This window comes from Ochotona curzoniae, unplaced genomic scaffold, assembly GCF_017591425.1.
Source record: "Ochotona curzoniae isolate NIBS_2020 unplaced genomic scaffold, NIBS_Ocur_1.0 contig_2754, whole genome shotgun sequence".
Lineage (NCBI taxonomy): Eukaryota > Metazoa > Chordata > Mammalia > Lagomorpha > Ochotonidae > Ochotona > Ochotona curzoniae.
Window position 1 is genome coordinate 31,792,012 of NW_024465582.1, and position 72,089 is coordinate 31,864,100.

The following is a 72,089-nucleotide window of genomic DNA, read 5'->3' on the forward strand; positions in this document are numbered from 1 at the left end:
CACGAACCAATGGGTGTTGCAGTCCAGCCTGATTCTGCCCAGCCCATACTTGGTCCTCACACAAACCAGCAGGACCTGCAGCCAAGTCGGAGCTACCTGTAATAATCCCCACCAGGTCACCCCCTGCCCTGGCTCCTGTGCTTGCCAGTAGGTACGACAGACTGGTCCAGCATGTCGCACATCCCATTCAGCTCTCCTATATATCAATGGGCATTGAAGCCTAGTTCAACCCAACCAGCACTACTCTCCAGTCCACACACATATGGCAGGTACCTTTCTATCTAGCCATCTCTGTCACAGTCCTGCTTTTTGTGCTCTTCATTGGGAGTGATAACCCAAGAGGAAGGTGCCCACTATTTCCCTACTGGGCCACTTCCACTCCCAGAACATGCTCTCTCCAGGTGGTTCTGCAGTTTAACTTGACAGAATTAGCCCCTAGTGCCAGCCTCTATCACCTAATACTGCAGCAAAGCCCAACTAACCCTCACCCACTCTGATTGAAGCTTGCACCAATAGGAACAATCAGCCCAGACTGGCTTTTCCCTGTTCTAGCTCACATGAGGCCCACAGGTGTTGCAGCCCTGTCTGGTCTGGTCTGCCCACATCCTGACTCATGCTCTCCAGTGGGAGTGGTGGTCCAGCAGGGGAGTTCAAAGAATGGTCTCATTTTTACTTTTAAAATCATGAGACGTGTAATTAGTAAAAGAGTAAATATGTGGAAAAGTGAATTCTGAATTATTTAATGTTCTTTATTACATGGATGTAGGAGTAGAACTACCTGCTAATTAAATCTGAAGAGTCAGCTTTGATGAAAACTGATGCCAAACAATCTAGAGCACAAATATGTAACTTGCAGATCTTAAACTGTACTGTACATACCTGAGATTCAGAACAAATAAGTAAAATCAAGCTGCCTTTATTATTCAAACAGAGAATCAGTGTAACAGGATGCTCACATCAGACTATCTAGGTTTGGTAGAATCTAATTTCCCATAAACAGATACTCTGGGAGGCAGGAAGATGGCTCACCATCCTGAGCTTCAGGCCCCCAGCTCTGACGTGGCACAGTACTAGACACACTGAGCATAGGGGGGCGTCAGTTGGTAGATGGAAGCTTTCTTTCTATTTGTGTCTTTGTGTCTCCTCTGTCTGTGGCTCTCCAAGTCACAACCATTGCAACCAGATAGCAGAGATCTGAGAGCCAAGATAACATATCAGGAGGAAACACTCCCATTTTGGCTAGTTTTTTTTTTTTTTTTGGAACCAGCGCTGTTCCTTAACAACAGCCCTGATCTGCATTCCTACCAACCGTGTGCAGCTTTCTTTTCCCCACACCTTTGCCAACACTTGCCAGTTGCCTTGCAGCCATCCTCACAGATAGGAGGTGATATCTTTTGCAGTTTTTACTTGCATTTCCCTAATGAAGAGTGATGCTAAGTATTTTTCCACACACCTTTCAGCCATTTGCACATCTTGCTCAAACCATCTAATTAGTTTTCAGGTTCATGTAAGTCTTGAACTCAACATGTCTAAATTTAAACCCAATTCAATTAATCTGAACAATAATCATTCAACAGATAATTGCTGATATGTGCTCTGTATGCATTGCTAGTCATACAAAGACAGATAAATTTCTTCCACCTAGAGCTGCAGCCTGGTTTTTAAAGCGGCTCTTTCTGTAGGTGACACGAATATGAATGATGCAGTCACAACATGGTATGAAACATGAAATAGTAACATAAAATTAAATTCCTAACAAAGATGATGAATTCTCCTGTAAACAATCAAGAAATACGTTGAAAGTGAATTTTGGTAGAATGGATAAAATTCAACAAATTACAAGGAGAGGAAGGTTTTCCGGGCAAAGGAACACTTGAAAATCACGAGCAAGCCCGTGTGACCAGAGTGGTTGGGAATAGTCTAGGTTAGAAAGCAGAATATCATGTTATATTCCATGAAGTTCAGATTTTTAAAATATAGAAAATAGGAGATTATTAAAGAGTTCTAAGATAGCTTGGGAAAAAAATCGAAGCCATCAAACAAATCAAATAATACAGTTGTATCATCTGATTTGATTTATCTTCCCTCCCAGTTTAAAGAACTTACCATTCCTCCATTCCACCTAAGTAAACCTCTGAAACAACATTTGCCACTTCCTTAAGAATGACTGGCTACCAAACACTCTGTGTTTTCTCTCTCCCTGCTTCTTTATCAGTGTCTACTTCAAAAACAGGTATATGAAGTGTTTTAACTTTCTTTCCAAAAGAGAGGGTTTTGGAAATTAGTTTTTCCTATCCTAAATCCTTAAGTCTTACCTCTTCATATCAGACACTCGTAGTGATTCTGTTGAGGAAAGTGAATGGATGGGTTTGGGCATCCTCTGAAACTGGCAATAACCTCTTCTGTCTCTGATCCCCAAGAAATACAGTTGTTGTAAGCCCAATTTTCCATTTAAAAGATTCGTTTCATGAGGTTATCAAAAGTTGGAGTGCAAGAAAACGGAGTGGAGTGTCCTAGTTGCTGAGCCCACTGACTCGGAGGTGGGACACATTCTTTGGGTTGGTTATTTCTTCTTAGATGGGTCACTATGAATTGAAAGCAAAGCCCTCTCAAATATATCTATTTTTATCCTAACCACAACGATTATATACTTAGACTTTTAAAAAAGATTTATTTTTAATTTTTATCGCAAAGTCAGATATACAGGGAGGAGGAGAGACAGAGAGGAAGATCTTCCATCTGATGGTTCACTCCCCAAGTGGTCGCAATGGCTGGAGCTGTGCCAGTCCAAAGCCAGGAGCCAGGAGCTTCTCCTGGGATCCTGGCACATGCGAGGCAAGGACTTTGGCCATGAGGCTACTGAAATGGTCCCTATACTTGTATTTTAAAGCACTAACCAATGACATATTTCTCAGGAATATCATCCTCAGAAAGATTAATGCATAAGTGCATTTTAGGTATAAATTATAGGCTTACAAAATACATAATTATTTTAAAGAGTAATAATACTTTGAACACCCATGCCCCCTACCCCATGAGGTCTCTCCAATGGAAAATCTTTGCATCCTGGAAGTGTTCTATGTCCGATCATGGTTATACCACTCTCTTCTCCTCCAGAGATATCCTTAAGTTCCGCTTACATGACTAGGTTTTCCTTTAATTTCCTCACATACTATATTTTCTGCTTTTAAAATTTTTAAATTGAAAAATGGTGTATGTACTTCTCAGCAATTTGCTCTTGCATATTCAATTACCGATATGTGGAGCATTCACAGATCATTTTTTCCACTATTTTCACAATTATGAAATATGACTAACCCACAATGTGCTTTTATGATTGCAGAACCTAGATAATTAGGATTTGTTATTTAAGTTTATTTTCTTCTAATGATGAATATTGTGAGTGACCAGTCTTTCAAATGTTCATACGTTGTTCTAGTACCATCTGCTTCGCTTACACTCCAGTTCCCCAGTGGAAGACAGCTGAGAGCTTGGGCCACTGCCACTCACATGAGAAGCCAGATGGAGTTACAGGCTCCCAGCTTTGAGCTGGCCCAGGCCCAGCCTTTGTGGCTTTTTGGGAAGTGAAACAGCATATAACAGACTGTGACACTGTGTGTGTGTGTGTGTGTGTGTGTGTGTGTGTGTGTGAGTCCCCTATCTGTATAACTCTTTCACATAAAGAAAATAAATTTCTAGAAAAAAAAAGAACGCTTTAGGCCCAGCGTGATAGCCTAGGTGGCTAAAGTCCTCACCTTGCACGAACCGGGATCCCATATGGGCTTCAGTTCTAACCACTCACTGCAGCCCTGCTCACTGTTTCTGGCATGGGAAAGCAGGCGAGGACGGCCCAAACCCTTGGGACGCTGCACACTCATGAGAGACGTGGAAGAAGCTCGTGGCTCTTGGCTTTGGACTGGCGCAGCTCTGGCTGTTGCTGATACCTGGGGAGTGAATCAATGGACGGAAAATCTTCCTCTCTGTCTCTCCTCCTCCCTGTATATTTGACTTTCCAATAAAATAAATATTTCAAAAAGAATGTATTATTGTTAACTATATTTTCCCAGCTGTAATTTGAAACACTAGTACTCATCATTTATATATGTTTCAGTATCCTCTATCGAATCTTCCCTTATGTCTCCTCCCCCTATGTTTTCCACTTCTAGCAGTCAGTTCATCTGTTTATAAGATTATTGCTTTCAGGATTGTTCTATGGAAGGAAACGCTGATATTTAATTTTCCATGTGAGTGCAAGGGTTCAAAGACTTGAGCCATCTTCCACTGCCTTCACAGGCTACAAACAGAGAGGTGGGTTTGAAGTGGGGCAGCTGGGACTAGAACCAGCTCCCATATGGGATAGAGGCACTGAAGGCTGCTACAGGCCCTCCGCCATGATGCTGGCCCCTCATTCTCATTTTAATTTGCATTTTCCTGAGGGCTAGTGACAAAAAGCCTTTATTCTTGGACATTTTGTTTCTCCCTCCAAAGGGATGTTATTCAGATTATTTGCCCAATTCTTAACTGGACTTTTGATGTGGTAGCTGGTTTTTATATTTTTCTTATATATTATGTATATTAATCCTCTGACAGATGCATAGTTTGCAACTGTACTCCACTTGGTTGTCATTTCCTTTTTTTGGTTGTTTCTTTGTGCAGAATCTTCTTAGCTTAATACAACTTCTTTTATTGTTTGCTTTGGCTTTGTGTGTTTGGGGATCTTTTTCTAAACAAAGAAAATGTTTATGCCAATCTCTTTGAGTGATTCTCCTCTTTTTTAATAGGGTTTTTTTATAGTATGAGGTCTTACATTTAGATTCTCCATCATGAATTTCCATCTTACTTTTCTTTATGGTGAGTGTTCCACTGGGCTTCGCGGCTGTTTTTATGACAGCACCTGCTGGTTTGGATAGAATAACTCTGCAGATTTTGAAATCTGATGCTAGACTGCTCCTCTTTTGTTCCCATTGTTCAAGACTGGGGTTTCAAGCTCTTCTGTGTTTAGAAATGAATTTAGATGTTGTTTTGTTACAGTCCATAAATAATGTCACTGCTGTTTTAAGGAGAATTGTACTGTTTCTGGACATCTCTTTGGGTTGTTCACACATTGTAATAATCCTAATCTTTCCAATGCATTACCAGGAGATTTTTTTTCTATATTTGTCTCTCTTCTTTCATCAGTAATTTATGATTTTTATTGTATAAGTATGTTACATTCTTGGCTAAATGCATCTATGTTATATAGATTTTCCATAATTTTTCTCAGCAATATCCTTACAGGTATAAAGTCATGGATATTTTCTGTCTTCATTCTTAGTGGATTCATTTATCTATTCTAATAAACTCCCAGTGAAGGCTTTAAGATTCTCTGTACTTCAAAGCCTGTCATATGCCAATAGAGATAATTTTATTTTCTCCTTCCTATTTGTATACCTTTTATTTCTTTTTCTTGCCCACTGATGGGGGGGGGGAGAACTTCCCATACCATATTGAATATAAATGATGAGAATGGACATGCTTATCTGGTTCCAGAGCTTAAAGGAAATTCTTTCACTTATTATTCCTCCAATAAGAAGGACTTACCTTAGATAGCCTTTATTACATTGAGTTGTGTTGTTTCTACACATAATATGTTCAATTTTATTTTAATGAAACTTTGTTGAATTCTGTGGAATGCTGCATATATAAATCATCTGACTTTTATCCATTATCCTGTTGATATAATATATTGTATTTGTTGATTTGCATGTGTTGAGTTTTCCCTGTACCGCTGGGATAAATTCTACTGGATCATGGTGAGTGACATGTCAAAAACATAAATCAATCAGTTGGTGGGGGAGGTGAGATTTTTTTAGGGGGGAAATCCCAGATCCTATGAAATTGTACCATAAAATTCAAAATCTTAAAAATAATTCTTGTTCCAGTATTTGGTTTCTTGTCATGACCTGTCTCTTTACTGAATTTCTCATTCATATTATGTAATATGTTCCTGTTTGAATTAAACTATCTTTAGTCTCTCGCATCTTTGTGCACTTTCTTTTCTTTCTTTCTTCCTTTCTGCTTGAAAGACAGAGATGGAAATAGAGCAAGACAACGGCACATTCCATCTACAGAGACTGAGTCAGATCAAAGTCAGCAGCCCAGACCTCCATCTGGGTCTCTGGTGCAGAGAGAAAAAATCCAAATCCTTGAGCTATCATCACAACCTCATAGGATGTGCCTTAGCAAGAATGTGGTTCAAAGAGGAGCAGGGACTAATCCAGGTATTCCAATGTGGTATAGGCATCGCATGGGGCAGTTTTTATGCAGCGCAGCAACTGCTAAGGGTCACTCCAGTATACCTAAAAGAGTGAGTTGGTTCCGACTACTTTCCTTCCATTTAGTATCAAAAACATAAACAAGATAAAACACAGATTGCACAACTTGTATATTATATTCCGTGTGAAGAACAGGAACTGGCAAGCTGATAGGCTCCAAACATGAAGGAGAGACAAGGAAATGGAAAGGCTACAAACCTGATGTAATATGCTTTGGCTATGTATATGCATTCAAATGTTATATTCCACCCCTTAACACACACTTAACTTGAGGTTAGCATGATGGGGCAGCATGCTAATTCTCTGTCTGCAGTGTCAGCATCCCATAGGGATACTGGTTCACATCCCGGCTGCTCTACTTCCCATCCAGCTTCCTGTTCTGGGAGACCTGAGAAAGAAAAGGAAGATGGCTCAAGTCTTTGGGTCCCTGAAACCATGTGGGAGATCCAGAAGAGGCTCTTAGCTCCCAACTTCAGATCAACTCAGCTCTAGCTGTTGGTGGCCATTTGGGGAGTGAACTGATGGATAGAAGCTCTCTCTCTCTCTCTCTCTCTCTCTCTCTCTCTCTCTCCTTCTCTTTCTAATTCTGCCTTTTAAATAAAAAATAAAAATATCTTTAAAATCTACCAACTTTGCACGTTAATACGAATGTAAAAATGTAAGGAAAAAAATTTAAGAAAATACTTCAGCATAAACTGAATCAAAGCCCGTAAAGAAACTGCTTGGAAGTGACATCTGTAGCAGCAGAAAAGGCAGACAAAATATGAGGTCAAACATCAGAGGTGACTAGTGCACTGGGTAAACCACAGTCCCAGTTCAGTCCAGCTTTGCACACGTTCAGACCAGGTCACACAGCCTATCCTCACACTACATGCATGACTACAGATCTCAAGTGGGTCCTTGAAGCTGCTCCCATCCAGACAACGTATACCATGAAGCCAGCATTTCACTTGTGTTCACTGAAAGATGTATACAACGCCCAGAATGGCGCAAAGCACTGTAAGAATCTCTGCAGGGACTTGTTGAGTGCCTGAAAATGGTGAAAAGTCGCCTAATGGTGACTGACAAATGGTTTTCCTGAAATCCATAACTATTGTCATTCTTTTTATCTTTAGTCATAAGACAGCAGTTATCTTTTACAGATCATGACCATATAAGCAGTTGGAATACATAACAGAATCCTGTGAGTTGTGAACTTTATATATTCCCAAATACAAGGACAGCAGTCATATGTGATCATTTTCGCCGTGGACAGCAGTAATTTGATTATGTTTCCTTCAAGTCAAGATAAAGAGGAGACACTGCCAGTTTCCCAGCCAATTGCTTTTTTATTCTTATTCTTACTGCTTTTAATTCAATCAAGTTAAAACACAACAATGTCCCTAAAGGAGCCAAAGCATCCAGCATTTAACTATCAAAGACATGTGTCATCACACATGAGATAGAACATAGCATCATATAGCAAAGTCCTTCCTACATTTCTACAGAAACTACAGCAATGTATTTCATAGACTTGTTTCTTGACCCACTCTTTAAATTTCATTAAACTTTAAATCAGTTTGCAGAGGGTATATCTCATAGATCCACACAGGATCCTACTTGCTTGATTGAGTCGGATCCTAGATTCATCCTTCTACTGGTCCGACTCCAGGACTCCTCTGGTGACAATGTGGACTGTGGTCACACCAGATTTGGATATATGGGACTTCACGGCCCATTCTGAGTCCCTACCTGATCTGTCCTGTTGCCCACGTATGAGGGATTCGAATATTGGTCTCCCAAAATTTAACACACCACAATCTACAATTACAAAGACGTGGAAATAACACAGATGCCCTTTGAAAAAGAAATAGATAAAGCAACTATGGAATATCTACTCTATGGAATACTACTCAGCCATTTAAATTAATGAAATGCTACTATTTGCAACAAAGCATCAGAACTGGAGACCGTTACGCTAAGAGAAATAAGCCAGTTCCAAAAGGACAAATATCACATGTTCTCTCTGATATAAGGCAAACTTCATGCAAAATATAAGATCAGTAGATACGTAGATAAACATGGATATACATACAGTCATCTAGAGCAATTGTGTAAGGGAGATGAACATACCAAGAAATGAAGACACATTGCAATATGCATTTCGACTCCTGAATGAAAGATGAGCTCCCCATGAAATTGGTAAATTTATTTTGACAATAGGATGCTGCACTTTCAACCTGGACCGCTACCATCATCTATATCTTCAACATCAGGACACACTTTAAATAGCAGAATGTTGAACTTGTGACTGTTACCAAAGGACTATATCAATGTAGTGATATGTAATAATATGGGACAAAATAGTGAGGGGGACCTGAGGAAGGCAAAAAGGGAAATCTTTGAACCTATGAAACTGCATCATGAAAGATGCAAATTTTTTAAAATTCCCATTATTGTAATAAAATTCAAAAGTTAAAAAAAACTCATCTAGTTAAATTTCAATTGCTTTAAGCAATCTCACCAGTTACAAAGCTTCTTTTTCAATACCAAGAAAAATTTTAATACATTTGTTTTATGTCAAGCAAGTAGTTATTTTTCAAAGCAGGAGATCTTCCATTTTTACTTTTTTTTTTAAAGATTTATTTTTATTATTTTTTTTTATTGGAAAGGCAGATATACAGAGAGGAGAGACAGAGAGGAAGATCTTCCGTCCCATGATTCACACCCCAAGTGAGCACAACGGCCGATACTATGCCGATCCGAAGCCAGGAGCCTCTTCCGGGTCCCCACGCAGGGTCCCAAGGCCTTGGGCCGTCCTCAACTGCTTTCCCAGGCCACGGGCAGGGAGCTGGAAGGGAAGCGGGGCTGCTGGGATTAGAACCAGCGCCCATATGGGATCCCGGGTGTGCAAGGTGAGGACCTTAACCACTTGCGCCACCGCGCCAGGCCCCCATTTTTACTTTTTAAAATAACCTTTATTTCTAAATGTTAACAAGTACATTACAGGTATCTGAAAAACACAAGAATCAAAGAATAATGTCATTCATAGCCACAAGAAGTTTAGTTTAACACATGCGCCTGCATCCTTTTCCTGTGCAGCTCCCATTTTATGTGACATATAGACTGGAATGTTAAGTATTACGCTTTCACGCTTCATGAATATTCACCCATGTGAAATTCCAAGCCTGCATGTGTATTTTGTTAATCAAAAATATACGTTATCTCAATCTGTTAGTTCTCACTTTCTTAAGGGAAAAATATTTTGCTAAACACAAAAAAAGTTGTCAGCTCTCTAAATGTGACTTTGGGGCTTATCACCATTAAGATACTACATTTCTTACTTCCCAGTTTAAAATGACAGGCATGAAAATGGTGCATGCTAAATGTAATCTGTCTGAGAGAACCCATGATCACAACACTATCAAAATATTAGGAAGAAGGTAGATGCTCATTCAGTCAACGGATATACTCTTATGTGTAGCACAGCCAAAAGAAATACACACACATCACTTGCGCTCATCCAAATGTAAGCATAAACACATCCTCATGGATCGCTCCTTCCACACTTCCTTCTGCAGCTCTGTCGCCAACCCCCTAAAAAAGCTCTGAAATAGACTGCTCAGAAGTGGTTTTACAGCTCCAAGCCTAATATGAGTCTTTTCTATCAATATGCAGATTGCATATACATATTATTTATTTAACAGCTCTTCTTTTTATCACACCTTGTCATCCAAGGATATCTCTATTATGCTTGTTTGGAAGACTTAAAGCAAACACTTACTTAGTAATTTCTAAACATAGCTTTTGTAGTGAAACAACCCAGTACCAAAAAGACAAATACCACATGATTTTTTGTAATATGTGATAGTTAATATAGAGTTGGTGCTTGTTTTCAGCTCTTGTTTTCAGTCGTATGCACCCGTGGAACATGTTGAGTATTACAGTTAGCGTGGCCTTAAACATGTCATTATGGAGTAGCCTGAAAGTATGTCTTTGCAAAAAAATTGAAGAAAACAAGGGCTGGTTCTGTGGATGAGCAGGATAAGCCTCTGCCAACAACACCTGCAATCCATATGGGCAGTGGTTTGAATCCTGGCTGCTTCACTTCTAATCTAGCTCCATGCTAAGGCTCCTGGCAACACAGTGGAGGTTGGTCATGTGCTTGGGCTCCCGCCAACCATATGAAAGACCTGGAAGCAGCTCCAGACTCCTGGCCCAGTCCTAGCTATCACAGCCATCTGGGGAATGAACCAGCAGATGAAAGATTCTCCATTTCTCCTCCTTTCACTGTGATTCTGCCTTTCAAATGAATAAAAAATAAGTAAGTCTAAAAAAATTTTTAAAGAAGGAAGGAAGGAGTTGGGATTGAGAGAGGGGGAGAATGAGAGAAGCATGGATATCTTACAACTGTGCCTATGAAACGCATGAAATCTGTTCTCTTTATAGTCATGAAATTTTGAAAAGAAAAAAACTAGTTCTATATTTAAATTTCTTAAATAATTGGGCAAAATTTCAAGGCATTAAATCAGCAAATAATTACTGATTAGAAGTAACAGATTCATATGAAAAGAACAATTATCAGCTCAAATTGAGGAAAACAAAAACCCATATTTTCACTTCAGAAATGTACCACATTCAGCACAGTCATAAGGTCACTCAGCATATATTCCTAAGCAGAAAATTCTAGAACACATTTGACCTCAAGACCACCTCCATCAAGTGGTTAACTAAGCCTTTCTCATAGATGCTCCTTGCCTTTTGACACTATCTAGCAGTGTCCATAAACTGAGAGAGTCTGATAGCATCATCCACAAGACTTTCTGACTGTAGCTTGAAATATGCTCATTCCAATTCAGAGGCAACAATGACTACTGAGTACATGATTCGTGGCTGATACCATACTAGTCTAAGTAGTTCAACTTCAATATTTTCATTTTGCTTTGGAAACACATTTAAATTTAAATAGCCAGGGGCTATTGGATGCTCAGAGCAGGTCTAATGGATGTAGTTTACCCACGCAAGCCCGAGATCTAAGCCATCATCAAACTCTGATTCTTCCAGTCTCAAGGCATCTGTCATTCTTGCTTTTCATGTGACAGGAGACATCTTCCAAAAGAGTATCCGATTGATGAAAGTCACAAGCCTGTGCACCTGGCACTGCATCTATTATTATGTAGGCACAACCAAGACAATATTCTAACCTTATTACAAACACGTCAGTAGTAAAAGACAGGGTTGCACTACACTTTCATTAATTATTGGGGATGACATTAAACTCTCATCTTCCATCGAGAATTTGAGTATAGGGCAAGCCCTTCACAGCCTGTTAGTGGAACGCCTTACTATGGCTAGATAATTTCATTAAAGAGCATAAACAAGAAAGTAAGCTTGTTAAAGAAGATTTCCAATTTTCAGGCTCATTATCCCAGCAGTTATTTTTCCTCTCTTCTGACTCAATGAAATATGTATGCATGTCTAAAAATGAGGACAAGGAAAGCAAAGGGGGGGAAAAGGGAAATGCAGAATTGACACAACTACCCTGTACTCAGATCAGAGAGCTGGCAGCCATTCTTAGATCAATGACAAATGGTCTAAGACAAAGGGATGCCAGCCACATGACAAATGCATGACATTAAATTTTAAAAGAATTTTTGATAATATTTGGAGAAGAATAGCCTTTTTTTTTAAAGATTTATTTTTATTATTTTTTCATTGGAAAGGCGGATATACCGAGAGGAGAGACAGAGAGGAAGATCTTCCATCCGATGATTCACTCCCCAAGTGAGCGCAACGGGCCGATACTATGCCGATCCGAAGCCAGGAGCCTCTTCCGGGTCTCCCACACGGGTGCAGGGTCCCAAAGCTTTGGGCCGTCCTCAACTGCTTTCCCAGGCCACAGGCAGGGAGCTGGAAGGGAAGCGGGGCTGCCGGGATTAGAACCGGCGCCCATATGGGATCCCGGGCGTGCAAGGCGAGGACCTTTAACCACTTGCGCCACCGCGCCGGGCCCAAGAATAGCCTTTTAAAGAAAGAATAATTAACTGCTACTCTGAAATCTCAAGTCTGTTTGTAAAATCAAAATTTTTCATTCACTGCTAATGGTGTGAATGTAGGCTCTTACAAGTAAATATAAGTGAGTGATAGAATTACTAGAGAAGATGTTAATAGTCCTCAGATTTAGTTCCAGTTCTACCAAATCAGAACCTCTCTGGGTTGGTACCCGAAACCTTTATTTTTATCCAAGTGCATGAAGAAAACAAAAGGGATTAAAGTATACTAACTGCAATTGATACTATCATATCCAGATGTGAGGATGCAATGCAGTATGCATCTTTACTTCCAAATCAAAGGTGGACTCCTCATAAAACTGTTAAATACATGTTGACAATAGGATGCTGGAATCTCTGCCATAGTCCATACCTACAACGTCTGGATACACATAAACAGCAGGATGATGGACTTATGATTTTTTTTACAAAGAACTATAATATTGTAATAATATAAGGGAAATCAGTGGCAGGAAAGGGGACTTGAGGAGGCAGTAAAAGAAATCCCAGAGTCTGTGGAACGGTATCATAAAAAAATAATCATGGAAAAAAGAGTAAAAAGGTGTCTGTAATCATATAAAAGACTACAAATAGAGGTGATGCAAGAAGAGGAGTATGGTAAAATTTTTAAAGAAGAATTTACACATTCTTCAGGATCAGTTAAACAATCCAATCCTAGAGTTTATCAAGCACAGCTCCTTGTATTGTAAGTGTTCTTGGACACCACTGCAGGTTATCAGACCTATGGCACCTGTAACCCCGTTGTTGTTGACCTACAAGTCATGTGTGTTGTAGTTAACTGCTCTTTTCTCCTTGGTAAATTTTATTTATACAGCGCATCCTATTTGATAGTTTCAGTCTCACAGGTCACGTCCCAGCTCCTTTTGTACATTTTTATAACAAACACTTAATATTAAACTATCCTAAGCCATCCTGTTTCCTTCCATAATCTATAGACTTGTCATCTCATCCAAATTGATGCATTTGAATACCATGTATGAGCAGCAAGTCCCAAATATGTGTCCTTTGCCTTTACTCCTCTTCCATACATTCAGATTCACATATAACTTGGTAATTACCTCAAATTTGGTATCTTTGAATTTATGACTCAAACTGATGTTTGATCTTTCCTCTCCAAGAATTTTTCACTTAAAATCATATCTCAGCTTATGCCCCACACAATGTCACCATCTCTATATTAAAAAAATTGTTGGGCCCGGCGCGGTGGCGCAGTGGTTAAGGTCCTCACCTTGCACACCCAGGATCCCATATGGGCGCCGGTTCTATCCCAGCAGCCCCACTTCCCTTCCAGCTCCCTGCCTGTGGCCCAGTAAAGCAGTCGAGGACAGCCCAAAGCTTTGGGACCCTGCACCCACGTGGGAGACCCAGAAGAGGCTCCTGGCTTCGGATTGGCATAGCATCGGCCATTGTGATCACTTGGGGAGTGAATCATCGGACGGAAGATCTTCCTCTCTGTCTCTCCTCTCTGTATATCCGCCTTTCCAATAAAAAAATAATAATAAAAAATAAATCTTTAAAAAAAAAAAAGAAAATTGTTTACAGACCAACATTGGTCAATATTCTGTAGAACAGAAGTCTCTTTATGTCTTATTTGTTCAACATGATGGTTAGTGCTGTGTTCAGCCTGTGATTATAAAGTGATTTGAAATTATGATATGCAAAAATCAAAGAAGAAAAAGAAAGGAAGCAGAATGGATCAGAATAAAAGGAGGGTGAGAAGTGTGGTCACCTACCTGGCATGGAGTCTATGTGGAGCAGGTGCACTGTGGTAGAGGCTAATCCTCCCACTGTGGTGTCAGCATTTCCTACGGGCATTAGCTTTTGTCCCCCAGCTGCTCCACTTCCGGTCTAGCTTACCCCCTGGGCACTAGCTCATGTCTCTCAGCTCTCCACTTCTGATCCAGCTTATGTCCTGGGCAAGCAGCAGAGGATAGTTCAAGTCCTTGGGCACCTGCAGTCACAGGGGAGACCTGACTTCAAACAGGTGCAGCTCAAGCCATGGTGGCCATTTGGGGAGTGACCTAGAGGATGGACAATTTCTCTGTCTTCCTTCTCCCTGGAAATCTGCCTTTCAAATAAAACTTTAAAAATATTTTTTTAAACTTTTTTTTTAAAATTTGTATTGGAAAGTCAGATATACAGAATGGAAGAAAGACAGAGAAAGATATTTGGCTGGCTGATTCACTCCCCAAGCGGCCACAATGACTGGAGCTGCGCTGATTTGAAACCAGGATCCCAGAGCCTCTTTCGGGTCTCCCACACATGTGCAGGGTTCCAAGGCACTGGGTTGTCCTTTACTGCGTTCCCAGACCACAAGCAGGGAGTTGGATGGGAAGTACAATCATCTGGATTAGAACCAGCACCCATATGGAATCCCGGCACGTGCAAGGTGAGGACTTTAGCTGATAGGCCACCGCAACAGGCCCTATAAATCCTTTGAAAAGGAAGGATTGTATCTATGAGAGACTGACTTTGTACTCTAGTGCATTAAGCCTCCATCTGCAAAAACAGCACCCCACATGGGTGCTGGTTCAAGTCCCAGCTGCACCACTTCCCTTACTGCTTATTGCTAATGAAACTGGGAAAGCAACAGAAGAAGGCCCAAGTACTTGTACCTCTGCCACTCCTGCTGGAGATCCAGAAGAAGCTCCTGGCTCCGCATGGTCCACCTCTCCCAAAGCAGTCATTCGAGGAGTGAATCAGCCAGTGGGAGATCTCTTTCTTCCTCTCTCAATGTAACTATGCCTTTCAAATAAATAAGGAACATCTTAAAGAATTGTATCTGTGAGAAATGAATTTTTTATATCCATACTATTAAAGTAGTTTGAAATTTTTTAAAAATTTTAAAACCTGAAAATTAAAGTTTAAATTAAATATAATCAATTCAATTGCGTTCATTAAATTTATATTGTTTTATTGTAATCAAATTTAGATCAATTGGACTCAAACTTTTCATTAAACTTAAATTAATTTTAATTATTATTATTTTTATTTTGTTTATTTATCTTTGTTTTACGATACAGCTTAATAGGATCTGGGTTTCCTCCACTGATTTCCCCTGTAGTTTTACAATGGGTAGATTTAATTTTATTTTTTGTTTTTGTTTTATGCTACAATCCCATAGGCTCTGTGGTTTTCCTCACCTCTCCCCGAAAATCCCTTCTACCCACTGATTTCCCTGGATTATTACAATAGTAGAGTCCTTCGTAAACAGGCATAAGTCCATCATTCCACCATTGAAGTGTATGCTGACACTGCGGTACAGACAATGGCAGAGTCCAGCATTTTATTGTCAAGATACATTTAACAGTTTCATTGGGAGTCCATCTTTGTCTGGAAGTAGAGATGCATACTGCATTGCATCCTCACATCTGGATATGACAGTCTCTATTACACAGTTACTATGCCTCCCATTAAACGAAAAGCCATAAAACAAAATCAACAACAGGAAGAAAGCTACAAAATTTACAATGCCATGAAGTTAAGTAACATGCTACTAACTGACTAAATGTGTCGCTAGAGAAATGAAAAAGAAATAAACACTTTCTTGAAGAAAATGATGTTACTGTATGACTTAAGTGAAGAAATTAAAGAAACTTTTTGAAGCAATGAAAATAAAAATAAAAGTTTCAAAACCATGATATGCAGCAAAAACAGTTATTCAGAGGGCTGTCAGCCTTGTATTTTGCACGAGGGTTGTCTTCCATCAAAGAGAAGATACGAAACTTGTCCTTTTGGCATTGATTTGCTTCTCTGAGCATAATCGTCTCTAGTTGGGACCATTGGGTTGGAAATGGCAGAATTTCATTCTGAGCAGTAGTGCATGGAGTAGACGTAACTCAGTTTCTTTAGCCCTCTTAAGAGGGCATCTGGGCTGTCGCCCTATCTTCGTCACTGTAGCTTGTGCTGCTGTGAGTGTAGGATTACAGCTCCCCTTCTCCTAGGTAGCTTTCATCCTGGCTGACGGATCCTCAGTTCTCTCAGCACTCTCCGTACTGACTTCCACAGTGGTTACACTAGCCTACGCTCCCACCAGCAGTGCAGGACGTGACCTTACTCCCCACATCCACACCAAAGGGTATTGTAGTAGACTTCTGAATGTAGGCCAATCTCATCGGCGTTAGGTGGAACTATTCTAATTAAAATTTTAAATTTTGAAATAAGCACCAAATCACTGTTAGTGAACTGAGGCTGGATTATGGTAACTTGTGGGTACAAATGATTAAAATTATAGGAATTTTGCTAGGGCCCAATGCAGTACTCTAGTGGCTGAATCCTCACCTTGCATCCACCAGCATACCATATGGGCACCAGTTTGTGTCTCAGCTGCTCCAATTCCGCACCTAGCTCCCTGCTTGTAGCCTGGGAGGGCAGTAGAGGCTGGTCCAGAGCCTTGGACCCCTGAACATATGTGGGAGTCTCAGAAGGAGCTCCTGGCTCCTGGCTTTGGATCGTCTCAGCTCCAGCCATTGCAGTCACTTGAGGAGACGAACCAGCAGATGGAAGATCTTTCTTTCCATCTCTCCTTTCCTTTGCATATCTGGCTTTTCCAATAAAAATAAATAAGTCATTAAATATATGTACATATGTAAACATGTGTTTGTTTCAATACTTTATCATGTACCACCTTGTTTCTTTCAGCAGTTATTTTTTTTAAGATTTATTTATTTTTATTACAAAGTCAGATACACAGAGAGGAGGAGAGACACAGAGGAAGATCTTCCGTCTGATGATTCACTCCCCAAGTGACCACAACAGCCGGTGCTGCGCCGATCTGAAGCCAGGAACCAGGAACCTCCTCCAGGTATCCCACACGGGTGCAGAGTCCCAAGGCTTTGGGCCGTCCTTGACTGCTTTCCCAGGCCACAAGCAGGGAGCTGGATGGGAATTGGAGCTGCCGGGATTAGAACCAGCGCCCATATGGGATCCTGGCGCATTCAAGGCGAGGACTTTAGCCACTAGGCCATGTCGCTAGGCCCTCTTTCAGCAGCTTTGACAGCAGTAGAAAGATTAAGACATCAGTAAACAGAAGCCACAAATCTGGTCTTGGGTCTGAAATCTCCCCAAACTTCAGATCTGCCAGCCAAGACAGTGAGGACCATGGTTGATGGATTTGGTTTCTCCATACGCACTACTTAACATCTGGGTTTTTTGCCAGAGTGCGATACAAAACATTTTGCACATCATGTGGTGATGTCTGAGTAGTACTTTTAGAAACTAGGACTCAAATATTCATCAAATCCCTCAATTTTTGAAAGTCTGTTTTATTATGAATAATTAGGTACATTTTAGAATAGGTTCTATCTTAAATGTCTGAGATTTTGTTCTTCCAACTTCTCATGATGCCATTGACTCAGCTAAGCGAGAAACCCATGTGGAAGTTGGTGAAATTGGTGCTGTTAAGTACCACGTTTATGCAAATACCAAAGAGCAGGGACAAATCTATCACATTTTATACCTGAAGTTATCACAGGCCATCAAGAGCCAACATGGTCTTCTTTCGGGCTTGGTCTTATTTGTGAGCAAATTGCTACACTTAATATGCTTAATATGCCAACACAAATACCAAATTTATTTCCAGTCATGTAGAACCGAGTAAACCAAGAGGACATTTAAGTGACAAAGGATTAAGATCCTAATTTTAGAGAAAATGTTCAGTGACTTTTAAATGCTATTAAATACCTTCATTCTAATGACTAAACCCCACTAATCATAGTTTAATTATTTATTTATGTGTTTATGCTTTCAGTTTTCTCCTATTTTTCCTTGTTTTTCTTCTTGTAGCAAAATACAGCATTGAGATAAATATCACTGTCTCTTTCATGATTTCTAAGTATGATTGCATCGTTTCTATTTTCATCAAAAACACCGACATTCCCATATCCTATTGTCATGTATGAGGGAGACTGTCACAGAATCTCACTCTATTGATGCCACTCAAGAAACTACCACGCACTGTGACAAATCTACTGTCAAGTTCTCACACTAAACACTAAAACACTACACACTAAACACTAAAACTGGGGGCCTGGAACTGAGGCAGTTTGTTGATATGGAGGAATCCTGGCATTTTGGCGTGGTCCCACTTTATGTTTCATCATCATCAAACCATCTGCATCAGAATCACTGGGGTGTTTTGTTTTCAACATAGAGTCACCACGCATCTCCTAAAGCCACAGGGTATTTGTGGCGATTATGAGTATACTTTAAAAATATATATTTATTTATTTTTATTGGAAAGGTAAACACACAGAGAGGAGGAGACACAAATGGCTGCAGTAGCCGATCCATAACCAAGAACCAGGAGCTTTTTGTGAGTCTCCCATGCAGGTGCAGGGTCCCAAGGCTCTGGACCAGCTTCTACTGCCCTCCCAGGCCACAAGCAGGGAGCTAGGTGCGGAATTGGAGCAGCTGGGACACAAACTGGTGCCCATATGGTATGCTGGTGGATGCAAGGTGAGGATTCAGCCAATGGGACATTGTGCCAGGCCCTATGAATGTACATACAGTTTTTTTTTTAAAGCATTTATGGAGTGGCTGGTATTTGCATATAAACCTTCATTTAAAAGTTGCTACCATAGGGCCTGGTATGTTAGCTCAGCGGCTAATGTCCTCACCCTAAACGCATCAGGATCCCATGTGGCTGCCAGTTCTAACCCTGGCAGCCCCGCCTCCCATCTAACTCCCTGCTTGTAGCCTGAGAAAGCAATCAAGGACGGCCCAAAGCCCTGGGACCTTGCACCTGCATGGGAAATCCAGAAGAGGCTCCTGATTCCTGGCTTTGGATTGGCTCAGCTTCAGCCTTGCAGCTACTTGGGGAGTGAATTAACAGATGGAAGCTGTGTTATTCAGCTTGCTCTGGTATACAGAAGGCCAATGAGGAACTTGACAAAAATCCTCCAGTTTTGGCTCATCCTTAGCAAACTACCTCCAGCATTGCATTTATATTATTGTTCATGTTCCAATAAAAATATAATTTATTTTTATATCACTTGTTATTTTCTATAGTCTTGGCTGGCTTACTCAGGCTAGCATTTATTTAATTGAATAAATCAAGCGCATGACATAAATTAATGAACTTGGATTGGCAACTGGCAAAAAATAGAGATAGCATAAAACCTTTAAGTGGAGAAATAAGAAAGAAAATGTGGTAGGGCCTCAATTTATGCCTCTTCCCCTTCCACTAAGCCAGTCCTGCCTATATTTACTAATATATTTTTTTTCCCTCTTCAGCACATCAATAAATGGAAAGTAATGCATCCAGACACTAGTGTGTAGCTTTGAGATCAAATTCACTTGGCATTGTCAAGCTAGTATAAAGCTGCAGCTTTAAAACAAGTGATGCAAATTAACAAATAGCTACAGAGCTGTGCCAAATGGGAGGAGCTGATCCAGAGCCTTGAGGTTTTCATTACCTGTCACTCAGCAGTTCCTCAGAACGCCTGCAACAGCAACACGGTTCTTCAGAAATAGAGCCCATCCCTTTAGACCTGACTTCTATAAGATAGTCTCTACTGAAAGCCAGGAAATGGAATCCTCCCTTATTCTATGCCCAGTACACACACGCATAAACATACACAACCTTTGTCCACTCTACTCTCACTGCATCCCTGAAACATACAGTTCAGCCAAAGATAAATATGTTTGGTTCAGTAGGACAGATGCCAGACACCTGCATGCCACTCTAGAGCACTTGGGTTCAATAACCACATCTAGGTTTGACTCCAACTCCTGCTCAGGCCGAACTTGAGAGACACCAGTGAAAGAATAGTTGGGCTATTGGATTCCTGCCACCCACTTGGGACATCTGCATTAAGTTCCAGGCTCCTGGCTTGTTCCATCATTTTAGGAATAAAACAGTGGATGTGATATTCTTTTTCAAGGGTCCAGCATGATAATTCAACTGGGCACCAGTTCAAGTCCTGGCTGTTCCACTTCTGATCCAGCTCCCTGCTAATAGCCTGAGAAAGCCGTGAAAGATAGTTCAAGGCCTTGGATGTTTAAACTCATTGGGGGAGATTGGAAAGAAGAAATTTCTCAAATAATTATTTATTTTTATTTTATAAATAGACTTGCAGAAAGAAGGAGAGACAAAAGAGAAGTCCTCCATCTGCTGGTTCATTTCTCTAAATGACTGTAATGGCCTGAGTTAAGCTGATCCAAAGCCAGGAGCTTCTTCTGGGTCTTATGTTGGTGCAGAGCCCATGGAATTGAGCCATCCTCTACTGCTTTCCCAGGCCATTAGCAGGGAGCTGAATCAGAAGTGAAATAGCCAGGACTCAAACCAGTGTCAATATGGGATGCTGGTATCGTAGGTTACCACATGGTATTGTGGCAAATAACCAAACAACACTGTGTATGATCTATGCACTTCATCTTTGTCATCTGTAAAATGCACATAGTGTATCAGACTATAATTTGCTTATTGGTAAAAGAAATAATCAAGTAAAAAATAAAATTATCAGGCCTGGCATGATAGCATAGTGGTTAAAGTCCTCGCTTTGCACGTGCCAGGATCCCATATGGTCACCAGCTCTAATTCCGGCAGCCCTGCTTCCCATCAAACTCCCCACTTGTTTCCTGGGAAAGCCATGGGACACTGCACCCCCGTGGGAGATCTGGAAGAAGCTCAAGGTTCCTGGCTTCAGATTGGCTCAGCTCTGGCAATTGCGGCCACTTGGTGAGTGAACCATTGGATGGAAGACCTTCCTCTCTGTCTCTCCTCCTCTCTGTATATCCGGCTTTCCAATAAAAGTAAATAAATCTTTAAAAAAAATACAATTGTCATGTTAATAAATCAAAAACATTTAAGTTCTGTATGTCTAGAGATCATTAACTTGGTATTATAAATATTAAGGTATAATGTAATGAAGGACATATGTTTGATGGTTGACATTTACATCTCACATCAGGTACCTGGGTTCAACTCTTTCCAATTCCAGCTGCCTGCTGATGTGTACTCTGGGGCGCAATAGGAGATGACTCCAGTCATTGGGTCCTGTCATGTTTCTGAGAAGCTTAGCTTGTATTCCAGGATCATTTTTAAAGGTTTATTTATTTATTTATTTATTTAGGAAAGGTGGATATACAGAGAGCAGGAGAGACAGAGAGGAAGAGCATTCCAGGATCTTGTCTGCAGCCTGATCCAGTTTTGACATTGTAAGCAACTGAAGAGTGAATAAACAGGTAGCAGCTTCTCTCCCTCTCTCTCTCTCACTCACTCACACACACAGAGCCTTCCCCTTTCTTCCTTTCCATTCCTTTCCTTTTCTCTTTCCTCCCCCACTTCCTCTCCTTTCCCCTTCCCCTTTCCTTTCTCTCCCTTCCAATAAAACAACTTCTCAAAACAAAAATCAAGTGAGAAAAGAAGGAATCTGGGACGGTAATAAATGAATCACTTTACTCATTTAAACTTCTCTGAAAACCTAAGGAAATATATGGTGATTGATTTAAACATTAGAACCCTTCCTTTCCTATCAGAACCATCCAGTGAGTGTCCAAATTCTCTAAATTCTCAAAATATACCCGAAGTGACATTTTCCTTCTGCATCTATTCTGGACCTGACAACCCAGCAATTCAGGGAGACGTTCCAACCGCCAGCAGCTACAGACGCTTCATCCAACGAGGCCAGCCCAGCCGGCCTGGATCCCTTCCTCTCCGAGTTAGTTTCCTTTTTAGAGGGTCTCTGACTCAAGAAAAAGAAAACATAATGAAAATACACCTAGCAGAAGTAGAAAGACATTAATAATGCATACAATTGTTATTAATTTTATGAAGAATTATGACCCAAGTGATTTGCTTTTCAGGGTTGAGTTACTAGCACAAGGATCAATGTTTAGACCATGTGTTTTACCATGTCAGGCACAGTGACAAACATTCTAAGAAAGACCCTGAACCATAGGAAGTACATCATGTAATCTTTCATAAAATGTACATATTTTCTTCCTTTGTGTCTAAAATGCTGCAAATTCCTTCAAAAGCGATTTGTAGCAGACATTTTATAGCTTACCTACTGAAAGCAGCCATTATGTTGCTAAAAGGGCCCCTTCCTCATTATTATAGAATTCTAGAATTGTAAATCAATTACACCAAATCAGACAACCACAATAGCACCTTGCAGTAAGGTTGGGGTTTCTACACAAAGTCCCCCACAAAGAGTATGCTATGTGATTCGTTTTGATGGAAGATACGTTAATATTACAGGCTTCCACCATCTAATTCTGCTATACTGGACACAGTTACCACTGTATAATAATGTTCCCTCAAATTTACACAGGTTAGTATAAGATCCTATCCCATGTTCAATTTTTGTTTAATTCTTCCAACAAGTGGTAATAGCTTTTTTTAAAAATGAGATACATGGTAATCATATCAGCAGAATGAGAAAAGTCTTCATACTGTGTGGACTCGAGTGTAAAGGCAAGCAGAGGCTTGTGGAAGAGGAACACAAGCCAGTTAACTTTTTCTATAAGTTTAGAAAAGTTAACTCTGAAAAACGGGTCAGGAGGGAGCGACAGGCAAACTGACAATCCGTGGAAGGGGCCAGGTGAAATTCTGCACTCCTCATTTTTCACAAATTTGCTATCAAAGAAGAGGAAAACAAGCTGTAGATTTATCCTGGGAGCCAAAGCAGGCGTGGCAGAAGCTCAAACAAGTCATAGATTCCAGAGCATTAAAAGAGAACACTGTGAAAATGACAATGAGATTCGTCCTGGGGTTAGTCACACAGGCTATCCAAGAAAGAAGCTCTACCTCTGAAGTGCAGGGGTTCATGGATGAGCAGTGTGATAGATTGATGGGACAGAGAGGGTATGGGTGGAATGGCTCAGAAAGCAAGCCAGACTAAGTCAACACCAGCGCCATGTAGCATGATGGGTGTAAGCACCACCCCTCCCCAACTCCAGTGACCTCAGTCCATCCATAAACCACAAGAGAGAGAAACAAAAAGCCATGTTAGTGGCAAAATAATGCAAGTGTGATTTAGAGTATTTAATCACGTAGAGGAATTAAGAGTCATTTGCCTCTCTTTTTGTTGTTTTACATCTATGATCTTTGGCACCCAGGTCGTACTTTGGAGCGAAAGCACATTGGATTGTCTGAGTAGTTCCTTGGCTATGGAATTCAGTATACTCACCTGTCACTGTTCTCCAGGTAAATATATTTTTCTCAACCAATGAGATCACGCACTCTCATCTTCCTTCTGCCCATTGCATCTAACCAAGGCTAGCCATGTGGGACATTGCAGCAGGAAAATAAAGCTGTGTTTAGAAGTTCTACAGAGAATATGAATTTCAATCCATGCATTTTACTTAGAGTTTCAGAAACTCTAAGTAAAAACTTGTCACTACTTCTGAAACTTCAGCTTCCTCATCCAGCTCAGTACTACTAATAACATCCATGTAAAGGAGCCAATGAGCTTGTAGTGAACATATACTCTGCCCTAAAGCTACTGAGTTTATATACTAACACGTCCAGGCACACAGAAAGCAATTTAGATGGCTACTACACATAGTCTAAGCTTAATAAATGTTTGGATGAACATAGCTCAACATAAACACGGGTTATAAAAAAAAATCATGTATTTGAAAGTCAGGGCTACAGAGAAGGGGACACAGAGAGAGGGAAAGAGATCTTCCATCCACTGGTTCACTCCTCTGGTGATATTAACAGCAGTGGCTAGGCTGGGCCAGGCTGCCGTTAGCAGGAAGAAGCCTCCCACCAGGCTTCCATATGGGTGCAGGGTACCAAGCACTGGGCTATCCTCTACTGCTTGCCCAGGCCATCGACAGGGAGTTGGATTGGACATGGAGCAGCTGGGACTTGAACCAGCATCCACAATGGTTGCTGCCATTGCAGGCAATGGCTTTACCTGCTGTGCCATGGATGGATTTTTTCAGTGTTTCTCTTGGAAATCTTGTAGAGAAAAAAATCCAGATTGTCCTCTAATGCTTTCACTGGATCAAAGCCCTACACTATTTATTAAGGGGACAGGGGACATTATCTGTGCTTATGGGCGGTTTGATTGGAGAGCAGGAGTGGGAAACCATTAAGATCTCAAAGGAGATACCAGGAGAGCAGCCCCCTGTTTCATAACAGGGTAACCCAGTCAACAACAGGGCTGAGCTGAGTCAGCACTGCCCGGGTGGGCAAGCCATTGCCCAGACCAGGATGCTCTCATTCCTCACTTCAGCAGTGCCCACTCTTCTCTCCTACTTCTTTACCAAACATCCCTTAGTTCTGTTTGTGCTCATCCTGAAATAATAAACTCATTCTGTCAGGAAAGACAGAAGCATACTTTGTCAGTTAAATATGCCACATTAAATTGAACTTCCATTATATATTAGCCCCATCACATTCATAAAAATATTAGTAAGGTATAGCAACCATCTTAATATTTCGGAAGACAAATGTATCAATATGGAAGTTTCTGATATTCTTAGAATCAGATCCAATAAAAACATTTCTTTATAAGTATTTGGTGAGAAAAATAGATAACAAAAAAGGAAAAGGAAAAAAGGTGCACAGAGTGTGTTATTGTATGAATAGCTTTAGGATAAAGTGTGAAATAATCAGTACAGAGATGAACTAAAATTATGCAACTGGTTTTGAGAACTCAGAATATTTAAGAAGTAGAATAATTCTACAATTAAAACATTCATGCAGATTATGCCTGGTTTTACAATTAAGAAAGAGACTAAAGAAAGGAATTAAACACTCATTTGCCTATAATTTAATAATTTACTTAACAGTACAAGAATGACATGCTTTGTATTGGTATTTTTTTGAATTATTGTTTATGATACAATTTCTTTATGCTCAAAGATAACCCCTTCTCCCCTCCACTGCCCCTCGCCGCCACGGGTTTTTCCTATATTGTAACAATAGTTCAGTCGCTCAACCAAGTTCATCATTCTGCTATTTACTTGTATCCTGACATTGTAGGTATATAAAGAATTAGTATTTTAAAAAACAACAATAAAACCTCATCAAAGCTTATAAATTAAGGAAAAAGTTAATCTCAAAAAATAAGCAAAGCCTGATGGGAAATATGAAAGTATAAGGCCAGAAACTCAACATTCTACTTATTAGAGTGGTGGATCTATGCAGCATTTTATTCAAAAGCAAAACCTTATTTCTGTGAGAGAGAAATGCCCCCCTCGCTCCCATAAAAGAAGTACTCATTTAATGAGAAAGATGTAAGTGCATCAAAATGTACCCTGCTGAAGAGTTTTTCACTTCACCCACATCACCTCTCAGTTCCTTAACACCATTATTTATATTTTTCTTCTTGCTAATTACAAATGTGCCTTGCTTTTATGCAGCACCTGTGTTATCCTTTCCATAGCTGAGTAACTGGAAAATTTATAAATTATATTACACTTGCACTGCTTCAAGAATGTTCACTGCCACTTAGGGCAATCATTTTAGAATGTAAAAAAAAAAAAATCCCTTTGTAGAGTTAAGCAATAAAATAATTCAAGCCCTATCATTTATATAAATCTTACAGCTTGGATGATTTTAAAGCAATTTGCTTGTCCCAGCATTTTCAATTCTTAGAACAATTTCAAATATTCAGAGTTAATTATAACTGCAGGTTCTCTGAAATGTCTCTATTAAATACATACAAAACAAAACATGTGGGAATACAAAAATAACGAATGGAAGTTTTAAAAAGCTAAATAGACAATGCGCATGAACATGCCTGCAATGCTAAGAAGCCTACTTATAATGAATTGCCTGAGGCAACACGGAGTTGTTGCTTCACCGCTATGTCTTGCAAAACGTGTAAATCCTAGGATTAAAAATACGCAAGGGGCAGGTGAAGCAGTGGAGCATGTTCATCTGCCCCTTGGCACACCAACAGGCAATGTCAAGAGCCTGGAATAGAAGATGTCCACTCGGCTGCAGATCCAGCTTCCGGCCGAGTTTGTATCAGACAGCAGATGACAGTTTAGTACTCGGTTCCTGTTTTATCCAACTGGGAGATCCAGTGAAGACACTAGCTCCTGGCTTCTGCTTGGCTGAGCTGTGTGCGTTTGGGCATTTGGGGAATAAACCAGCAAAGAAAAGGTTTTTTCTCTCCTCCCTTTCTCTCCCTTTCGTGTTCCTCTCTCCAAGTAGCTCTGCCTTTCAAACAAGTCTTTAAATAAGTAAAGAAGAGCTATATATCAGCCCAAGCAGAGATGTTCCTGGGCAGAAGAACCCAAGTATAGAAAATGGAAACATCAGAAAATAACTGAAGGTTAAAGAAGAGCGAGGCACAGTTTAAATCTATAGCAAATTGGCTTAAACATTTTAATTTATCATTCAATCTGGAGAAAAAGACAACTAAGCTAGCTTCACAAATTTAGTCCAGTAAGTTGTTGCTCAACTTGACTGTTACAGTTGCAAATCTCTTTCTTTTTTCTTTTTTATCTAAAGATTTATTTCTTTTTATTGGAAAGGCAGATATACAGAAAGGAGGAGAGACAGAGAGGATTCACTCCCCAAGGGGCAGCAACAGCTGGAGCTGAGCCAATCTGAAGCCAGGAACCAGGAGCTGTTCCGGGTCTCCCATGTGGGTGTGTGCAGGGTCCCAAGGCTTTGGGCCATCCTCGACTGCTTTCCCAGGCCACAAGCAGGGAACTAGATGGGAAAAAGGGCCACCGTGATTAGAACCAGCACCCATAAGGGATCCCGGCACATTCAAGGTGAGGACTTTAACTGCTATGCTATCGCACCGGGCCTGCAAATATCTTTCAATAGAGTGTCTGTCTAAGTGGCCAAATCGGACCACTTTTGAGTAGGACAGCCTAATGCCTGTTGCGAGAAAAAAGTAAATAGAATAAACTCTGACGAATTGCTTCTAACTATTCGGAAGTATGGAAGTACTTCAAAATAGCTGTAAAAATAGAACTCAAAGACTAGCTTATTCTGGTGGAAATATGTTTTAATCTCTGCATAGCTTTTTGTGTAATATGCAAATGCATTTGCCATGGGATTATTAAATGACTTTCACATGACAAGTGAAAGCACTGAATGGAGCGGGGGAATCTCTGGCACACGTGGGTCTCAATCTAATGCTGTTTAATCTTACTTCAGGTCACTGAGGATGACAGACAACAAGAACAGTCATTGAAAATGAAGATTAATTCCAAAGCAAACTAAACATTGCAATCAGCCAGAAACAAACACATTAAAGGAAGAATCTCCATGACGGCCAGAACCTAGAAGCAGAAAGTGGTAGCCAAGGGTTCATTGCTGAAAGAGTAGAGTGGTTGGAGACAAGAGCGAGGTCTAAGTTAGATGAGAGGCTGGGGCCAAGTTCAGTGCTTGAAAATCACCAAGACACAAGACAAACATGCTCCCTGTGTCTGCTTCCTAGCTTATCACATGATCCTCTCCTCATTGCAACTTCCTTCTACTACCCTTAGCACACGCTAAACCAATGAGGTTATTGGAGCTTGAATTGCGATGCACTAAATCAATGAACAAACCTATGCCTCCATGGGTAGTTCCTCTCAAGTAACAGTCGCAGTCAGCAAAACCAAACACAAAAAAATCAGGACCAAGGCGCTACGTCCTTACTACTCCTTATGCCTGAAGGCGTGGAGGAGCCTTGGAAACTGACTTATTGGAGAAGCCTGGAAGAATTCAAAGGAGCAGGATAAAGCTTTGAATGTTTGAAGAGCAAATCTGATGAGAGCTCAGGATATCAGAATGTTGCCAGCGATATGGACAATAAAGGCCACCCTCTTAAACTTTGTAATGAAAACAAAGATTCTCTTGGAAGTTGAACCAAAGAACCTGACTTTCTAGTATCCATATTCTAAGACTGAGGAAGGCTGAATCATTAGCTTGGTGAACAAGACTTGGAGACAGCACAGGCCTCAGCCTGTAGCTTTGCTTAACAGCAGCTCTTAGAACAGTTTGCAGTGACAAACAACAGCCTCGCCAGGGAAGAAGTAAAGACGAAGCATGTGTAGGACAGAATGGGATGGAGAAAACTCTTGCAGGGGAACTTATTTCGGTAAAAGAAGCAAGGCAATAAATAAGACTTCGAAGGCCTTTCAGAGGTCTTCATGGCACCCTCACACCCCACCACAATACTATCATAGATTTAAGAAGGGAAAAAAATGGTTCAAAGATCCTGGGAAGAATATTTTCATGCAAGAGCAAGATACCCTGCTTGCCCAGGACCAGTTCAGGATTCTAGCTTGCCATGCGCATGCGGGGAAGATCACTGCCAAGTCTGATTCAAGTACGTCCGGACACGGCTTTTGCTGGTGGCAGACTCTGATGCCTGCATCCATTTGAGGCAGTTTTGGTGGATGTGTAGAAAGTCAAAGTTACAGATTCATGGCACCTTCCGCTAAGACGAGGGGGTCAGGCAGAATTGTGCTGGCTGCAGAACAGGGGCCCCTAAAAGGAGCCCCTGATGAGACAAAATGGCAGGGAAGCTGTGGGAGTAAAACCAAAATGGACATCCCCTAGAAAGAAGAAAAATCAGCAACATGAAACCTCTACCAGTGAATGCTGCAGGCATTGTGCCAGAGAAGCTTCAGGAAGCCCCAACTATGCACGTACAGTCTCAGCCAGCAGTCAGGTTGGTGGAGAGCAGCACAGCTGTGGGGGCCTGAAGACGGCTTCCTGTCCCAACCAGATGTGAGACTCTGCTATGCTAAAACAAAAGCACAGACTATGACCAGAAAGCCATAGGTGCATGACTGCCTTTACCACTTTGTAATCAGGATGCCAGACATACAAGTTCAGAATGCTGTGTTTGCCTTGCTGACTTTAGGACTTGTTGTATGGTTTCCTTGGCTTCTCTTTTTTGGAATGAAAATGTATGCCTTGTGTTTGTCCTGCTGTCTTGTGTTAGATGTATGTAATTCATTTCTGAGTGTGCAGGTGTTCCCAGATTAAGGGAATTCAGTGTTGAATCTCAGATAAGACCCTGGACTTTTAAATGAATAGTAGCCTGAATTAAGGCTTAGAGCCTCTGGGGAAAGAGTGATTACCTGCGGTCATGAGGAGGACATGAATATTGGAAAATCAGGAGTGGACTACTATGGCTTGAACAATATTTAGCTCCCAAACTCCTGCAGTCATTAGTTGATGGCACTAAAAATGGATGGACGTTTGGTCCAATCATGGTATGGGAAGGTGGGGCTTCAGAAAGTGGTTGGATGAAGTGTGCCCCTACAGACTGCTGCTGTGTCAAATACTTGCAGCTAGTGGTTTTTAACAAGTGAGTTGAGTATGTACTGAACCAAGTCAAGTGAAGATGAGGCCTGTGAAGGGACTTTCCTGGGAGCTGTCAGATAGTGACATCTTAGGAGCGGCGGGAATGTCAGGGGGCTCCAATTCCTTTCTCATTGACTACTAGGCTGCTGTTGTACACACATCTTTGGTTCGGAAAGTGAGGTCTTATTGAAGACTTCATATGACGCTGGGAGAAGGTAGTGTAAATGAGATGTTAAAATACCACAAAGGTCTCCCCAAGAGGCCACTGAACTTATCTGGACAATAAGACGCTGAACTTTATGCTAGGCAAGTGTTTGCAAGCAATGAATCTCAACTGAACTTGAACTATGGTTATGCAACAAGGTGGAGGAATCCACCATGGGGGGAGGGGTATGGGAGGGGTGGGGGGGATCCCCAGCGCCTATAAAACTGTACTACATAATACAATGTAAGCAACAATAAAAAAAAAATACCACAAAGCACAATGCTCTTACTGAGGGTCAGTTTCTTCAATAAATGTTTCTCACATAGTTTAATGTCTTCAGTTAATTTCCAGAGTCATGAACAAGGCAGATTCTGACAATTTTTGCTATTCTCCTCATTTTTTTTATGGATTACTTTTAGAAATCTTGACCCTGTCATTCAAGGGTGTTTCTCCTTTTTTTTTTAATTGGATACAATGGAAATGTGAGTTTCATTCCCTAACTCATAATTTGAGGTACTTATTTTATAATCTCTTTAAAGGTTTCTGAAATATTTCCCACATTCAGAAATGCTTTCAGTATTAACGGAATTGTCAGTGGGAAGCCAACAGTCCAATTATCCCATGTGTGACTGCATGGTTCACATTGTGTGGGTAAAAACTGAGCAGCACCAACTCAGCCTCACTAGAAAACAAAAGTGTACCATTTGCAACAGCCTGGATTGTCTGTTACCAGAACTTATTCATAATCTGATATAAATTATTGGTATCTGCAAGATTCCCTGCAGATATAAAACTTAATGGATGCTAGGCCAGGCCAGACTGCAACACCTTCTGGTGTTCTGGAGGACTAGGGTAGATGTGGGACAGACTAGGCTAGATCTCAATCCCTACTGAGCCATTAATGAGCTGTATGTGGATATGGACTGAAACATCCAACAGCAAGAACAAGAATGGGTTGAAGGCCAGTTAAGGAAAGCTACTGTTCCTGCTAGGACAGGAGGTGAACTGAGTAGTGCTGGCTCATGGACCCACTGGTATGTGTGAAATCTGGCATTGGAAGGGGTTCTGATGGAGGAGCCTGGACAACTCCTCTGGCAGAACACACACACTGCAGGTAAGTGCAAGAAGTGGGTGAGGGTTGTTTGGGGTTAGCCACAGCATCAGCTGCCAGAAGCTGGCATTAGGGGCTAATTCTGTCAAGTCAAACCACAGAACCACCTAGAGAGTGCATAATCCAGGAGTGGGTGTGGCCTGGGAGGAAAATAGTGGGCTCCTCCCTCTTGGGTTACCACCCCCCACAGGAGGGCACAGAAACTAGGACAGGGGCTGGGGTGGCTAGAGAAACCCAACAACATCCATGAGGGCTGGATAGTTGAGCTGGTTAGATGGAACAAGGCTTTAATACCCATTGACATGTATGAGAGCAGAAGGGTATGTGGGACAGACTAGACTAGTCTGCTGCTACACATACTGACAAACCAGGGTAGGAGCGGGCCTGGTGGGGGTTATTGTGGGTTGCTCCAACTAGGCTGCAGCTCCCACTGGTTTATGTGAGGGCCGAGTTTGTGCTGGGCAAAACCAGGCTTGACTGCGACATCCATTGGTTCCAGTGGAAGACAGGGATGGAAACAGAACCAACCCAGCAATTGCAACCACCAGCTGATCAGGGCCATGGACTGAACCGGCCCCTGTCCTTGCTAGTACATGCAAGAATCTGGTCTGGACAAAATTTCTTTGGGGATCTCCCCAATAAAACTGCCAGACTCAGAATCCTAACCACGAAAAGACAAAGGACAGAACAAGTCAATCAACCACCTCAGCTATATGTTGGTAGTGAAAAACTGGGCAAATGGAGACTCCATGAAGGACTACATCAATCACTGGATTCTTCAATGACCTCATCGTGCTTGGAGTGGTGAGATTGGAAGCAATTCAGAACTGTTGAACTATCAAAACCACTTGAGCAACACCCTTGGAGCATGCCCCACATCAGGGATCTGGGGTGGGTGGGAGACTGGGTGGGACGTCTTCCTTAAAATCCTCCTCTAAATCAGATATATTAAGGAAACAATACGGAACTAATTGTCTTGCCCATCTTCCTGTAGCGCTTGAACATTTTTACCCTAATTATGTAAAGATTGTAAAAAAAAAACATTTATTGGATGCTCAATTCATTTGCATAATGCCATCATGTGTCCAAATATCCTACATTATACTCTTATAACTTTACATTATTTCTAGTTTACTTACAAAACCTAGCACATTAATATTATGTAACTAGCTTTTGTGCTACACTGTTTAAGGAATAATACAGATCCCAGAGACAGAAGGAACTAAAAACTAAAACTATCAAAATATTTCACTCTAAGTTATTGACTTTTGTTAATTTATTCAAAACTCACAGGTTCGTCACAGCAGTTATAGAGGGCAAGGATTTTCTTAGAAAGCACGTCAACTTGAGGATCAGCATGGTAATACAGTAGAATAAGCTCCACCCACAATGTCAGCATCCCCTATGGGTGTGATTGAGTTCAGACCACTCTATTTACCATATAGTCCCTTATCTTCATCATTGACCAGCCTTGGCCAGTGTAGCCATTTGGAGAGTGAGGCAGCAGGTGAAAAATATCTCTTTTTCTCTCCCTCCTTTTCTTTGTCTTACTCTGCCTTTCAATGCATAAATAAAACTTTAAACATTATTGCTGGGGTCCGTGCAATGGGTGTGGATGGCATGAAGGTGTGAAGAGAACAGTTCCCCTGTGTGGCAAGGCCCGGGGGAGTTTCCAGCTGTTAGGCAAGGCCCAGCTGATTTCTCTCTGACCACCTTGACGCAGTCTCACCACCTTTTTGCATGGACACTCAAGCACCCCACTAAGAATTCTGTAATCTATTGAGGCATTGTTTGCCCCTGTGGGATGGCTTTTATCACCAACATGAGCTTGAGAGTTAATGTTATTGATAATATCTTGGTGAGTGGGCCTTTAACTGTGCACAGGAGCACAATTAAACCCATGCCATTTCTGGACACCTTATTGTGTACCTACCCATTGCCCTGAAATCGGGCCCAGACATATAGCACATCTTCTGGGAAGGGGCTTGAAAATATTCTAAATATTAATGCAAGTGATGGGAGTGAGAGCTGAAACTGCTATGGCAATAAATATAGTTATTGTTATCTCAAAGGCTAGTCTGTCTTTGCAATTTTTTTGGAACATAGAAAATGTAACTGCTTTAGCCACTTTTATAATTTTTAGCTAGAGGAATTAAGGATGCTTTTATTAATAAAAAAATGCTTTTGATTATTGCTTTATTGTTTATGGGGTTGTAGGAGTCTATAGTTGTAGGGGGATTTTAACATTTAAAGTTTCTGTTTTAGATTTTAAGTTTTTCCCTTGTAACCTATTTTCCCATTAAATAATAGGTAAATTGCAGAAATAAAAATGTGGTAGGAATGTACTACTGATTAGCAGGTAATCGCATGTGCCTTGGCCTTGGAGTCCTGTCTGTTGCTCCATGGCTACTGTTGAAGAATGAATAATGGCTTGCTTTGAAGAATATGAATACAGTATTTTGCAGAATTATCTTTAGGGGCACCTGCTTAGCCTTGAAGTGCAGACGGAGTGACCAAATGTCTGTACATGCCCCCTTAGTCTTGAAGTAAAACTAGAATAGTTGCTTGTGCAGAAGCTTGAGAGGGGTTTTGAGTAAATAAAAAGGACAGTTTTTTCTTGAGCTGTGGTGAGAACGCACCAAGTGTCCATGTCTGTGTCTTTATCACCGACTCCACACACCCTTCCCGAGCTCCGAACTCGGCTGGAGCTGGACTCCGGCACATTATCTTTCTAAGATGAAGTACTTGTATAAAAAATATACAGAATGTTGTCACCAAAATTAGCTATTATTCACAGAGGGAATCTCTTGAGTAAAAAAATCCTTGTTTACTACTATTCTTTCCATTTTTAAATTATTATGAAGATTAATATCTGTTAAACATCTAAAATGTCTAAGAAACTACATAATATCCTTTAATAATCACATTATTACTATTATTCTTATTGCATTGCAGTGAAAAGGAAATTGATATTTACATGCATAAAGAGATTTGCTCAAAATAAGAAAATAAGCAATAGAACTGGCCCAGTCTACCACAGGAGTTTACCGAAGGGACCCAGCTCTGTTAAATTTTGTGTTCTTCCTGCTATCTAAGTCATTCTAATCATATTCTCCTCAGAAAGCAAGTGAAAGGTTAAAAAAGTCAACATTGAAGTAAACTATATGCCAAATGTTTTTCCATTTCTATAATCCAAAAATATCTGGATTTGAACAGACAAAAACCTAGAAACATTCATGGCGTTCCTACAGATACTTATTTGAGAAAATGAGAATAAATATTTGCAAGGAGGTGATAATCTACTGACATAATAGCTGTCCTTCCTTGGAAACCTATAAATTTGGTCAGTAAAGATGTATGGATCATCAATATTGTTAAACATCATTCTTGGATGCCCATTCTTGCAGTCAAGATTCAAGTTTGTAAGAGGAAAAAGGCCAAAAGAATTGCATAAATAAATAAATAAGTACATCAATATACACACACATATTCACACAATTACTTACATATGTTACACATGATATATAATTTTTACATGTCTAACTATGTACATACACATTTGATCAACATTCATCAATGTCCAATCTTCTCTTAGTATTTTGTATGAATTCTCTTATTTATAACTTTTTAGAAAAGCAATTTAAGACATTTTTAAGATATTTTTCCCAATGAATATGTTTTGACCAGAGTTCCTGCATATATCTCTTGATTCTATATTCAATTATCTTATCCAGTGTCCATTATAACCTAAAATTCATGCAACAATGAGACCTATTCTTAATGACTTTTTTTTTTAAGATTAATTCACTTAATTTGAAAGAGTTACAGAGAGAAGGAAAGATGAAGAGAGACAGGAAAATCTTTCACACACTGGCTCACCTCCCAGATCACTCTAATGACCAGTTCTGGGCCAGGCCAAGCCCAGGAGCCAGGGGCTTAATCGAGTTCCCCAGTTTGGTTGGCAGGGGGTCCAGATACCTGGGGCATTTCCCTCTCCTTTCCCAATCCCTGAGCAGCGAGTCAGATCAAAAGTGCAACAGCTGTGGTAAGAGCTGGCATACATGTGGCTGATGTTATGGGCAACAGCTTTGTAAGCCACGCCACAATACTGGGACTTCAACATTTCTTCAAAATTCCTGTTCTTTCAGCTTCCATACATTATGAATTTTAACACCGTGGATTTATTACTTGTTCTTTGTTTACACCATAAAAAATTCCACTAACATATCATTAAATATGTTGTGCCATTATTTTACCGTTAAAACCATGAAGCTGAAATAATCACAGGTGGAAAAGTAGAATGTTTCCCTCCTCAGCCGCCTTCCTAACTTTCATAGCACCTTGTATGTCTTTTAGAATGATTGTTTCTATGTAAATACTCTTCTATATTAATATATGAAAAATTATAATTAATCAGCCCATGTTACTTGCCATAATAATGAGCAAATATAACTATACTATACATTTTTTAAAAAGTTATTCACAACTTCTTAAATACCAGTTACCTCTTTTGGTTTACTTTTCCTTTCTTAAAAGGGCAGACTTTCACATCCAGATGTGAAGATACAATGCAGTTTGCATCTCTACTTCCAAAGAAAAGATGGACTCCCAGTGAAACTGTCGGATATATCATGACAATAGGATGCTGGACTGTCTGCCATGGTCTGTGACCCACAGTGTCGGGATACACTTAAATAGAAGAGTGATGAACTTATGACTGCTTATGAAAGACTATATTATCAAAATAAAATGAGTGCAGGGAAGAGGGGGCTTTGAGGGAGGGAGTTAGGGAAAACCCAGAGCTTAGATAACTGTATCATAAAATTAAAAATAAAATAGAGGGGGAAAAAAAGAAAGCAAAAATAGTGAAGATCAGCTGTCATGAGAACATACTGAATTTGTCATTTTTTATGTTTTCTTGGAACAACCATCAACTCAAACCATTTATAGAATTTCCTTGGATGCACAACAAGCTGTATTCTTGTGGCTATGTCTCCCTCGTTCCTGCATTTGGGTTCCTAACTTGCTGTTTGCTTGAAGTCAGCCCGATACAGATGGCTACTCCCCTGAATCAAAGGAGGATGACATACAGTTTCCTGACCCACCTTCAAGCTGCAACTTTGCTTTTGAGAAATCATTTCCTGGGAGCCAAATAACCATTTCACCTGTGCTATGTACTTCGTACTTACATTATTTCCTAATTAGGCTTAATGTCAAAGTTATGAAAACTCAATATGCTCAAAACCAAAATAAAACCCTGAGCAAAATGTCAAAAGATAAATTGGCAGATTTAACTAATTTTGGAGGTGGGGTAGGGTTGTTGGCAATAACTAGTACAAACTGAACCTTTTTCCCTATGTATTTTAAGCACACATATGGAAAACAAAATAGGAAAGGAAGGCACATATTCTGCTGTAACAAATAGCTGAATCTAAGGTGCCAACAAACTTAAAATCATCTCCATTATCCCTCCAGTAAGCAGCACACTTTCGGTTTATACTTGAAGGATGTTGGCCTTTACACACTGAGCAGTTTGTTCACAAAATGTAAACCCTTAAATTTCCCAAGTGACGGGCCCGACGTGATAACATAGTGGTTAAGGTACTCACTCTGCACTCCAGGGATCCCATATGGGCATCGGTTCTAATCACGGTGGCCCTGCTTCCCATCCAGCTCCCCGCTTGTGACCTAGGAAAGCAGTCGAGGATGGTCCAAAACTTTGAGACCCTGCACCCACCCACATGGGAGACCCAGAAGAAGCTCCTGGCTCCTGGCTTCGGATTGTCTCAGCTCCAGCTGTTGCGGCCACTTGGGGAGTAAATCTTCAGATGGAAGATCTTCCTCTCTGTCTCTCCTCCTTTCTGTATATCTGACTTTGCAATAAAAATAAATAAATCTTTTAAAAAAAAATTCCCCAAGTGAGATTTTTTTCCATTGCTTCCCGGTAACAGAGGCCCTGTATCCAAAGTGGAAGCCAGCTCAATGCCAAATTATCTACCTTGTCTTTCAATGTATTTTATTGTACTGCAATACAGCATATTGAAAAACTTTTCCCTAAAATAGTAATAGGTAACATTTTGTTGAGCTTATTTTTGTTGTAGACCTTATATAAACTTTATGACTTTGCAATTATCATTTTTCATACACCTCATGAGAAAACCAACAGTTAAAATTTGATTGTGTTCCATGTTAGAATATTACCTTAAGCTGTTGGGTTTTGCTGCATAATTACCATTGAGGTTGGAGTCGCACAGGGAGGGGATAAGTAATTCCATTACTAATTAATTTCTGTTCCCAAGTCTAAACTTGTAACCACTACAATGTACTTGGAACAAATTCTTACTTGGTTGTTTGGTTATTCCTTAAATTGAGCAATGGCTATTGATGTTAGATTTCATTATTGCAATTTTATATTCTTCAATGTATAACCCAAAGTTGGCAGTTGAAAAGTAAGTGAGGACACACTAGGCCTTAGAATCTCCTGATCATTTTATCAGCTTCTGGACACCTCCTGTGTGTTGCACTCTGCACCAGCTCCAAAGCCAAGAGTCTTTCTGTATTGGTAACTTCTCTCAAATAACCGTGGAAATGCTCCCATATGTAGATATGCAGTGAGAACTCTTCCAAGGAATGTAATCAAGCTGGGAAAGATATAGGCTAAGGCTTTCCTTCTGGGTCTGAGATCAAGTCGTTCCATAAACTTCTGGAAGTCAAACACAGGGGAGACCTGATAGCATTTTAGCGCCCAAGATCAGTTCTGTGAAGGGTGACCATTCTTCAGGAGGCTCTGATCCTGCATCCATTTGTAAGCCAGGAAACAGTTTTCCTAAGACATCAGCTTTCTGTAAGAGCTAACCTTTTCTCCTCCTAGATCATCTCCATCCCATTACTTCTCTGCTGGCAAAAGAAGCAGCAACTCTGGACCTGAAAAATATTCAGTCTCAAAGAAATGGGCTATCAGATCCCTCTAACACATTCAACCACTAAATTTATTTGCAAATTGCGTCTAGGCGAATGTGAAAGCACTTCTGTTTTCTGTGTAATCATCAGAAATACTTGTCATATTCCATTCCTTTGTGTGGATTCAATGGGTGTCCCAGAATTTTCAACTTGGAAACAACTCCCAGCACAGCAGACACAGAAGACAGGGCCCGGGGGCAGTCATTTAGACCCTGAGAGTTCTACTCTCACAATACCACCTGTAAAAAAAAGTCATAGAGTAATAGACTTGATTTAAAAAACAATCTAGGGCCCAGCGTGGTGGCGCAAGTGGTTAAGGTCCTCGCCTTGCACGCCCGGGATCCCATATGGGCACCGGTTCTACTCCCGGAAGCCCCACTTCCCATCCAGCTCCCTGCCTGTGGCCCAGGAAAGCAGTCGAGGACTGCCCAAGGCTTTGGGACCCTGCACCCGAGTGGGAGACCTGGAAGAGGCTCCTGGCTTCGGATTGGCATAGCATCGGCCGTCCTTGGGGAGTGAATCATTGGACGGAAGATCTTCCTCTCTGTCTCTCCTCTCTGTATATCTGCCTTTCCAATAAAAAAAATAATAAAAAATAAATCTTTAAAAAAAAATCAGTCTATTTGTTGCCTACAGGACACACATCTCACCAACAAACATCAGCAGAAACTATATCTCATGGATTTTGATTTTTTTTTTTAGTTTCATCTATTCAAAACACTTTATCATTAAATTCTTCAGTGACTCACAGGTCATACAGTAGCATCATTTTGTTCAAAAAGATTCTTGATTTTCTTTTTCATTTCTTCAGAGACACATTAATCATTCAGTAGCATGTTATTGAACTTCATGGCATTGTTAACTCCTTTTTTTCTTGCTGTTATTGATTTTGTATTGTGGCTTTTCATTTGAGGGGATGTACAGTAACTGTGTAATGGAGAGTATCATAACCAGAAGTGAGGATACAATGCAGTATGCATCTCTACCTCCAGACAAAGATGGACTCCCAATGAAGCTGTTTACTATATCTTGACAATAGGATGCTGGACTCTCTGCCATTGTCCATGCCCACAATGAAGGACATATAACAGTTTATGAAGAACCATACTATGGTAATAACATAGGGGAGCTTAGTGGGGGAAAGGGGGGCTGGGGAGAGGATAAGGGAAATACCAGAACTTATAAAACTGTATCATAAAATCATAATAACAAAAAAAGAAAAGCAAAGGGGGGCCTTCAGAGTGGAGTGGTCCCTTCTGCCTGCTTCCACAACAGAAACCCTCTGCAGTTTCTGCTCTTGTCCTAACACGGCTTTCCAGAACTGTGAGTGAAAAAAAAATAGCATTCTTTATCCATTACCCAATGCATGGTTGTTAGGCACAGCAGCACAAAAGGATGCAAACAGCCCTGAAACCCTGAATGTGTGCTGCTCAAAAGATTCTCTGCTTTCCTTAATCTGAGCGTTTTCTTTCCTGGACGAAGCATGTCAATAGTACTGCTTATTTCTGAACTATCACTTTCTATTTCCTTAGAAGTTTCCCTCCCTTTTTTTTTTTTGAGATTTCTCCAAAATTATTTTTAAGAGTTTTTTTTTCCTCTCAAACCCTGAAAATCATAGGCACAAAAACCATTCTCAATTATGCTTTTCATCCGTCAGCAGGAAACAGAACCGATCTGGAACCATGCTGACTTTTTCAATGGTCTGTGCCCAGTTTAATTCCAGTCATTTTTGAATAGGGTCTAATCATGCTGGCTTGAGGAATAACTCTTCCATTCAGTACCTTCTCTGTGAATAAGTGGCCTAAACAGACTCAGCAGAAGGGAAAAAAAAATACCCCTGAACAGCGTGACCAGGAAACATTCTTAAAGATTTAAAAATTTTTTTAATTTATTTGAAAAGTAGAGTCACACAGGGAAGGGAGAGATGAGAGAGAAATCTCCCCTAAATATTGGCAGCATCGAGGACTGCACAAAGCTGAAGCCTGGAGCTTCATCCAGAGGTCCCCTGTGAATGGCAAGGGTCCAAGCACTTGGGCCATCGTCCTCACCTTCACCACACGCATTACCAGGTAGCTAGATAAGAAGTGGGGCAATGAGGACTGAAACCAGTCCCCACTGGGGATGCAGGCATTACAGGCAACAGCTTAACCTACAGTGCCACAGAGCCAGTCCCAGCAGGAAAGCTGTGGATTAACCGAAATTGCTATTATTTAATTATTGTCACAAGACGGATAACCTAAGTGTGATGGAAGGGACTTGTAGGAAATCATGGGAGACAGAACTGTGCAAAATGGTCTGTGCTGTAAGAAGTTTATAATCAAGCAGAATTATATATATATATATGTCAGGGAAGTGACAGAACAGAAGGCAGGAAAAAACTACAACAAACAAGGAGTACCGCTGTAAGGAAAAGTGCTTTTCTCTCCTGATGGATGTGTGTGCCAAAGAATAAATAGGGAAGGCACAGTCTGGACCATCCCGGGCTAACATGATTACCTGGAAAGAATTCAGAGCCTGAAAAGACTTTGAAATTCAAAATAAGATTTAAGATTATAGAGGTTCAATATTAAACTAGAATAAGAAGTATCACGAAAACAAACTTAATTGAGTCAACATTCTTTTCTGATGAACTTAGCCACAATGGCATCAATATCAATATATTAGATACTCATTTTTGTTAATTATTTTTTCTCCCATTCCTAACTGTTTAATAATATCTTTATTTTGCAAATCCCTATCATGTGAATGTGTAGCAACTTGAAACCTGAAAAAAAAAAAAAGCAGTGATGAAACAAACAAGAAATTTGCTTCATTTGCAGAAAGGTTACAAGAGTAGGTCTAAGGAGAAACTGGCTTAGTTGTAGAGTTTTTTTGGGAAAAAAAAAATATTCCAGAGAAGATGAGCATCAGTGAAATCTGCTCTGCTGATTTAAGTTATGGGGCAAATGAGTTGTAGGTCTGTATCAAACATATTTCTTTGAAATAAGACCAAAGGTGAATGGCACTGCAATACCATTCAAAATTCATTGTAGGAATATATATCGAACATATCTATTTCTGGCCACTTAACTGGATACTAGAAATAGGCTGGTTAAAATTTAAAAGCAGAAATAGTCTTTTTTGTAATGGGATCATGGAGGAGACTGGTACTGACTGAACATCGATGATAGAGCTCATAGAGCATGTAGTCAGAGGGGAAAACCTTCATTGGAGATGTAAACTGACTTGATGTATGAAATATGGGGATGACATAACCAGGCACAAAAAGGTAACACTGGAGACACAACGTTCAGAAGGTCCAAAGGTTCAGTGGCAGCATCAGGCCTGGCAAAGGCACAGGGCCAAAACAAAGCCAGGAATAAGCCAGAGGAGACACGGATAGAACACAGAGAAGGTATGTAGTCGACATAAGAAGCCATGGTGACTTGGACCCAAGTCAAGATGGAGAGAGCAGATTGTCCTTTTACAATCATGTCCTAACTTCTGAGGGTGACACATAGCCTCCGATCGTAAACTTCATCTCTCTGCTCTGAGTTTACTCAGGCTCCAAAGTTAACTATGTCTCACGTTGTAGAAGTTCAAGTCACTATAACCATGGCTCATACGTGGATAAGAGAATAAAGATACAATGGCAGTCAGGAACAGGTTAAGAAAAATAAGTGACTTACTTTTAAGGCCCTTTGATGTTATCTTGAGAGCAACAGAAAGCCAACAAATGTTGTCAAACTGCTGTCATGTTTTCTCTTTTAGCAAATGTGAAACTTTTATCTTATTGATAATCAATTGGAACCTATTTTCTAGAGCTTTTTTTTTTAAAACCATGAAAGTGATTAGGTTATAGGAAAACTAATCTGGCAATAGAGAGCTTGATGGTTTGGAATTGGAGACAAAGAGGAATCTGGAAACAAGAGAATTGACTGAAAAGCTCTTGATGGTTTAACATTGAGGTAACAAGTGGGAAATGGGGTAGTGATATCAAAAAAGGCTTTTTAAAAAGATGAGAAATAAAGACTCAGGGCAAGTTTTCCTTTAGAAGCTCATAAAACTGCTTGGCAGGATCTTAGAATCAACTTGATGAAATGCAATTCTGAACACGAAGGAAGACCAAGGTAATTCCTACAAATACATGTGCCATTTCTCATAATTATGCCCCCTTATGGCTGCTAGTCTAATGCCATGGACTGAATCGGGCATCTTCATTCGAGGGTGCAGAGGCTGGATGGGCTAACTTGGGAACGAAGTTGGATTTCTGTGAATTCATCTCACAACTTTCCAACTGTCAGAAAAATATGAGTCCATAATTCAAGAGCAAAGAGATTTAGCAAAGTGCCTTCACAAGAATGGTTTGACGAATGGAGCCCTGGGACCTGCAGCAAGTGCTTCCAAGTCTTCAAAGGCCTCGCTTCATCTGACCACAACCAGTCTGCAGAAACCCTCCATCTGGCCTTGGGTTCTATCACTGTACCCCTCCCAACACCCCAATCCATCACTGCCCTTGATACCTGAGGAAACAAGAAATGCTTTCAGCTTGTAGCTCTAGAAACGAAGGATTCGCCGGACCCAACAGGAGCAACAGGGAATCCAGGACACTTAGTAAGGCCACTTCACAACTGTAGTCTATGCTATGAATCAGGGCCAGGGGAAGGCATAACTCGACATGTCCGGCTGGGATTCTGCACATAGCCAGCAGACTCCTGAGCATGCCGAGTAATTTCCCCGGTGCCCTCAGAGCAGAGAAACCAATCCTTAACGAAGGTTGCTTGAGCAGAAACCCAAGGCTGGGTAGAACATCCTAGCAGTCTTTCTCTGGCCTGCTGGTCTTATTTTCCTAGCCACTGTTGCACATTCAACAAAAATTTGCCTAAGAAGATTACCCTGGCAGGCTTTTTCTTTGTTCAGTATTTTTGAAAGCTTTTTAAAAGAAATATAAAATGATACTTGTGTCAGAAAAAATTGCTACTCCGCGGGTTTAGTAATTGCTATACATTTACAATGCTTTAATACCACAGGAACCCACCATCAAAATGATGGGGAATTCATTTCCAACGGAGGGTCCAGTGAACTTACTCAGCACTCCTCCTTCACTCAATAATCAAGCAAAGAACATGAAAGCAACATTGCTGGTGTAAATCAGAATGCTCTCATTCTAAAAAGGAAAGAAATTTCAAATGTCTTGAATAGAAACAAATCTTTGTCAAAGATTACATTTGAGAGAAAAATGCAGTTCACTGTAGTCATGGAAAAAATAAACAGAATACAGCGTTTGAACACGTTTTCTACTACAATGATATCCTAAAATAAAATTTAGTGAACATAGTTTTAAAAACAATATACAAAACATGTAAACTTTTCCTTGCTAAAACGACAATATAAAATGCAATTTTAGAGACCTAAAAATTGAGTTATTCTTATGAATTTCTATTTCTCCAGGCACATCTTATTTAATTTTTACATTGGGTGCTATTCCCAGGAGATGCAATTTATTCATAAATTTATAAGAATGGGCCTTATGTTATCTTCCCTATTTCGGATGCTTTTAATGGTTCTCTGATGATTTTTCTTATGTAGAAATAAATCCATTTCCAAATGTATACACATAGAATCCAGCATAAATTGAATATATGCATATATATTCCCCACATAAATCTAATTTTTAACATATATCAATGTCAAGGAAATTTACAGACAACTGTATGAAATGAGAGTGATGAAACCATGACAGTCTCCTTGTGAGAAACAAGCCTAAAAGTAGCTTTCTTGCTTGTGATAAAATGATTAAAAGCTCATTCACAATAGACTGGTGCTTAATAAGAGTGAATTAAATCAGCTTTGCTTCCTCCATACAGAGGATTGCTTTTGCCTTTCTTATGCAACAATTCCAATTAGAATAACCACCCTCAGATACCATTTGTTCAACAGCTTCCCTTTCATTGCAGTCACTAAAATATTTACCCTTTGATTCAGGGGCTATGGCATCTTCCAGCTTTTATGGTTCTAATTTAAAGGAAAACCATCTCAAAACTGCTCCAAAACAATGAATATTTCACATTTATATTCTTGACAAAGGTGAGACTGGAAGGAAGATTTCATGTTCTTTTACAAAATGCTAACTAAAAACAGAACTGTAATTACAATGAGACAAAACTTGAGCATTTTTTTTTCTTCCCAAGGGAGGGTAGGAATTATATTTTTGGATGATTTCAGCATCTTCCTTTGTCAGGTAATGATTAAAAGCTTGACAGGAATAATGAGTTTGTGTTGGTTTTTGTGTTTATTTTAATAGGATGATCAAATAAGAATTATTATTCCCAGTACTCCGAGAAAAATAAGCTGCTTCATGGCAATAGCTGTTCTAATTTATAGCTCAGGCTTTGAATAGCATTAATTCCAGGTTGTGTAAGTTACAAATGGCTCAGAAAGTAGCAAATGTTGCAAAAAAAATCTATTCTCAGTCACCTTTATCTCCATTAGTTATTCTTCCGGAATAGCCAAATGGACCATTGGCTCCTATATCTGTTCAAGCATTCATTCATTCAAAAGCATGACTCTAAATAAAATCATATGCCCTAGGACATCACAGCTGCAGTCAGGATAAAGTTTTTATCCACAAGGTGCACGGGAGAAGGCAGATGTGTTAATCCATCTGCCATTACTATAAGGAAATAGCTGGAAGTTCAAGGGCATGGCAGCCACCTGAGCTCAGGTGAACTGCAGGAGTCATGGTAGATAACGTCACAACTGCTACGATCTGTGTGCGAGGAAGAGATCACATTTCAACACAAGAATCCAGAGGTCTAGAGTCCAGCTATCCTTTAAAGGGCATGGCCATGTGTAAGCACTTCTCAATAGTCCCCATCTCTTAAAGGACCCCCTCCCAAAATCATCACAATGACCAAACTTCCAACAAATAAGATTTTGGGAGACAAACTCAAAACTTCCCCAACTCCCCTCCTCCCAAAATTGACAAAGAGTTAAAGTAACTCCAAAAGCTGAGCATTTAACTGGCTCCAAGCTCAGAGAGGAGGCCAAAATGGAACTATTCACAAAAGCAATAGGCCGGGTCCCTGTTGCTCCTACTCAGCCACCTGATTCATGTTTCTTTCCCATTAAATACACTCTCCTTGGAAACTTCAATACAACTCCAGCTCCGCCGTAACTAAGAAACTTACTATGTAGGACAATGAAGCTCCATAAGGGAAAAAAAATCTATCTGAATTTTCACTATTATAAATAAAATGTATAGAGTGGAAATTCATTGTCAGGTTGCTCTTAAGGGCTCAGTAACATGAAGGGCTACAATTGCAGTGTTTTGGCCTCATTGCTATTATTAAATACTTTAATATTTAGAGAGGAGAAGGAAGGGAAAAAGAAAAGCAGAGAATTGCAATAGTACCCAATGAGGCAGCATAATTCTAATAATTTGAATACATTCCCCTGGAGCTTAATTCTATAATTTTTGCAGAACATTTTGACATTTCACTCACACAAACGTCACTGAAAGTAATCAGTAATAAAACAAATAAATAAATAAAATGAAATTTTTTAAAAAAATGTAACCAGTCAACAATGGAGGTGGGTCCTGAGCCACATGCTCGGCCAGCACAGAATTGGGTTTGTAGAGAAAGAAATTTCAGATCCACCCATCAGACTTTAGAAAGTTGTGAATGTATTGAATATTGGCAAGACTTGAGAATTACATTGCCTGCTTTTCCTATTAATTCTCGGGCTTTCAATCTGAAGCAATAGTTCCTTAAAAAGGAAAAGAAGAAAAGCAGAAGTGAATTTTGTACTGTGGCATTGTCTTCTTTCAGAGGAGAATCACTGAGAACTAAGCTCAAGGCTGACCCTCTTTGAGTGATGGAAGATTAACTACTTGGTAGATAGACACTGCTCACTACCTTTTGGACAATAGTCTTGGGAATAAGGCACACTTTGCTTACTGCTGCTATGACAATACATCCATAGAAACTGTAGCAGAGGAAATGTGCCACTGTGTAGTACAAGTTCTTTGAGTCTACATTTGAAATGCAAGTCCATTTCCAGGAATTTATCCTGAAGACATACATTAATTATTCGTTATTTACTGACAATGAGAAACAAAATGTCATCAACAGAGAATTGGTCAAGTAATTATTGGTAACTAACCAAATAGTAAGCCTTGTGCCTGGAGTGGTAGCCTAGTGGCTAAAGTCCTTACCTTGAATGTGCTAGGATCCCATATGGGCACTGACTCATAACCTAACTGTTCTACTTCCCTTCCAGTTCCCTGTGTGTGGCCTGAGAAAGCAGTCAAGGAGAGCTCAAAGCCTTGGGATCCTGCACACGCATGGGAAACCTGGAGGAAGCTCCTGGCTCCTGTCTTCAGATCAGCTCAGCTCTGGTGATGTGGCTGCTAGGGGAATGAACCAGTGGATGGAAGCTCTTTTTCTCTGTCTTCAGCCTTTCCAATAAAAGTAAATAAATCTTAAAAAATTAGTGGGCCTTGAAAATGAGGTACTTATATTTTATAATGTGAAGAATCTATGATATATCATAAAATGTGCACATAGACCATTATAAAGTAGTGGATAAAGTATCTTGTAGAACAGGATACATATAACAATAGGAGTAAGGGCCACAAAACCATAACATACTCTCAACATTGAGAAAAAGTTCACATGCAGAAGGTACTGCTAAACATTTCCTTCAATAATAGACCATGTATAACACATTAGACCATAAGATTATATCCCCTAGTGAGATATATATGCACATATGTATGTGTTTATATATATACATATGTATAAATATGTATAACTAAGCTGAATTTTTAAAAACAACAATTGGAAGGATTAGAGAAATAATAAGATACAACATAACTTTCTGGAAATTGGAAAGGAAGAAGAAAAAGAGCTGGAAATTTTCAGTTTTACCTACTTAAGAAAATGTTTTGGCATCTTTGAAAGTTTGTGTAGCCAGTTTGTGGAAGATAATGGATTTGATATATGACAATAAGCAAACCACGTTGTTTTCCTCCATTACTTTATTTAGAATGATCTGTGGGATTTACGTCCTCATTCCTTAGCAGTAGTTAGAGAAAAATTCATTGTTTTCCCACCACTATTACCTATTAGAATAACTTGATTTTTCGTATACAATACTACCAAATTTTAATCTCCTAATAAAGCATCTCCTTTCCCTACACAATTCTAATCTTAGCCTAGGGAACAACAACAACAAGAACAAAGAATAAATAAATAAATAACCTAGTCTGCCCTTTCTTCCCCTAACCTTCCTCCTTCCTTCTATTTCCTATGCTGCTCTGGTTGCCTATTGCATCAGCAAAATACCAGGAGAGATGAGGCAAAGGGAACAATGCAGTTCCCATGCCTTATGTTGTATCCTTTGCTGGGTCATCAGAATGCTGCTCTACACACTGATGGATGAGACTCAGGAGGCAAGAACCACTGCGCTGTCCATGGTGCTGTATCCCCTGACTGACCCCTGACTCGCATCCATCTCACAGTGCTCTCTCACTGGGCACTCGGAGACAGTTTCTGCCATTTTCCCTCAGGTGTGAGTTCTTTTGGACGAGACCTTAGTATATACCATGCAGGTCTAGAATGACCACTCATCCTGCTTTTCTCTTCCAGCCCGTCTCTTAACACCACCCCTTCCATTTTCAAAATTGTCCTAGTTTCAATAATAAATTAGCTGAACAATTCTAGGTTGCTTCTGAGTAAAATCGGTCAATTACAGTTTTGTATCAATCTTAAATTTATTGATTTTGATCACTTTTCTGTGATTATCTAGGCCACCATCCTTGTTCATTATTGTGGTTATTAAATCGGTAAGGATTAAGAGCCAGGAAGCCTGCACCATTGGTACCTAATGAGCATAGTGACATTTCCACCAATTTTGTAGTGGATATGCCATGACAGATCCCTATACCACTTAGTAACATCATAGCCATCCACAATGCTTGCACACATTTCATCACTGACATATGGCTATATGGGCTACACTGAAAGAACAAAAGGAAAGGGAAAAAAGAGTGAAATAAAAAAGACAAAACACAAAGATAAAGCATATTCAAGCAAAATGTCAGCAATTTACTTATCTCATTTAAAAGAAAACACAGGAGTTATTTATACAAGACTGCAATTTTGGGGTGAGTTTTTAATTTTTGACAAAAGACTTAGGAACATTTTATGATTCTGCCATTGCCACATGGCTGTCTTCTACAGAACCCTCATAAAGCTGATCTCATTCGCCTCCATCTCATTCTTCCATCAAGGACTTCTCTGTTGTCCCTGCCATCTAAGAATCATCCTGCTCTTTCTGTTTCCCCTGATTTTGAGGACCATAAGCCAAATCCTCTCACGTAGCTAGCAGCATAAATAAAGCATTTGCATTTATTCCCTGCAGACATCAGGAAAACCTGATAATCAGTCTCCTATTTTGCATTCTATCCAATGAATTTGCTTGGGTGGCAACAAGGATTTGATAGAGGAATACAGTTATATTTTCTATTTTAAAAAATTTCTCATAGGAAACTCAAACACTCTTCTACACAAACTTATAGAAGTGATGTGCTGCAGAATAAATGGATGCATTTCAGCAAAGCATTTGGATATGTTTAATATCCTCCCAATGCTGGTGCCCGCCCCCCAAAAAAAACACATTCAACTAAAGCTAACTAAACCAAGGCTAAGGGAAAAGTTCCCTTCCATAACCTAATACATTCTTATCCTTTCAGTGGCAGAAACATCGATAATCATGTTTTGTGTTTTCTTTGCATCATGAAAGACAATGAATAAAAACAATTTGTTTTTTCTCAACATTTTCTTTCTCCATGTGTGACAAGGATGGGTAACTTTTCCTGGCTCAGTGTTGTGAGCTCCACCTTTCTTCCTGGCTCTGGTTGATATAAGTCTGGCCTTACTGATGGGATCATGGATTCTCATATATGTGAAAATTGATGCTTTTCCAACTACAAATAAAAAAATAATCACTTCTTGTTGATAACGAAATATTTGCTGATACTCAGACAAGTCAAATAGACTTTACATTTAGCCTTGTTTACTTTTTTTTCATGGTCTAGTTTTGATTGTTGTGAAACTGTTGTGGAAAATAGCACAGATATTTCTTTGAGAAGCTATGCACATGTTTGCATAGCCATCAATTCCACTGCTGGATATATGTTCAAAAGGCATGAATACATTGTATCAAAGATATATGTATACCACCATATTCATGGTAGCACTGTTCATAATAGCCAAGGCATAAAAATCAAGAAAGGTGTCCATCATCATTTGGATGGATAAAGAAAATATAGCATATGCACACAACGGAGCATTATTCAGTTATAAAAAAAAAAAAGATGAAATTCTACCACTTGACCAAAATGGATGCAACTGGAGGACATCATGTTGAGTGAGATAAACAGGACACAGAAAGACTATAACTACATGTACTCCCATGTATGGAAGCTAAAATTAAAAAAAAAAAAATCTCAACCTCCCCCCAAAAAAGGAGAAAGAAATGCGGTGTGTTTCAGCAGTGCTGTAAATATGGTTTTGTCAAACTTGGATTTGTATCACTGTTAAACAAAAAGTTAAGAATGGGATAATACTATAGTTTTTATGATTTGTAATTATTTTAAAGCTTGCTGTATATGAATGAAATTGACATTGTTTCATTTGATTTTTGTTTCCTGCTCTTGCCTATATTCCTGACTAACTGTGGTCATTTGCCTTTTACTTGTTGATTCTTGATACAATGGCTTTCCCATTAAAAATATATCATCAGAACTGAGGTAATGGCATAGCAGCATAAGCCATTGGGAATTGGCATTACCTACAGCCTCCAATTCCAATCCCAGATTCTTCACTTCCAACCAAGCTCCCTGCTAATGCACCTGGAAGAGCAGCAGAAATGGCCCAAATGTTTGGCCCATTTGAGAAAGCTGGAGGAAGGTCCTGGCTGCTGACTTCATCTTGGATTAGGTCCAACCATTGCAGCCTTTGGGGGTAAAGCAGGGCTGGTGAACCAGTGGGTAAAAGATTCATCTTTCTCCCTCTCTCTTTCTCCTTCTACCTTTCAAACAAATAGACCTTTTAAACCAAAAAAAAAAAGAGAGAGAGAAAAATTAACTCAAAAATGAAAAAAAAAATGAAGGAAGAGAGGGAGAAATAAAATTATTCCACAGTAAAGAAAAGTTAAAAGAGTATGCCTCTTCCAAACCTGCCCTTACAAATGATACTTAAAGATGTTCTCTTGACAGAGAAATGAAATAGTACCCAACAACACCAAAGGCAAATGAGAAGAACATCCCAGTAAAATAACAACACAAGACTAAATCAATGAACAACCCATTGCTAAAGTGACAAGATCAAATTACCACCCATTCATATTAACCCTGAATGTAAACAGCTTAAATGCATCAATCAAACATCATAGATTAGTAGACTGGATTAAAAACACAAAACCCATTATTTGTTGCCTACAGAAGACACATCTCAACAACAAAGATCAGCAGAAACTGTATCTCATGGATTTTGATTTTGTTAGTTTCATCTCTTCAAAACACTTTCTTCTGATTAAATTTTTCATTGACTCATAGATCATACAGAAGCATCATTTTCTTCAAGAAGGTTCTTGATTTTCTTTCTCATTTCTTCAGAGACACATTAGTCATTCAGTAGCATTTTATTTAACTTCTTGGTGTTGCTAATTTCTTTTTTCTTTCTTCCTGTTGTATATTTTGTTTTGCAACTTTTCATTTAATGGAATGTACAGTAACTATGTAATGGAAACTACCATATCTAGCAGCATGCTATTTAATTCATGGTACTGTAAATTTCTTTTTTTCTTTCTGTTGTTGATTCTGTATTGTGGCTTTTCATTTAAGGGGATGTATAGTAACTGTGTAATGGAGACTATTATATCCAGATGTGAGAATGCAATGCAGTATGCATCTCTATTTCCAGGCAAAGATGGACTCCCAATGAAACTGTTTACTCTATCTTGACAATAGGATGCTGGATTCTGCCATTGTCCATGCCCGCAATGACGGATATATGAGTGTGTATGAAGAACTATACTATAGTAACGATATAGGGGAACTCAGTGAAGGGGGAGGGAATTGGGGAAGGTATAAGGGATATCCCAGAACCTATGGAACTGTATCATAAAATGATAATAATAAAAAGCAGTGTAAAAAAAGGCAAAAAGAATTAAAGAATCATTCTTAGAACTTTGTTTCTTAACTATGTTGAATCTTCGGCTTGTATTAATATGTTACATGAGAATTAAGGAAAGTTCTGTTGTTGTTAACATGAATTTCCAGCAACCCTGAAAACCTAAGGAATTAATAATTTCCCCTTAAAAAATTATTATGTTGATGGTATAGAAATTGATGCAATGATTCATATGTACATTGTTGAATGACAAAATTAGCCTAATTTATATATCCATCAAACCATATACTTAGCACTTTGTTATGGTTAACAACATTTTAAAATCTACTCTTGCAATAATCAGCATGTGCCACTTGGCTAGCATTATACTACAAAGTCTTCATTCGTTTGATCTTAAAGTTGGATATGCACAGACTGTGATTCACTGTGTATGAGAATATATTGTTCGATGTGCTTATTCTTGTACTACATCTGTGTGGCTAGCTGTGAATGGGTCTATTGCCCTTGGCATTGCAATTGCATTTCCTTTTCTACATAGCTGGGATTTCAGGACCTTCATTTGGATTTAAAGACCATGAGCAAGTATCCTCAAAATAACTTAAGGAAGCAGCTCTGAAAATATGAGCACAATTGTCAAGCACTGGTGATCTGTGCAGAAGACCCTGACATCCCCTGAAGGGTTGTCCAGCTTGGCCTGAGGGACCCCCTTAGGAAATAGCCATGAGTCAAAGTAGGAGGAAGGGAAATGAAGGATGATAAACACTAGGTTCCATGTAGGGAATGCCTCAAGAGGATTCATTTCAGACACAAGGTTTGAGAAGAGGAAGAAGGAATTTTGAAGCAAGCCTGGGAATCCAGTTACAGTACAGGAAGGGCTAGGACAGGTGGAGGAGGAAAAGCTGAGAAACACTGCAAACAATGGATTTTGAGGCTCAGCCTTTGGATCTTTGGCTACTGTATCTAGTTGTATGTATTGCCCTTGATCAGTGGGATGTTCAGACACCGTTGTTTTTTGCCCTAAAAAAAAAAATAGAGGAAGTTTGTAACCGCAAGCAAAGAAAAACACACACAAAAATGCTAGCAACTGCTTCGGTGCTCTCTGCCTGAGGCAGAGGTGAAGGACAAAGCAGAGAGCACACAGATGTCAACTCTGCTTATTAACCTTGACTAGCTCAAAGATTCAGCTCAATTCTATAAATCTCCCTGTTAGCAAATGGATGCAACATGTGCTTGAGCTACTGTTGTAACAGTAGTCCTTGAACTCACATGAAGTAACGTTCAGCTGTATGTATATGCGAGTGTGTGTATGAATGTGTGTGTAAGTGTGTGTGTATGAGTGCATGTGATATTCTATGAGCCTCTTGCTCAAATGAGAATCCCATTAGTTTTTTTCAGAATAAAAAACTAAGCAGAAACAATGTTCCCTACCACAAGAAGGATATAACCATACACCTAAAGACTAGAAATCCAGTTCACCATTCTTAACCCCACATGTACTAATGCACAATTGGGTGGATTTTAGGCAAGAACAAATGCATGACTATTTTTCCAGGTCAATTCGAAGAATATATTCCATGAGTTTCTGGACAGGCAATATTCTGGCAGAAGAAAATCGCTGGAAAATGCTTGATCGATATTCAGCATAAGTACAAGACTACAGTTGAGAGACAGGCATTTGCTACAGCAATTAGGATGCTCTTTGAGAAGAATACATCTCATGAAGTCCCAGCTCTACTCCTTGATCCCAGCCTCCAATGAATAAGCACCCTAAGAGACAGCAGGGAATGCTCCAAGTAGTTCTGCCATGTGAGAGACCTGGACTCCAGCTTCAGCATGACCCAGCTTTGGCTATAATAGGTACTTGAGAAAGCAAACCAGAGAATGGGAGATCTTTTTCCCTGTCCTCCTCCCTTTCCCTCTCTGCCTCCATCTTCTCTCTCTCTCTCTCTCTCTCTCTCTCTCTCTCTCCCTCCCTCCTACCCTCTCCCCTTCCTTCTGCCTCCCTCCCTCTTTGCCTCCCTCTTCCTCTGCAATAAATCAACAAGTTTTAAAGAGTCAGTTGAGACTCTGAGGAGCTACTTCTTGTATTCCTGCTGACCTGAAATAATAGCCAGGTCATTTAGTGGAAGATCAGAGATTCTTTCATATCACCCAAACTTTCATATCCACATCGTTACAAAGAAAAAGCTTTAACAATGTGAAACTCCTAAATATTAGTTCGCTTGTCAGTATTTTGGGGAAAATACTATTGACTCTCTTCATCCTCTCACCCCATCTAGGCAACAGCGCCAAAGGCAAAGAAATGCAATCAGAGACCCAGCTGTCTTCCCAGGGAAGCCCTGGAGGAAGACTTCAGCCTTTAATATTATTTATCCAGAAGCTGATGTAATGCCATAGGAAAGAGCCATGAAATGCCATTGCCTGCAGTTTATCACTGTCAGTAGACATTTAGTGCCAGCAATAAGGAGCTTTATTTCTGCTTTCTCTGATTTCCTCCTAATACAACCCAACAACACAGCTCCTACCTATGGACTTCTGAGGCAAGCACAACAATCTTATAGGTAAATCCCAAGATCTCTCTCCCCTACCCCATTTTCTAATCTAGACTTTCAAAACTAAAATTCGTCGCCGTTAGGAGTACGTTAGCTGTGCATGTTAGAGTAACCAAATTGCATGAGAAAGCTGAAGTTCATAGTAAACTGGGTAAGATACTCCTCACATTTGCTCCTTCTCCCTAGCTGCTGACACTGCTGGTATTTCCCTTACCACCATGCCCCTCTGCCTTCGTTGAGAGAGAAAAAAAATATACACAGCTTCCGTCCATTGGCTCAATCCCTAGAACTGAGTCGGGATCTGGGAACCCAGTTCCAGTCTCCAGTGTGTGTGGCAGAAATCCAAGTACTTGAGAGAACATTATTTCCTCGTAGGAAGCGGAGCTCAGCAGTAAAGCCTGAAGTAGGGAACGTGAGCATTGCATTCAGCTCTATCAAATGCTCCCAAGACAAAAAAAAAAAAAAATCTTTCTTATTTTTTTTATTGGAAAGGCAGATTTACAGGGAGGAGAAAGAGAAAGATCTTCCATCCGCTGGTCTGCTCCCCCAAGTAGCTGCAATGGTTGGTGCTGATCCAATCCAAAGCCAGGAGCTAACTGCTTGAGCTCCTGCACAGGTGCAGGGTCTAAGGCTTTGGGCTGTCCTGGACTGCTTTCCCAGGCCACAAGCAGGGAGCTGGAAGGGAAATGGAGCAGCTGAGACACAAACCAGCACCCATATGGGATCCTAGCGCAAGAAAGACAAGGACTTTAGCCACTAGGCTACTGCACTGGGCCCCAAGATATTGGCTTTTTTAAAGGTGGTTTATTGTTTATTTATTTGAGATGCAGATATAGAAAGAGAGACAGAGAGAGAGATCTCATTTTGTTGGTTCATTCTCCAAATGTCCACAACCCACTAGAGGTCAAAGCTGGGAAACTTTGAAACTCAATCCAGGTCTCCTACATAAACATCAAGCTGATAACTAGTTGGACCCACCACCTTCTGCCTCATGACAATTGCTTTGCAGGAAGCTGGAATGGGCATTGAGCCTCTACTCCTGGCCAGTCACTCTGCCATGGAATATGGACACCTCCACGTGCCCCTTCACCACTAGATCATGTCCACTGATATCCTGGCTCATGGCCGACATCAGGACATCAAGTTTTAACTACTATTGCCACCCAGAAGCAACCAAAACAATCTCCTGAGTTTTAATCAAAAATCAGTTATCTCTGGTTTTTTCTTTTACTATTAAAGCATATAGTATCTATAAAAAACAACACAGTGCGCCCGGCGCGGTGGCGCAAGTGGTTAAAGGTCCTCGCCTTGCACGCCCGGGATCCCATATGGGCTCCGGTTCTAATCCTGGCAGCCCCGCTTCCCTTCCAGCTCCCTGCTTGTGGCCTGGGAAAGCAGTGGAGGACGGCCCAAAGCTTTGGGAACCTGCACCCGTGTGGGAGACCCGGAAGAGGCTCCTGGCTTCGGATCGGCATAGTATCGGCCCATTGCGCTCACTTGGGGAGTGAATCATCGGACGGAAGATCTTCCTCTCTGTCTCTCCTCTCTGTATATCCGCCTTTCCAATGAAAAAATAATAAAAATAAATCTTTAAAAAAAAAAAACAACACAGTTTATGGCTAAAAACATGGACTCTGAATCTCACACTACTCTAGTCCCAATTTCAGTAGATTATGTAGCTGGTATTGGAAAACTAGGCATGAAGACGAGGTTGGAATACATGAGCTGAAATCGTAATTTCTGTCAACCATGCTATAATGCTAGCTCACTTGCTGTTGATCCAGGAATACTTTCCCATGATGTATCTGTGCTTCATCTAGGAACTGGAAGTAGGATATGGCCATATGGAAGTTCCATGTGGCAGTGTCATAAAACTTCCAGAAAGCCTCATGCATACAAAAACCATCTAGATTGCACCCCTTCCATCCCATGAAGTGTGACATGTGGAAATATCCACTGTGTTGCCCTTTTGGCTTCTGGTCCTTAATTGTGCGTCCTTCTCTGGCCTCTTCTTAAATTCTCTTCTCATTGGTAACTCCCTGCCATCCCTCTCGGGTGATATCTTGCCACACACAGTTGCCTACTCTTTTGTGAATGTTTATTCACTGTCTCACTTTTAAACCTAAATCACTCTCACGTGTACACCGTATTTATGCCTCTACTTTGAATTACAACCTTGGGGAGTGCGGAAATCTGGAATAAAAATTGAGATATTTAAGTCCACAATATAACCATTCATGGATCCTGAACAAATCACTAGCTCCTGCCTGTTCTCATTTCTTCATAATACACATCTAACAGTTCCTCCCTGATAGAAAGACTACATGGAAAACAGGGCCTCACACCCAGAACACTGAGCTAGGATGATGTAGTTACCATGGTAACAGTAGGAGCAGCATCACAACCATCACTGATGGAGAAACAATCAGTGTTTGTTAGGGTCTTCAAGGATAGGAGGGTTTTTTAATTTTATTATTATGGAGATGAGGTTTTTGGCATTTCTAAAAAAAATTGTATTATTATTTTAAGATTTACTATATTGGAAATTCAGATATACAGAAAGGAAGAGAGACAGAGAAAAAGATCTTCCGTCTGTTGATTTACTCCCCAAGTGGCCACAACAGCCAGAGCTGAGCTGATCCAAAGCCAGGATCCAGGAGCTTCCTCTGAGTCTCCCACGTGGGTAAAGCATCCCAAAGCTTTGGGCTGTCCTAAACTGCTTTTTCAGGCCACAAGTAGGGAGTTGGATGAGAAGCAGGGTCACCAGGATTAAAACTGGTGCCCATATGGGATCCCAGTGCATGCAAGGTGAGGACTTTAACTAGTGGCTACTGTGCTAGGCCTTAAATTTTATTTTTGATAATGTTTATGTAGTTGATTAGGGTAAGAAGGGTAGAGGATCAGGGGAAAGCTGATGAGACCATTGTTTCCACATTTTCTTGTTCTTCCTGTATCTGGGGGAAGAGGGGAAATAAGAGGAGATGCTGCAACCAGTCTCCCAATGTCCCAGTACATAAGGATGGAGAATGGCCACCAATGTCATCCCAAGGTCTCCGACATGCAGCATGCTCCAAGGGTTCCACCCAAGTGGTTTCAGTAGTTTTGCAGTGCTGTCAATCTCATTGGTCCAAGGATAAGGAAATCCTTCCAAGGTCAATTGACTGACATATTCCACCTCAGCATTTACATTTGCCTAGAAATTTGCTGTCACATTTCATGAGGGTAGTTGACCAATATGTTCTGTCCTCCTTCCTCTGCTATGGGAACCAGGTGTCCTTTGCAGGCTCCAATGATCTACATATCCACCACGTTTCTCTGAGCATGCTGTCCAGTGCTCTGTCAAAGCCACTGGGGAGGCCCAGTTTTTACATACTCACTCCACTGTCAGACCACAGGTCCTGCCACTATCACCATGGCTGGAATTATGAATCTAGTGGTTTAGTTGGGGGGAACCCTCAAAGAAATCTCATCTGAGATGATCTCAGACCTATTTCTTGCGTGCACCTGCCTGTATGGGGTCTGGCTCATTCTGTCACCCAATCAACCTACGCCCATGCTGGTAGTTGCAAATGCTAAGTCAGGATCTGTATCCAGCCCCATCTCTTATGCAAACCAATGTTGATACAGACCTGCCCAACCCTGTCCTCCACAAACATGACCCTCACATACACCAGGGGGAGTTGCACCCCAGCGTGATCCCCACTAACCCAGACTGGGCTGGCCCCCAGCCCTGGTTCCTGTGCCTGCCAGCAGGTGCAGGGGACTGGTCCGGTGTTCTAAAAAACAGACAACCCAAAAAATGTACTTCAAGTTTACATTCATGGTTTCAAAGTTTACATTCAAAGTTAAAACAACTTTGAAACCATGGGATTTTATTTAAACGATCACAGGTTGCTTACATGTGCAAGGATAACTACAAAGGTAAGAAGCTTAATTCTCTTTCAGGAACAATAAAAAAGAAGACAGACCTTTCCCCCGATCATTTCTGAAAGCATTTATATAAATATGTAAGTTCTTCTCTATGTCTGAAATATGTATATAATGCATATGATATGTGTATAGGTGAAATTTCAAAGCCAAATGGGCCCCTTATGATCTTACAAATCAGGAATGCCCTTTCCTGGACTTGCCTCCTTGCAAGTAACTATGTTACTGTGACTTTTAAACATCTATTTACTTGAGAAGCAGAATGGGAAGAGGAAGAGATCATCCTTCCAGGAGGTAGGAATTCCACCGACTCCCAAGTGGACAGCAAGATCTCAGCTCCTTGAGCCGTTATCCAGTGCTTCCCAGTTGCATTAGCAGGAAGCTGGCTCAGAAGTGGAATAGCAGCCAGCAGTCCAATGTGGTCACCACAGGGAGCAGTTTTTTATCTGCTGTGCAGCTGTGATACTGTGATTTAAAATACAATCAATAAACTTGGTCTTCTTCCCAATCTCCTGGCACATAGCTCCTAAGAGCCTTGCAATCTCCAAAATTGTATCCTTTTGTGCTAATAATAGCCTAACAGCTGGGAAACTCCGGAGAGCCTCAGATTAGGAGTTACTGCCAGAAGAGCTTAGCTTGTGACGAACCCTCCCCTCACTCTCTAGGAAAATGAGAGGACTCAAATTTGAGTTGCTCACTCATGTAAAACACATTCATCAGCTATGCTCAAGAAATGAAATCTCCATAAGAATTCAAAAGGACAGAGTACAGAGGGCTTCTGTACTGATAAACACATCTATGTGCTGGGTAGGTGGGACAGCCCAGCTCCATAGGGACCTGTATTGAGGATGCTTCCAGACCTTGCCCCCTGGACCACTTCAACTCACTACCTGTCAGTTATGGGTCTGACCATCTCATTTCTAATTCAGGACTTTGCACGGAGATAAGAATTCTAAGCAGAGGCAAATATAAAATGCATAAGTAAGAACACAATTTATTTGAAAGTGAGAGAATAACCTTAAACAGGTGGAATTAATGCAGGCTGCCTCACAAGAGAAATAGCAGTCATGTGTGGGCCAGCGAGTTGCCTGCGAGCTAATGAGAGCTCTCCTCTGCTCTCAGCCTCTCTTTTGAGGAAGAAAGTAATACCATAATTAGATGAACACATGCGGAATGGTCTTCGCATGCACAAAGCCTTCTGGAATTTTTAAAATACCTTTAGAGGGAACTTAAATTACATTTTATTATCATGGCATCTTTCCTTCATGCCACACAAGTGCACCCTGAGAATGTGGATGTCTCAAGTTGATAATTAAAGAGACAAGGTTACATGGTAGAGCTGGCAAGAATTCCAGCTTGCCTAGACCTAACTCCCTGCCTGGTTATCCCATAGCTCATATGTACCCTTTGTCACAACTTGCCAGCATAATAAAGAATAAATAGAAGTGTTTTCACTTACATGGGTTCTGTAAGCCACTCCAGCAAATTATCTAACCTGAGAGATTCTGGAAACCTCGAGTTGGAGCCAAATAACAAAAGTTGCAGAGTTGCAGGTAACTTGAGGACTCATCATATATGAATGTTGTATGAGGAGAGTTGTCAATCTTGCGGGCTTTGCACTATCTCCAGGTAGATAGAATCCGAATCCAAACGAAGTAAAAAGTGCCCTCTTGGTGGCTAAAGAGAAATGGTGTGGGTAAAATCCTCCATACAACCGTGTTAGAAGTGAGACAGAAAGGAAACAACTCGTTCTTCCTATAATCATCATCAAGGAAGAGAGCATCATTTCATATCGTTGTGGGAGAATACAGCCTAACTGGGGGTATCCAGCTCCTAGTGGTAAAGTTCTTCTACAGGAATATAAAAAAGTTTACTTTTTCCTTGTGATGAAGCTAATTAGCAAATACTAGTGGTCAGTGCGATTAGCAGGGGCATGGCGAACAAGCTAAGTGTAATAAGCGGTGCTCTCAAGCCTTCTTACCTGAGGACTAGTCACTGATTTTAAAAACAAGTATAAAATAGGGAATATCTGCTTTTTTACTGTGCATTAAGCTTTTTGTCTGTGCATTTTCTTAGTAGATTTCCGATGAAGCATGTAACCTTCTAATATAAGTGATAATAAAACTCTCCATTCTTTTCTACCATTATGGAGTGTTTTTTTTTTTTTTTTGATTTGGCAGTTCTGTTTCTTTCTTTCTTTTTAATCATATGCCACCAATATGTATATGCCACATCTGGCGTTTTTCTGTGTAAAGTGATTTTCTTCATCACAAAAGTCCTAAATGGAAAAAAAAAAAAAAACAGAAGACCAACAATAGCTTTTCCAAAATGTACAATTAATCAATAAAGGTCTCATAAATTCTCAAACTTATACCTCATTCATACTTGGCCTTTATTTTGACAATATTTAATTTCATGTGAGTTTGGTAGTCCAAGAAATGACTCAGAAGTGCCCCAAGTTCTTTTGTGTTACGGGAAATGGTTTATTGCAAGGAATCAATCTCTCTTTTCAGGACTTTTTTTACTTACAGAAATAGCAGCCACAGACCTCCAAATTAAGATGAGGCTTAAAATATTGTATTTCTGGGACTGGCATTGCAGAGCACAAGATGAGGCCACCTGCTATGAGGCAGGCATCCGATATGAACACTCATTCTAGAACTGGCTACTCCACTTCAGCTCTCATTTCCTGCTAATATGCCTGGGAAAGCCGTAAAAGATTACCCAGCTGCATGGGTCGCTGTGTCCAAGCGGGAGACACAGGTGGAGCTGCAGCATCCTAACGTCAACCTGCCCAGCCATGGGCCATTGCAGCCACTTGGGAAGTGAACCGGCAGATGGAAGATCTCCTCCCTTTCTATCTTCTCCCTCTTTTTGCATAGCTGTCTTTCAAACAAATCTTTTGTTTAAAAAAATTGTTCATGTGTTTATTAGCCATTTTAATTTCATCTTGGAAAAATACCTGCTCATGCCCTTGGCCTATTTCTTAACTGCACTGTTCATTTTTGCTGTTGGGTTTCTGGAACTCTCTGTAGAACCCGAATAGTACTCCTCTCTCTGTTGTGTGGTTTATAAGGACTTTCTCCAATTCTGTTGACTGTCTCTTCACTTTATTGGCCATTTCCCTTGCAGCTCAGAAGCTCCCTAGCTTGAAATAATCCCATTTGCTCCTTTTTTTTTTCTTTAATAAGTCAGTCAAAAAAGGACAAGAATCGTAAGTTCTCTCTGATCTGTGACAACTGATAATACACAGAACACACCAAATCAAAAACTCTATAAGGGAGATGAGCACACGTGGAACCAACTGCTGCCTACAGCACACATCTTCCTGAATGATAGGAAGATTTCCATTTTTATTTTATTATGATACTTTCACATTACATTATTTTATTTACTCTGCTTCCTTTTCCTCTACTTGCCATGTCATGATATATTTCTATATAATGGAAAGTTAGACTTGTAACAGGGACATGAATGAATTGGATTGTAATAACTTTGGGGAAATGATAAGAGAAGGTAGTGTTGTCAGTTTGGCTACATCAGTGAGCACAACATTTCTTCCTTTGTTCATTCATTCGTTTAACCAACCTGGCCTGTGTGCTGGGGATATGACAGGGAACATAACAGACATGAATATTTAAAATATCCTACACTGAGGAAGACCAAAAAGAGGCAAGATGAGTAAGCAAAATATACGCCATGTTGGAGATAAGTGTTAAGGAAGAAAGATAAATTCTTTCTGAATCCGGTTCACTCCCCAGATGACCACTGGATGAGCCCAGTGTCAGGAGCCAGGAGCTTCTTAAAGGTCTTCGGCAGAAAGGTAGGGGCCCGTGCACTTGGGCCATGCTTCAGACTTCCCAGGTACATTAGCAGGGAGCTGGATATTAAATGGAGAATTGACCACAGGATGCCCAGGACCATAGGTGCTAGCTTGACTCACTACGCCACAGAAAGAAACCCCAGCTCTTCCACTTCTGATCCAGCTCCCTGCTAATGGCCTGAGGAAAGCAGAAGTTGGTCCAGGTATTTGGACCCCTGCACGTATGTGGGACATCTGGATAAAATTCCTGGCTTCTTTCTTCAACCAGACACAGCTCTAACCATTGTATTTATCTGGAGAGTGAATGAGCAGATAGAAAATCTACGTTTCTCCCTCTCTTTGTAACACTTTCAAATAAATAATAAATCTTTAGGCAAAAAAAGAAGAGGTCCCAACATGGGATGAAATTGTGTTAACAGAGAACATTGCAGTAACATATTATGTGTGAAGTGAGAAACCCTTGGAAGGTCTTGGACAGCATAGATCTAATTTCTGGTTTTCACAGGAAGCACTGACGGTATGCAGAAAACAAACAAGAGAAACGAGATCAGATTCAGAGCCACTGAGGTGGCGGCTACTGTAATAAACATCTACTCACCAGTAAGCACAATCTCACTTTTTAAAGCATGTGCCACACAGCCCAGGTACAATACTCAACTCAGAGCACCCAATGTCAATTATATAAACACATGTGATCCTCTTACTGCAAAGTTAATGAAAAACAGGAAGCATAGAACTAGAGAAGCTTACATAATGAGTGCTTGTACCCAGAGCTGACTAGGTTCCTGATGATCACAAGGCAAGGACTTCCTAAAGCTCCTCTAGATTCCTGTGGCAGGAAAGCACATCAGCTCCTTGTCCAACCCTTCAAACTACTCCCACCTCTCACCCACTAAGCTGAGGGGAGATCAATAACCAAATTACCAGGAGAGACTTTTGACCTAGTAATCGGTTAGGAATCAGTTAAGATGTTCACATCTCAAATCAGATGCTAGGGGATCACAACTTCCTGCTAACATAGGTCCTCATAGACACGAGTGATGGATTCAACGATGGGGTTCCTGAACCTCATGTGTGCCACATGGGGCCTCCAGGCCTGGATTGTTGAAGCAATCTGAGGAGTCCATCAGGGGAAGGAAATGTTCTTTCTGTCTGTCCAGGTCAAATAAATTCGTAAAAATTAAAAGCCAATTTTTCAATTTTATAACAACTGCACATTTTCATGGGGACAATATCATGAAATGGACTTGATCTCATTAACTCTACCCGAGCCACCCATTTGTTTTATTTTTCTGACAAAGGAGGCACACTCCCTACAAATTGATTCAGGTTCTGGCAACTAGCCACCCATCAGAAAGAGACTTTCTGAAAAATAAGAACATTGACTTCAGACCAACAAAACAGTGCCATGAAAACACAAACACAGCAGTAAACCATGGAAAGACTCAAAAAAAGTGCTGGGAAGGAAAGTTTGTAAAGGCAAAAAATGAGAGCAATTACATGAGATATTTTGAACCAACAATCTTCGGCGTGATGATTAATACCCAGCACGATATTCATCCAAGATTGTCAGTTGCTGGGAAGAATTCCTACATGCAATACTTTTAAGATGAGTTTTTGCTGTTTTCTGTATTATTCTGGTGTTGTTCTAGCTGAGTCTTTAGTGATAATTACAATCAGGCAATTATAAATTCCTGGTCTGCTTTGTTTATTTTTTTTAAGGTTAACAGAGGTGACACCATTTGATTCTGACAACTTTTGCAATTTTTTTCACAGTATATTAAGCATCACTTTATGCTCCAAAACAGTATCTTGAGCAAGTATGATCAAGTCCATCCACTGATGACGGAATAAAGACAATATGAGAAACACAGAGGCGCATCCAACAGTCATGGAAAGGACAAAATCTGCCCCTTACAGCAGTGTGGATGGAGGGAGGGACCCTTTTCCAAAGGGAAATATGTAGCAAACAGAAAGACAAGTATGTGACCTCATGTTACTCACATCTGGCTGACCTCATAGAAATTACAGATATAATCATGTGGGGACAGTAGGGCAGGAAACAGGACTCAGAAAGGGTATTTAATGGAAATTAAATAACAGTTATATGAGGGTATAGTGTTAGGGTATTCTATTGCAATGTAGCATAACTGTGGATACATTTCTTCTTTGAAAACTACAAAGAAAAGATTTTAAGTGTTTTTTTAAAAACAAAGAACAGATTTTGAGGAGGTAGATTTTTTGTTATTATGATTGGCTAAAACACAGTGTCTATATGTGTGAATATATAACATGGGAACCCATAAACATATATAATCTTTATGTGTCAATTTTAAAAAAAAAAAAATTAACATAAATGGAAAATAAAGTCCAAGAATTAAAAGTCTACAATAAAAAGAACAACCAGACATCTTAACCACTTGACAACTACGAGACTCTTTCTTACATTAATCCTTGGAGAAACAGGAAAAAAAAATCACAAATTTTAAAAGCCTAGAATGCCATGGAAAATAAGAGTTAAAAAATCAGACACCAAGAAATAAATGTGTCATCATTTAACAATAAACACTATAAAAATAGCCTGAGTGTCCAAGAGCTTGAAAAAGGAAGAATGAAATACATTGAAAATAACAGAAAGTTATGAAGATCAGCCAGCTCCACCAGGTTTGAAAAAGCATACGGCAAAAGACATATGAGAGTCACATGCAAAGAGAGAGGGGCCACGCCACAGGGCAGCTACTGTTGTCAGGCTCACCGCAGGCTCCGGTGGGAAGTGCCCTACTGGGAAGCAAACCCCACTTTGCTCCCTTTTTGCCTTTTTTATACTTCCCACTCCAGCTCTTCTCCCTGCCCATGTTCCCCCACCCCTCTCCTCCTTCCTTTTTTTGTTTTTACAATGACATACTTTAATTTATAATCACAAGCTTAACCCTCTAAGAATTCAACAAATTGTAAGCAGTAAAGAAAAATCACTGTTCAACTACTGCCACCTCCTCAGCCACAGGCCTCTCTCCTATGCTTCACATCTAGACAGGCTGGTAAGAAAACCCGAGCTCAAACCCCTGCAGTGCGCCACCCTCAACTACAGGAACAACCCAGGGCACTTTCTGTGCCCTCTCTGGCAATTTTCACACCAGCTCAGAAGCCCTGCCCTGTTTCAGCTACAGACCCTCTTTGAGGGAATCATGGACCTTCCCACACACTTTGCAGTGTGAATAAATGTGCATGTGTGTATGTGTCTGTGAGTGTGTGTGTGTGTGAGTGTGTAACGGTGTTTCTGTGTGAAGGTGCATGTGTGTGAGTGTGTAACAGTGTGTCTGTGTGAAGGTGCATGTGTGAGTGTGAGTGTGTAACGGTGTGTCTGTGTGAGGGTGCGTGTGTGTGTGAGTGTGTAACAGTGTGTCTGTGTGAAGGTGTGTGTGTGTGTGTAACGGTGTGTGTGAAGATGCGTGTGTGAGTGTCTAATGGTGTGTCTGTGAAGGTGTGTGTGTGTATGTGTGAGTGTGTAACGGTGTGTCTGTGTGAAGGTGTGTGTGCGTGTGTGTGAGTGTGTAACGGTGTGTCTGTGTGAAGGTGTGTGAGTGTGTAACGGTGTGTCTGTGTGAAGGTGCGTGTTTGAGTGTGTAACGGTGTGTCTGTGAAGGTGTGTGTGCGTGTGTGTGAGAGCGTGTGAAGGTATGAGAGCATATGTATGAATGTATGTGTCTGTGAGTGTGCATGAGCGTGTGAAGGTATGAGAGTGGCATCACACAATTTGTCACAGGAATCACACTGCACACGCAGGTTCCTGGTATTTTTGCACTGTGGTTATTACATGCAGCATTGTCCTAAGAACCAGAAAAGATTGACACTATAAAGTTCGGTGGTGACTTGATTTTTGACAAAGGTACAAAGGAAATTCAGTGTTGGAATGGTAGTGTTAAGAAAATGGTACTGCGACAATTATCTGCTGGTTCCTGGACCATGAAGATGTTCATGAAGACTTGACAGAAGGTATCACTCACAGCCTCGAGACCCTATAATCCAAATCTGATGCCACGAACAAGCTGCTGGTGAAGTGTTCTATTTTTCCTTGCAGGAAATGAATGTGTGGCTGGAATTTCACAGAGGTATAGCTGTTTACTAACAGCTGCTACAACATGGTACTTAAAACCTACTGAATAGGCAACTAACAACATCTGCTAGGTGTGGAGTGGCAAGCCAATTTAAGAGAAAGACAAGTTTAACAGAGAGAACCATATGCCGTATATAGATACATATACATATGTTCATAGATAACACACACACACACACACACAACCCTAAGTGAATTTAGAGAAAGATGTGCAACAATACAGAAAAACCTGCAAATACTTGTAGCCCAAAGCGGGTTGGGCTAGGGGTTAGCATAGAGAGATTATTTTTTCTTGTTTGTGCTTTCATTCCCAATTTTAGAGTATAGATTTCATTCACTAGTAATTTTCTAACCACTAATACAGAAAAACATAAATTCCTTAATCAGCAAAACCAGTGCAGTCTAAATGACAAATGATTTTCAAATGCATTCAGAACATAAGAAACACTGGCTTGCGGGTTCTAGTCCTAGTTGTGCATGTGTTCAATAAAGGACAATGGGGGTTAACCTAGACATCTGCATCCCATACAGGCACCTGATCCACTCCCAGATGTTCCACTTCCTGTTTGTATCCTTGCTAATGGCCTGGGGAAAGACCCAGAAGATGCCCCAAGTGCCTGGAGCTCGTGTACCCCTATGGGAGATCAGGATTAAACTCTAGGATTCTGATTTCAGTCTAGCCCCAATCCAGATGTTACAGTCATTTGGAGAATGAACCTATAGAAGGAAGAAAGATCTTTCTTCCTTCTTTTTCTCCTTAACCTTGCCATTTAAATAAATAAATATTGTCAAAATATAACAAAAGATACAAATCAGGGTTACTGGCAAGCACAAGGACAATCTTCAAAAAATGTGAAATCAACCTGCTATCAGTTAAAAGTGAAAATCTCGTCATGAGTGACTTTCAAAACTTCCTAAATACTTTCTTGCTTCTAAATTTCAAATTTGTGTCCAATCTCCAACCTCACCCTGCACTCTTCCTTTTAGATAAAAGCATCAAGCTAAATAAACAAGAGCTACTATTTGTAATACTTGAATCCAAAAGTCATTCCAAATAAGATCCAAGAAAAAGAAAGCCATTTCTCCGAAATCATTTTCCAATTCCAAAAACAGATACAGCTCCTTTCCCCTTCCAAATAAAGCAAAATCCCAAAGAACATATCTCAAGTCAGTCAGTTCCAGCCCACAGCTACCTTCTCCACCCTAAGGACCAGATGGCTCCTACTTCTCTCAGTTGGTTTTGATGGCTGAGATGTGTTTTGATATTGAGCAGGGAGCCACCAATGTCCTCAGATACTGTGGCTACAGGAAATCTATACAGGAACAATGCATGCTCACCAAGTATGAGGCTCATTATCTCCTATTAAGAGGTTATTTAAAAATGCTTCTCCCTGCCAAATACACCCGTCATAAAGTTACACATTTCATATTACAGAAGTGAGATGTTGCAAGATGCCAGAAAGGTGCTTCTTCTTGGGAACAGGGAACTACTTTCTGTCTACATAGTTCCCACCCTTGGCAGGAAACGACCAGGTTCTCAGGGCAAAAAAGGTCAAGGAATAAATAAAATGGCTTTTATATAATCAGTTGCCAATTATAGTCTATCAGCAGAAGAGCAGGTGTGAAATGAGCCTCTTTTGATTGGTATTCCCTGCGTTTCATCCAGTGTAACCAAATCCATTAAATGAATAAATAAGATTTCCATCATGGCTTTCTGCACAACCGCTCAGCTGCTTGGTGATAGGACTATTAAAGGACTCTCTTTAAATCATTTGCATGTTTCCTTCCAAGCGAACCAAATTTAATCCTCTGAGTTGTGCATCAAATCTCAGGATTTTATTCTGGAAAGTGGTATTATTTCAGAATTGATAAACCTTATGTCCCGAGATGGGACCATTCCCTCAACATCTGATAAATTTCATCACTGGGGAAAGTCTTAGTTCATCTTGAGATTGTAGAAAGTAAAAACCAGGATACAGCAATCTGCTTTCAAACGCACATTGTCACTAAAGCAGGCTTACGTGTCTTTTTAAAATAATGCCTTGATTTATTCAACTAACAAAGTTTTTATTTGCTGTCTTGAATTCAGTCTTTTCAGTCAATACCAACAGGTGTATTTCCCTATAAGAAAACAATTTGTCTTTCAAAAAGGATTTGGTTGTTTAAAAGGCTGAGTGACGGATAGAAAAGGAGAGAGAGACACAGAGAGCTTCCACGTACTGTTTCACTCACTCAAAAAGCCAATATCCCAGAACTTCATCCGGATAGGTCACAAGGATTACAAGGGCCCAGGTCCTTGCACCAGCTTCTGTATTGTCCCAAGTGTATATTCAGAGGCCAAGCAGCCAACTGACACTCCCTTAAATGATCCCACCATTACATGTGGCAGCTCAATTCATGGCATACAGTGCCTGTCACAGCACTTTGTCTTAAAGCCTAGATGAAGGATATGTCTTCTCAAAACATCTGGATTCAGAATACATTGTCTGTTGTTTTAATAGTCACAGGTTTTATTTTTTTTTCAGTGGGCATGAAACCATCAGATTCAATTATTACATGATCATGTGGAGATTGTGGATATAATAACTCAGTGGAAAAAGAAATAATACAAAAATAATAATCCAGGTGGCCTTAAGCTACAGCATATATGTAAAGTGATAATCAAATGGCTAAGGTTGAGGAAATTGTGATCAAATGTTGTACACATCATTCTGAGGCTCCCAAAGGCCTCTGAACTTTGTCTTCAGCAACATTTGCATCTTCCTAACAGACCATGAGCTGTCCTTTGTGACCTTGCTAGAAATACCAGGTACCAACTTCTGTCTAGGAAACCAGGTTTCGTCTCTGATCCTGGGCTTTTGCTTACTGGGTGACCTTTGGCAATTGTTTCACGCCTCTGTAGGTAAGTTTATTTATTGTCAAAATTAAAAAAAAAATTCCAACAACCACTTCAATAGAGTGTCGTAAGCAGTACATGTAGCAGCATTGGTTGAGAGTGAGGTAGAGTTCCTGAAAATAGTGGGCAATCAGACAATTATTCAACATGTCAGGGGATAAAGGTTTCCTGTGGAATACTTAATTCCATGTGCCTGTAAAAGGAAGACAGGATAGCATGTTTGCTGTGTCTCACCATAGAAAGTCTCCCGTCACATTCTGATGCAAGAAATAGGTGTTTCCACAGTACCTGGTAGCACACACAAGAGTCAAGACAGGATGTGAGCTGTGTTCAACTGGGTTAGGCTGCAACATCCACTAGCAAGAGCTGAGACCGCAAGTGGGCCATGCTCGGTTGAAGCCCCTACCAGCTTGTACAAGGTCTGGGGTTGAAAACGGACATGATAGATGAATTTTAGAGAGTCCTCTACCAGACTGCAGCTCCCAATGGTGAGTACAAGAGCTGGGACAGTGGGTTGACCAGGTTGGGCAAGACTGCATCACCCTTTGGTATATATGTGGGCTGGGTCTAACAGCAGGCCAAACTGAGCTATGTTCCAACATGCATTGGCATGAGCAAAGAGCCAGGATGGGGAGCAGACCAGGCCACAACACCTACCAGTTCACATGAGTATTGGGGCTGGGGACAGGCCAGGCTGGGCCAGGCTACCATATCTGTTGTCATAACAGAGAGCCAGAATGGATGCAGGCCAGCCAGACAAGGCAGCAGCATCAGCTGGCAAGTGTCAGGACTGGCAAGTATGAAGACTGGGTGAAAGTCATGTCAGGAGGATTGAAGTACTTGGATGATGCAAGATCCAGAGCTGGGAGTGAGCCTCACAGGGGAACTGTGGGAAATGCTCTGCTGGCCTGAAGCTTAAGAACCAGGGCAGGGGTAGGCCAGGCTGGACCAGGCAGCAGCACCTGTTGGTATACATGTTGGATGGATCTGGGGGTGAAACTGCAGCACCCATGCAGGACCGACCAGACTAAGCCACAGGAGATGCCAGAACATGCAAATACTGGGACTGGGGCAGGACTGGTTGGGGTTATTGGGGGGTCACAAAGGTCTACCCAGCTGGGCTATGGCACCTGCTTATGTACGTAAAGAGTGGGTCTGTGGCAGGATGAGCTGGGCTAGGCCACAGCAGCTGTCAGTTCACATGAGAGACAGGGCTAGGGAAGGAACTAATGAGGCAACTGCATCCATTGGCATGTGTATTGGCTGGTGCAAGGGGCAGACCAAACCTGACTACATACTGGCTGACACAAATGGAGCTAAGTTTGAGGTCACCCCAGGTAAGGTTTCTTGTGGGACTCCCTAACTAAAATAGTGGACTCAAACCCCAGCCACAGGAAAAGAATCACAATATTGATAGTTCAGTGTTGGAGTTCATGTATCTGTACTGGGCTTCCTCAGTTGTTGATGCCTGTGCAATGGACAGTGTGACCAGATGCGCATAGAGGACGTAACAGCCAGCCCATCTAGGCCAACAGGGGATGCCTCATCAGGGGATGGAAAGCAAAACAGGTTAGACAACTTTCCTGGCCAAGCTTTGCAGCAAGACCTTGGGTCTGTGAGTCCACTAGGGTGGACTTAATCAGCCAATAGACCTTAGAAAGACTTTTGCAACTCTGGTGCTATGAAATTGACGATGTCTCAGAACTTGACTGATATCAAGGGTGATATCAAAATCACCGTCAGAACTGGAATGCCTAAAATGTTGTCAAATTACCATCCCACATCCCCAGGCGCTGATGTAGTTTGACAGCAAGGAGCTCCCCTCCCGCTTCCCTTCCCTTCCTGTAGACACAGGGAAAAAAGTACTAAAGCATTTGTCCTACCCACTTTCCTTCATACAGCAACCCTCCCCACTCTAATCACAGGGAGGCCCACATGGCTGTGCATCCCTCAATCGTGTAAACAATATTTTTAAAAAAGAAATAGATCTTCAGCCTTTAGAATTACAAACCAAATGAACATCTGCTCTTCATAAATTACCTTGTCTAAAATATGCATTGGAAGGGGAATAAGACAATGTGCTTTTGTTGTTTACAAAACCATGGAACAAAAACTAAAAATCCCAATGCTGTGGGCACATCTCAGACCACTTAATCGGGATCATAATGGATGAGATCCATCCAAGCTCCCGATGTGATTTAGATGTGAATCCAAAATTCAAGAGGCACTGCCACCCGAGGTCTCCAAGACACAATAAAGAGGCAATCAGCTGGACCATGAATCCTGGAGAATTCTAGCACACAGCACCACTGAGCTGATCAGGTGAGAAACGAAGGGATGTTGATCTTAAGAGAGGCCCATGTCAGAAAGGAACCAAGTTTTGACTCACCATGAGATTGATGGCTTTAGCGAGTTTTTTGTTTCAAGAATCACACAGAACTCCAGGCAAAACTCTAAAGGGGAATATTCTTTTGCTTCCACAGCACAATGATGAATGGCTTGGATTCCATAACAAATTTGCCAAATGGGAAAACATACCCATATGATTTGATTCTAGTTTACATTTTCCAATTCAACCATTACATAAACTGTGATTAAATATTAATGTAAGGTCATTCAACAGCACTATTAATTTTTCAGTTAACAGATACAAGGCAAAAAACACTGTTGCACACTCTATCATAGATAAGCAAAAACCAATACACAATTGGAGATAGCTTCTATTTAAAAGCCTTGGAATTTCAAAGGACGGTAGATGTTCTTCATATATCAAAGGAGATTACTAGAGACGTTTTGCCTGTTACTTAGCAATCTTCAGAAAATCATAGACATTGACACCCATGTCCTGGTCCAGCCAATCAGGCCAGCACCTGTGTGTGGCCACCATCATTTCACATGAGCCATGGTTCAAGTCCAGCCAGCTCTACTTCCCAGACTGCTCTCTGTGTAACTGAAACAGCAGCACCAAAGCATAGCTCAAGTAGTTGGGGTTATATCGCCCATGCAGGAGACCCAGATGGAGATCCAGGCTTCTGTCTTCAGCCTGGCTTAGCCCTAGCCAGTTGTGCCCATTTGGGCAGTGAGTCAGAGAGTGGAAAATCATTCTCTCGCTCTGTGTGTGTGTGTGACTGCCTTTCAAATAAATAAACAACTTTTTAAAATAGACAATTGGAAAATTGCAGATGTTACTTTATATACATATGTAAATTTTGGAAAATAAAGGAACCAAAGCTTTAACCTATAGATACGAGTTTGGCTGGTCTAAAAGAGTACAAGAGTAATTAGTTTAAACAAACATATCTGAGTATATTTCTAACAAGGCCTTTAGTGTATGGAGGTTAAGGCCTAAGATTACAAGAAAGTTTTTGAAGCAAACAAACTGCTGTTAACCAAGTCTACTGAATCTCTCTTACTTGTGTGGGTCCCATTTAATATATTGGCAAATCTTTGAGCCCGGTTGGTGAGGCACAGTTGAAGGCTGATGACAGATCATCACCTATTCTTAGTGGGTGCCGCTAAGTACAGTTCTCTGTTGGACTACTTAGATGAAAAGCCGGGAGTCACAAAATTGGACCTCTTCTGGACAATTTCAAGGGAGCAAGTGTTTTAAAAGCTCTTTTCCATCATTTTCCCCACAGGGCTAATTCCTGTCTCAAGCAAATGGGAAATATATCTCAATGGGAAAGAGAGAGCCAGGTTATAAAGTGGGTTGTTCTGATCACACTAAAC